The 70,860-nt window shown below is 54.4% G+C and overlaps 1 protein-coding gene across 1 annotated transcript; it reads right to left on the bottom strand.

The window, feature by feature from the left end:
- Positions 1-16,894: 16,894 nt before the first annotated feature.
- On the bottom strand, positions 16,895-39,474 carry LOC128827338 (kinesin-like protein KIF21B). The gene is made up of 8 exons (XM_054011196.1): positions 39,458-39,474; positions 38,869-38,907; positions 36,660-36,796; positions 35,981-36,161; positions 34,747-34,911; positions 33,807-33,924; positions 30,663-30,833; positions 16,895-16,984 (listed from the first exon to the last, which is right to left on the bottom strand). The coding sequence occupies exons 1-8, from the start codon at positions 39,472-39,474 to the stop codon at positions 16,895-16,897; spliced, it is 918 nt and encodes a 305-aa protein (XP_053867171.1).
- Positions 39,475-70,860: the final 31,386 nt, after the last annotated feature.

Here is a 70,860-nt window from a genome sequence, read left to right on the forward strand (position 1 = left end):
ATGCATAGGGGAAACTGAGGCACCACTACAGTATTCAGAGGAAACATTAGGAAGAGTCCCACTTCGTCACAGTGAGGGAGTTGGAGAGTCTGTGGGAAGAACCCCTCTCTTGTGAAATCAACCACCCACACACGATGCGGGATGCTCCAGATCGGGGGAAGGGGCCAGCTGTGAATTTGGAGCCAGATCCTGGTTTGGATCTGAATCCACCGGCGCTGCGGAGCGTTCAGCTGTGGGGAGCTAGCTCCCGCCTGTGCCAGATCACAAAGTGCCACTTCAGCCAGCCGCCTGCCAGGCTCCGGCAGCGCCCTGTGTGGAGCTGCAGCTGGGCCCTCCAGAGCCGAGCTGCTGCTCCTCCTCTCTGCTGGCCAGCCGGCCGCAGCTCCTCAGCACCTGCCCGCTCAGCCCCACCTGAGTGCTCCTGTCTCCCCAATCTCCTCCCTGGCGCTGCACCTCGCCCCCTGCACCTGACATGTCAATACCCAGCGGGGCCGGGAGCCAAGCGTCCCAGGAGCCATCTGTAAGATGCTGATTCCCGCCTATGCTGGGCTCCAGCTAATCCACAAGCCAGGAACTGGCCTTGTGTCTCCCAGAGCAGGTATATCAGTCTCACAGCAGCAGCTCAGTCTGCTCCACATCACTCCAGGGCCAGGAACTCGCTCCTGCCTGACATAGGCAACAGGCTGAGCCTGCTCCAGCCCTGTTCCTAGTCCTACTCCAGCCCTGGTCTCGCTCCAGCCTTGCTCCACCCATGCCCTGCCCCGCCCCCTGAGTCCAGCTCCAACCACTAGGCCTGACCACCTCCATCACCTTTGCTGACACCATCACTTCCATAGGAAATGGCACTGAGGTTGCCGGGGCAACAGGCATTCTCAGGGTGCCAGGAGCCATTGTTCTATTTACCAGGACAGTCCGATGCCAGGACAGTGCCCCTGAGCGCTGGAGAGGACTAGGGCTGCATTAGGACACCTGAAGCGCAGCTGCTGGAGAGTCAGCAGAACCGCCCGGAGACAGCCACGCTTGCCTCCCAGCCCGGGAAGCCCAGAGACCCAGAGCGTAGACGTCTCTCAGAGCATCTCTGCCAGCAGGAGACATTGGGTGAGGAGTAGAGCCGTCCCGCCTTCGGGCAGGAGCCATTCAGGAGACCCAGCATGGGGGGAATCGGGCTGTGTGTGTACAATGTCTAGCACTGCAGGGCCCTGATCCGGAACTGAGCCCTCTGGGCACTGCCAAAATACAAAGGAGAACAGCAGGGCTGGAGGATTTACAGGCTCTGTGTGAGGAAGGCTGGTTGGGTTGAGCCAGCAGTGAGTCCCCAGTAACACAGAGCTGCGCTAGTGATGGAAGATCTATTTTGTCTTCCCCACCTAGCACAGTTCACAACTTAGCACTGACCAGCTGCAAGGATCCTGGCGGGCTCTGGTATGGTTGGAGCAGCAGACTCAATGTTCGGGAAAAGCGAGATATGTGCAATAGGCAATGTAGTTCCATCTGGGCACCAGCCAGCTCCTGTGCCCCAGAGAGCTCTCACAGCTCACCCTGAACCAGGGACAAAGGGGGCAGGAGGTTGGAACAGAAGGTGCCAGCCTGGGACCCAGGAGACTCATGGTCATTTCCCAGCTCTGCCACAGATGCTCTGCGTGGCCTCGGGCAAATCCCTTATTCCCTCTGTGCTGCAGTTCCCTGTCTGTTCAGTGGAGGTAGCAGCCAGGCCGTGCCCTGCAGGGGGCGGTTAGAATAAATGCAATCGAGGTTGGGCAGTGCTCTGATGCCACGGGGATGAGGGCCAGGATGGTGCCTAAGACAGACCAAAAGCAAGGGGGAGCTACAGAACTGGTGGTGAGAGGGATTTGGCCTTTGACAGTCTGCTCTGGGTGCCTGGGCTGTCAGACTCCAGCCAGCCGCTGGCATTGCCAGACCTCCCTGATCTCTGGTGCTGCTGCTTTCCCTGCTTCTAGGAGTCACTGCGTCCCCCTGGGCCAAGACTCCTGCAGCAATCATCTCCTGGGGCTGCCATGGCACTGAGCGGCTAGCAAGGCCTGAGACTCAGTTGGGCTGGGGGGCAGGGGGGTGCTATGAAAGCAGTTTCTGTGTTGTTGCTGCGGTGGGAGGGGAAGCAGAGATGGGGCCATTTTACATCCTCTGGTCAAGGCTCCCAGCAGCTTGGGCAGGCGCAAAGAGCCGCCCGCGTGGGCTGGGAGCTGGGGGAGGGGAGCGTTCGGGAACCCCCGTTCTGCGCTGTCACAAGGAGGAGGAACCGGGATGGAATTGATTCTCCCACTCAGGGATCCGGAGACCCCCCCCGGCTCCAGCTGTATGGATGTGGGGAGGGGCTCTGGCCTGGGGTCTGCAATACCTGGGACTATATGAGCCCAGCGGTCCCTTCTGGCCTAAAGTCTGTGACTGTGGGGAGCGGAAGGTCCCTCCCATGACCCCGGTGGGGAAGGACAGGCTCTAAAGCCCCGGCCAGGCCAGAACTAGTCTGGGCTGGGGCAGCCCATGGCTGGGCAGTCACACATTGACTGGCTTGTGACTCGCCTGCCCATTGTGACATGCCCCCTGCTGGCTGGCACAGCCTCATCCCCTCACTGCCAGGCTTGGCTCTGGCAGAGCGAGAGCTGGCACGTGCCGCTGGGAAAGCTGAGCCAGCCATTTCAGCTCTGCCACCCACAGCAGAAAGTGGGTGGCCCATATACACGCCAGCTTCTGCCCACTCCGACTCCAGGCAGGAGAATCTTCTATTGCCCGCCTCAGCTTTTCCATTGCATCGCCAGCCACACCGAGGTTGGATGAGAAGGTACCAGCCTCTCTGCCGCTCTCCTGCCTTCTGCTCCTGCCCCTTCACGGGTGCGTCTGAGCAACTCCTGCTGCTCACGAGCCCGCCCCACCTCCCCCACCCCTCTGGCCTCACCCACCTGCGAACTGCCACGGCCCCAATATTCCTGGGGGAAGGGATCAGGGTCATTTCATTGGGCAGGAAGAATCCTGAGTGGTTGGATCCAGCCTGTCTGCTGTGCAGGTTGTGAACCAGGAGAAGGAGAGGTGGGAGTGACCCCGAGGAGGCCGTTTGGCCTGTGGGATGGGCTGCTGGCCTGGGAGTTCAGAGACCTGGCTTCTAATCCTGGGTGACTTTGAGTACATCCCTTCCCTTGTTTCCCTGCTGGCTGCCTTGGCTAGTTAGAGTCTGAGCCCTCCAGCCCAGCGATTGTCTGCAGCACCTGGTGCAACAGGGCCCTGAGCTCAGCTGGCATCTGTAGGTGCTGGTGGGACAGAAATAACTGGGCTGGCCCTGATGCTGAACGGGGCAATCGCCTCTCGTCACTCACAAGCAATGCCTTGTCCTGGCTTCTTGTAGGATGGCTGAGGAGGCCCCCAAAGCCCAGGCGCGCCTGGGAGGAGACAAAACCTCCCCCAAGGAAGAGTTGGCGGAAGAGGCTATGGCAGCAGGAGCTGTGTGTGCTTCAGCCCTTCCGTGCCGGTGAGTGGGCGCCTTCTGGGTGGGTGGAGGGGGCTGCAAAAATGGCTGGGGCCATGGCCCTGCATGGGGGTGGGGCTTGGACCCTGTGGGGGTGGGGGGCAAGACTAGGGTGTCATTGGGGGGAGAAGACTCCATAGACCTTGTACGGCTCTGGGTTGCCATGAGATGGAGAGACAGGAAAACCCAGGTGGGGGGGTGGGGGAAATGGCCCCTCCTGCTGGCAGCAGCTGCAGCCACTAAAGCTGATTGGGGCAGAGCGGCAGAAGCATCAGGTGGAGACTGACTGAATCGCCCACCCCGCTCTGTCACGCTGCAGGGTCGGAGGATGTTTTCCACCAGGCGAAGGGGATGCTTGGTGCACGGTGGGTTGTTAAAGCCTAGGATTGCAGGGCGCCGGCCAGAGCATAAGATGCTCCCTGATGTTGCAGCCCCATCTGCTGGCTCCTTTGTCGCATGTCGCAGCACAGGGCATTTGGGGAGAGTGCTGACGATGGGAGCCCAGTGCCTGCCCAGGTTACACCCAGTGGCTCTGGTTGGCTGTTGGTGGCAGGAGAGGCAGTCAGAACAAGCAGAACGGGCAGGCCCTGGGTCCCCATATCCCATGCAGACTGGGCAGCTGTTCCCTCTCCTGCCGCAAGGACCAGACCGATTCACTCCCAGTCCCTCTGCCCCCTCCAGCAATGGCCCGGAGAGTGGGGACACCCCTCATGGCCTGACATCGTCCCTCCTTCCAGGTGTGGCGCTCCCCAAATCCCCAGACTGAGCCTGCATGCTGGGCGGGGAAGTGGGGTGGCCGCTGGGAACCAGGGCTCCGACTGTGTCTTTGCTGGGCTGGGCAGCAAAGAGGTGGGGAAGCCAGGGATCGCTGTGCCAGACCCTGCCGTGCATCGGGGCTGCTCCCCTGCTGGGGCGGGAGTGGGGGCAAGGGTTTTCTCTAAGATCTCTGTCACCCAGACTGCAGCTTGGCAGACCCAGGTATTACCACTGCTCTGTCTTTGATCAGATTCACCATGCCCATGTAGCACCTCCTGCTTTAAGGGGCCAGACTGGAAGGAGAAAGAGGCCCTGGACTGCATAGACGCCTTTCTGAAGGGCAATGAACAGGTACCAAGAGCCCACCTCTGACCTGTCAGCTAGTGCCCTGTCCACATGCACATCTGCCCTTCTCCAGATGATGCATGGATTCTAAGGCCAGACGGAACCACTGTGACCTCCTGTATAACACAGGCCAGGGACTGCCCCCAAATAATTCCTGTTTAAACTACAGCATTTTAAAAAGTCCCGTCTTGAGTTACAAAAGGTCACCCACCATGCCCCTTGCTCAGTTGTTCCAATGGTCTATTACTTTCTCTGTTAAAAACGTACATTTCCAGTCTGAATTTGTCCAGCTTCAATTTCCAGCCCCTTGTGGACTTGTGTCCACTGGATTTGGTCAGTCCCTAGTGTGACGGGTTGCCCCCCTTTGAGGTGCCACCTGCTGTACCAGGATACCACCGAGCCCACCTGTTCTGCCAGCCTGGGCCCCCTTTACCTTGTCTTGCTGGGCTAGGCTCACAAGCCTCTTCCAGCCATACACTCAGGCAGGGCCACGCCCAGCTGCAGAAAGACACAGACTCTGAGAGCAGCTCTGGGAAGACTCAGGTGAAAGCGCTTGTCCCAGTACTCTGGTGCCCACCTCCTTTGGAGTACAGACCCAAAGGTTTTATGAAATTCGCCCCCTCCCTCCATTTGGAGAGAGGTATGCACAACTCTTTGCCCCTCCCCTAAGTTACTAATTGCACAAACTGGGTTATGGTATAAACAAGCAATAAGATTATTAACTACAAGAGGTAGATTGTAAGTGGTTATAAGAGATCACAAACGGTACAAAGCAGATTGCATTAGTAAATAAACACAACACGCAAACTAAACTTTCCACACTGGATAGATAGGCTCTACATGAGCAAATTCTCACCCTGAGTGATAAACAGGTGGGCAGATTCTTAAGGCACAAGCTGCCTTGGCTTTGCAGCTTGGATTTCCCAGGTTTTCTTACACAGGCTAGGAATCTCTCTCCAGCCTGGGACCATCACTTCTCATAGTTCAATCTTTGTCCCTCAGGTGTTTCCAGGTGTCTTATTGCAGTGAGCATGAGGTCCCTCTGATGTCATTGTTCCCCTTTTATCTCCTCTTCCCACCCGCTGGAAAACTCTTTTGCTGTGACCTGGGTCCAACAGTTCCCATTGTGTAGCGTTCTCTCGGAGAGGTTTCTATTGTGGACAGTTCCTGGGGTAACCCTGCTGCTTATGTGCATTTCCTCAATAAGCCATTGTTTGGCGTTTTTACTGTTGTACCTGAAAGGCTGTTTTGAACCTCACAGCGTGTTTCAGGAACACAGACGTAGCTGAACTTCATAACTTCACATACAACGCTAGCACATACAATCCAATGAGACATTAATGTCTAGCAGATAAAGACTTTTAGAATGATACCTTACAATACGTACTTTGTACAAAACATATCCTAATGACATGACAGTGGCGAATATTGGGGTGTCAGGGTGTCCCACCCAGCTGTTCCTCCCACTCTGTCAAGCCCCCAGTAACACTGTCTGGCTGCCTAGCCCCCATGTTGCAGTTCCTCTTTGGACACCTACCCCGTGAGATCTGCTCCCTCTCTAGTCTGGTTTCACACAGAGCTGCCCTCCCCTCCCCAGACAGTCACTCCTGTTACCAGATGAATGGCCTTCTGCCATGCAGCATATCAAAGCCTGAGCAGCACTGGGGGGAAGCTTTCTAACATCTCTCCCACTGGCAGCTCCTTTCCACACTAACCTTCCTGTTTGTGTCTAATCTCTGCGGGGCGTAGGACGAGGCCCAGAAAATGAAATTTTTGAATTCAGTCATCAGCCTCAGCAGAGCCATCGGGGCCAGGAGCCCAGAAATAAATATGATCAGCAAAGCCCTGCTACTGGAGAAGATAAAGGTGAGTAAAACACACACTAGGGCTGTGTTACCTGGCGGGTTTAGTGATTGGCCTGGAGATCTCTGCAGATTTGTCTAACTTGAGCTGCCAATCATTGGATCGTGTTAGACGTTTGTCTGTTAAACTGAAGAGCCCATTATCAAATATTTGCTCCCCGTGTAGGTACTTACAGACTGTCATCAAGTCACCCTGTAACCTTCCCTTCGTTCAGCTGAACTAATTGAGCTCCTTGAGTCTCTCACTATAAGGCATGTTTCCCAATCCTCCAATCACTCTTGTGGCTCTTCTCTGACCCCTCTCCAATTTATCAACATTCTCCTTGAATTGTGGGCACCGGACCTGGACACAGGATCCCAGCAGCGGTTGCACCAGTGCCAAATACAGAGGGAAAATAACCTGTCTAACAACTGGAGTTTGCCCTGTTTCTACATCCCAGGATGGCATTAGCCCTTTTGGCCCCAGCGTCGCACTGGGAGCTCATGGGCAGCTGATTACCCTGACTGCTAAGTCTTTTCCAGAGTCACTGCTTCCCAGGTTAGAGCCCCCCATGCTGTGAGTGTGGCCTGCATTCTTTGTTCCTAAACATATAACTGTATGGAAATGTAGATTGTTCCCTTGCACCCAGCTTTCCAAGTCACCGGGTCACTCTGTATACGCCAGTCTCCCTGCCTAGAGCCCCAACACTCCGCAGTCAGTGCCCACTAGGGAACTAGCAACAAATCTGCTCCGTAGATTTGGCAAGTCTTTGCTCTCCAGCACTGCAGAAAGCTTTCCAGAGGTCACCTCCCTTCCCTGAACGTGGGACAGCGTGGGCTGGTGGGTGGTCCAGTGAGCTGGGGCTCAGCACACCTGGGTTCTACTCCCAGTTCTGCAGTAAGACTTTGGGCAAGTCACTTCCCCCTCTGTGCCTCAGTTTCTCTCCCATGCCTTGTCTCTTCTAGTTAGCTCGTGAGTTCTCCGGGGCAGGGACTGGCTCTCACTGTGTGTGTGCAGCACCGGACACAAGGGGGCCTGATCTCAGGTGGTGTCCCTGGGTGCTAATGCTGATGGAGCCTTTCAGTGCACTGGCGCGTGACACTGGGGCACTGACCACAGGCCCTGCACTGCGCTCCCCGGCTGGAGCCGTGCACACCATCAAGTCCGCAGTAGGACGACCTGGCTGCCGAGCCCACATGTTGCAGGCCCTGTGCTTTGCTCCCCAGTCGGAGCCTTGCAGGAGCTTGGAGCCCGGCTGGCATTTCCCCACATTGTCTCCCCAGGAGCTGATTCATCATGAGTCCGTAGACTCCCTGACCAACATGGTGTGTCAGCAAGCGATGCTCGCCATCATGGAGCTGAGGTACCCAGCCTGCCCGGCCCAGCCCCAGCCAGTGCTGTGTGCAGCCAGACACGCCAGCCTCTTGGCATGGCCAGTTCTCCAGGGCATTCCCCCCTCTGCTCCTCCCCCATCTTCTGATTCCGCCGGGCACGTGGTACCAGATGATGGTGCTGGTGCATGTGGGCTGGCACCAGTGGGTAGATGGTGGAGGATTCTTCGGTGCCTGGTGACCTCTCCACGTGGCCTTATGAAGATGTGGGGGAGGGAGTGAGGGGGTTAGGACTGGTCCCCTCTGGGACCCCGCAGGCCATGGCTCTGGGGGGAGAGGGGCAGTTGGGTGCTGCTGGAGCGGAGCAACCGAAGTCACTGCCAGCTGTGCCAGCTGCGTCACACCGGCAGCTCAGCGACCCCCTGTGGCTGAGAAGTTGGGCAGGCTGAGCCCTGGCACGTGGCACTGCCTCTGCCATGGGGGGCTCTCTCTCAGCGCCGCTGGTGCCCTGCTCTGAGCTTCCCAGAAGCCTGCCCATCAGGCGTCCGGAGGTGGCAGATGCTGCGGGCTGGAGCTGGGCTCTCGCTGTTGGCTCAATAGGTTCCCCAGGAATGGGAGCGGGAGGCAGGGCAGGCGCTGGAGCGACTATCCCCATTGGGCACTGGCTTCCTGACAGCGGGGCAGGCGACGGCATTGGCCACGATCCCGTCTCTGCTGGGGCGGAGGGGGGTGATTTGCGTCAGCAGTGGGCGTAGCTGTTCCTCACTGGCTGCCACCTGCCACGAGGGGTGCGGCTCTGTCCTGCAGGGGACAAGTAGTCACCTGGCACCTCATTGCATGTGCTGGGGCCATGCTCTGGCAGTGGGGGTGAAGGGGTTAATGCTGTCTGGGCTGTCCCCACCTTCCTGGCCCCCTGCACACAGCTGGGTGCCCTGTCCAGCAGGCTGAGAGCTCTGGGCAAGGGGCAGGGCTTGGATCCCTGCCTGGATTCTGCCCTGCTGCGGGCTGATGCAGCATCTCTCTGCTGGCCCGGACTGTGCAGCCGCAGTGCAGATGGCTCTGGTGGGAGGGTCTCTTTGCCCCCAGCGGGACAGGACTGGCAGGCTCCTTTGCACTGTGGCCACTTGGTTCAGAGGCACTTTGGTGCCAGCAGGATCTAGTCTCCCGTCCGTGCCGTTTGCGGGATGTCGTTTCTCGGCGAAGCGCAGCAATCTCTGCCCCAGCTGGTGAGTCCTGGTGGGGTCACAGCAGACAGCTGCAGACTACACTAAGTCCCTGCCTGTTGAGACTTGAGAGAAGGCAGCACCAGCTCCCTCCACCGCCCCCTGACCTGTTCTCATCTGCCACCCCCCAGTTGGAGCCCCCTCAGGTGTTTCCATGTCCTGGGAGCCTGACGCCAACATTAGCGCATCAGTCCCGCCTCAGCCCTCCAATCCCCACGTGTCTCTTCTCTTAGCAAAGTGAAGCCACCGCTGCAGGGCCTGGAACAATCCAGCCTGTTCGCCACCTGCTTCTCCAGCGTCTTCTCCCTGCCTCCAGCAGAGACCATGCAGGGCAAGGAGGCTGCTCTCTACACCGAGGTAAGCCCCAAACCGGCCACGCAGAGCCGCCCCAAACTGTGTGGGAATCCTGCCGGTCGCTTGTGTACCTGTCCCCTGGGTAACCTGGCACTGGCACATGAGTGTAATAATCACAGCTCCTCGGCAGGACTTCAGCACCAAAGCACAGGCCCCACCGCTGCAGATAAAGGAGTAACTCCCTCATAGGGTAGCAGTAGTAGGCATTTCTCCTTCACATGCACCGACAATTAGTGGGGAACAGACACTCCCTTCACAAGCACATTCATCCCCAGTGTGTGGCTGGGGGCACAGGCCTGCGATCGGCTGCTTCAGATGCACACAGGCCAGGGGAACCGAAGCTTGGCTGGAAATCTCCCCTCCAAATGTGCAGTCCTTTCTGACTCTTCCAGTGGGTTAGACTGCATGCAGTGGCCTTTCAGGGGACAGCAAAGGCAGGTGGCGTCCTGTTGCCAGGAGGAGTTTGCAGTAGGTCCCCTGTGGGTTCAAGTGAGTGGGTGAGCTGGAATACAAGGGGCTGCCGTGGTCTGGGGGGTGTCACATGCCAGGGCATTGGTTCAGTGCCTGGCTGGGTAACGCCACTTGCTCTGGTATCTCCTCTGCTCTGCACACAGACTCTGAGAGCCATGGATGAGATGCTGAAGGCCTTGGTGTGTGAGGATCAGGAGCCCAACCTTCTGGTGGTGGAGAACATCTTGGAGGTCTGGAGGCGTGGGGGCAGGAAGGGGACTAGTCCTGTAGCTGGGGTGGGGCTCAGGGACCAAGGCTCCATTTAATCCCAAGCATGGGACATTCTCCCCTCCTCTCCCCCCCCCCCCCCCCCGGTGCCTTTGGCTCTCAAAGTACGTTCTATACAAAGGTTCTTGGGTTGGAGGGCCAAGTGCCCCCACTATATCTGAAAAACGTCTCCACGGAGTGGGGGTGGAGGAGTGCAGGATCTGCCGTGTTCTCCACTGAGCCCCCATCTGACCCTGGCATTCATTTGTTTTCACCATGGGCCCCACCAACCTGGCCAGAGCCCAGAGCTAGATTCCCCCAACGTTCTAGTTCTGGGGCCACAGGAAGTTGATTCTGTGGGTGGTTTGTGCTCCAAAAAGAGGGAAATGTCCTTGACAGAGATTCGGTCTCCTCGATTCCAGAGCCTGGGAAGAGGGAACACAGAAGTGCAGGGCTGGAAGGGATCTCAAGGGGTCATCTACTCCACCCCCTGCACTGAGGCAGGGCCAAGTATTCCTAGACCGTCCCTGATGAGTGTTTGTCCAGCCTGTTTTTTAAAATCTCCGTGATGGGGAGTCCACCACTTCCCTAGGTCACCTGTTCCAGTGCTTATCCACCCTTAGACTTTTTCCTAATATTTAACGTAAATCTCCCTTGCTGCAGATTAAGCCCATTACTTCTTGTCCTATCTTCAGGGGACATGGAGAACAATTCATCACCATTCTCTGTATAACAGCCCTTAACGTATTTGAAGACTGTTACCAGGTGCCCCCTCCGTCTTCTCAAGATGAAACATGCCCAGTTTGTTCAACCTTTCTTCACAGGTCAAGTTTTCTAAACCGCTGATCACTTTTGTCGCTGTCCTCTGGACTGGCCCCAGTTTGTTCACATCTTTCTTAAAGCATGGTGCCCAGAACTGGACACAGTGCTACAAGCTAATACACCTCAGAATGACATTTCCCTTTTTCACAACAGCATCACACTGTTGATTCATATTCAGTGTGAGACCCATGATAACTCCCAGATCCTTTTCTGCAGTACTGCCACCTAGCCGGTTATCCCTCACTTTGTTTTTATGCATTTGATTTTTCCTTCCTAAGTGTGTTACGTCACATTTGTTTTGACTGAATTTCATCTTGTTGACTTGAGACCAACTCTCCAATTTAGCAAGCTCATTTTGAATTCTAATCTGTCCTCCAAAGTGCTTGCAACCTTTCCCAGTTTGGTGTCATCCGCAAACTTTACAAGCATACTCTCCTCTCCGTTAACCAAGTTCTTAATGAAAATATTGACTAGTACTGGACCCAGGCACACCCCTGGGGGACCCCACTTGAGACACCCTACCACTTTGCCAGCGAGTCAGTGATAACTCCTCTTTGAGTATGGTCTTTCCATCAGTTGTGCGCCCACTTTATAGTAATCTCATCTGGATCATACTGGCTTAGTTGGATTTTGAGAATGTCTTGTGGAACTGTGTCAAAAGCCTTACTAAACTTCATATACATCATCTATAATTCCTTGGGGCCTCCTCGTTCCCCTTTCTGAAGATAGGTTCTGTGTCTGCCCTTCTCCAGTCCTCTGGGACCTCAGCCCTCCTAACGGTTCAGAGATTGCTTTGCCTAGCTCCATCTAGGGTGAATATCAAGGTGTCCCAGGAGCCGTACGGGGTTTGCCTGTCCTCGAGGAACTGCCGATACTCTTCACTGTTCGCCACCATCATTGTGGCTGAACCAGGGAGGGGAAACAGACAGCAGGCGATATAAATCAGATGTTCGTTTAGCAAACAGGAGTTTTGCAAGAAAGTTTAGAGAGGGTGTGTGAGAAACAAGTACATCTAACAACCATACTGTAAACTCAGGCCAATAACCCCCTCCCCAAAACCAAAACTAAACAAACTAACCCCCCTGGAAGAGTAAAAATAAACCAGGCATAAGGGCAGCAGCAGCATGGGGCTCGCCAGTTGATTGCACTGAATGCAGCATGTATGATTACCAGCCCTATGGGCAGGTAGCATATGTGGGCATTTGGCCCAAGGAGCTACTGGCCCTCGGAGACCAGGAGGCCAGAGGGGCTGAACTGGTGGAGCCAAGGGAGACAGCGAGGTACATAGAGGAGACATTTAGGGACACAGTAGAGTGGTCCCACCCCCAGTCTGACAGCCTCTGTGCTGCTGAGGAAGGTGAAAGTTTCGGGGAAGGAGAACATCGAGCTAGAGCAGAGGGAGACGATCCCATAGTTGGGACCCACCTTCCAGATGAAGTCATGATGTCCTCTCAAATTGAGGTAGGACCCCAGTTACAAAGAAAAGCCAGGTAATAGTAATGGGGGATTCAATGAATAGACATATAAGCAGTTTGGTTTGTGATGGCTGGGAGAACCACATGGTAAATTGCCTGCCTGGTGCAAAGGTTGCAGCTCTCACGAGACATCCAGACAGACTTATGTGCCCTGTGGTATGTAACCTGAACTCGACCATCTCATGGTCACTGCCTCCCAGGTTCCCATCCACTTTTGCTTCCCCTACTAATTCTTCCCTGTTTGTGAGCAGCAGATCAAGAAAAGCTCTGCCCCTAGTTGGTTCCTCCAGCACTTGCACCAGGAAATTTTCCCCTACACTTTCCAAAAACTTCCTGGATTGTCTGTGCACCGCTGTATTGCTCTCCCAGCAGATATCAGGGTGATTAAAGTCTCCCATGAGAACCAGGGCCTGCGATCTAGCAACTTCTGCTAGTTGCCAAAAGAAAGCCTCGTCCACCTCATCCCCCTGGTCTGGTGGTCTATAGCAGACTCCGACCACGACATCACCCTTGTTGCTCACACTTCTCGACTTTATCCAGAGACTCTCAGGTTTTTCTGCAGTTTCATACCGGAGCTCTGAGCAGTCATACGCCTCTCTTACATACAAGAATGGCTGAGCTCCCTCCTCGGCATTTCCTGGAGGGCAGCAGGGCACCTAAAGTTCGGCATAGCCTAACAATCTCCAAGCCCCCTTTGTGACTCTCCCCGTCTCTGGACCTAAGTGCCCATCTCTGCACTGGGGGGAAGGCGGAGGGTAAATACAGCCAGGGATGAGGTGCTCAGATACTGCAGTGACGGGGCAGTCCTAGAAATAGTGAGTGAATGGGGTTCATTGGGACTTCTTGCCTGTGTCTGGAGGCTCCCCCATTTGTGGAGGGCAGCAGGGATGTTTAGTGAGGGTTGCTGGTTGTTCCTGCTAGTCCCCTGCCTCCCACCTCCCAGCCTGCTTGTCACAGGCCGAGAGGTACAGCGCTGGCTTGGTCTGCTGGGGCTCTCCAGAGCACTGTGGCTCTGACCTCCATTTCCTTCCTTTCAATCTTAGACCTCAAAGGCTTACAGCAGGACAGCAACTCCTCGATCCAAAGCCTGGCTTCTCAGACCATCCTCATCCTGGAGGAGTTCAAGAACCACCCTCCAGCCCGCTGCAGCCTACGGACATTCTTTCATAGGATAACAAGAATGTGCACTAAGGAGAGCCCGGTCATTGAAGCTGCCCAGCTGCCCTAGCTCTGGGAAAAGCCAGCCTCCCTTCCCTGGGAGCTTCGTACCAGAGCATGGCTTCTTCCCCATTGGCCGCCTGCCCTGCGCAGCCATGTGAGTAGTTAACTGCTCGATAGCTTTCATCACCATGTACTTTTTGACAGGTTTCCCTGCACTGTGTAGAATTTACGTCCCACCCTCCATCCCCGTTTCCGGTCGTGTATGGTTTTGGCGCCGACGGCCATTTTAAAATTTATTTTGTATTATTTTTCTGTGTTTGGCCGGGGGAAGGTTGTGTTCAGGGGAAAATTAGCTCAGTGTTAATGGTTCTAGCCTGCAGTCAGGCCAAGTAATGGTAGAGAGTCTGTTTGCCCGGGGCCCTCAATCAGGGCAGGGCAGCAATTGAGTAGGGGCTCTGGCCTACGGTCAGGCAGGTAGAGCACCAGAAGGTCCATTTGCCTGGCCCTTGATCAGGGCGGGGCAGCAAGCAAGTAGGGGGGCTCTGGCCTACAGTCCGGCAGAGCTGTCGCAGTCTAGGGGAGGTTAGCTCTCTGGTGGGAGAGTCAGCACAACTGTCTGTCGTCTGGATTCAGGCGGGTGCCAGACCAATGCAGGCCTCCTGACAACCAGGTGAGGAGGCTACCACTCCTGACGTTGGGGTGGTGGGGGTAGAGGAACCCAGGCCCTCCCGCTCCACTGCGTCCCAGCCCAGGGCCCTAACTGCGGTGGAGTTGTCCGCCACTGGGTCAGTGGCAAAAGTCCAAACGCAACATGCTGGCCGGCTTGTAGTCAATAACACAGCTGAATCCGATTTGGCTTCCCTGGGCTCCTTCCTACACTCGATTCCATGTGTACATGGGTTCCAGGGTTGTTGTTTGCTTCGCTGGGGTAGACGGCTAGTGGCAGCCCCACCAGCTAGTCGGAGACCCCGGCGTCTTGCAGCTCTGTCAGCCCCTCTGGGTCTCTGTCAGGATAGCGATCTCCGTTAGGTCTGGGGTCACGCAGCGGGGAAGAGACGTCCTGCTCCTCTGGCAGCTCTCTCCCGATTGAGCTGGAGGACCAGCCTTTTATAGTTCCGCTTCCTGTCCCGCCCTTCTGCTTCCGGTGGGGTGGCCGCAGAAGTCCCGGTTCTGCCCAACAGGGGGCGTTCATGGCTCTCTCCCTGTCTGTCAGGGCGGGAGACCACGCCCCCTCGCTACAGAGGCCTTAAAGGAAAGGAGTTTTAAAAAAAGAAAGATTGGTTAGGCTTAGAGGAAAAAAGGAAAGAAAGGTTATTTTAAATAGAAGAAAGAGGGGAAACTAGAGAAAGCAACAAGAGAGAGGAGTTTGTTTTATAGAATAGTAAGAATGTGGTAAAAGGTTATTTTTGTTGGGACTAAAAAATAATAAGAGTAAAAAAAATGAAATAAATTTTAAAAAGTAAAGGCTAATTAAATAAAAGAGGGAAATATAAAGGAAGGTTGAGAAGGTTGAGTGAAAGAAATCACATGGCAGAAAAATTAGCAAGAGATCCTGTGTCAGTGACACAGGGCTGTGTAAAGTACAGAAAACAGCAAGAGATAGAAAGATCCTTTTTTGTTAGTAAGCAGAAAAAAGAGCTGTGCAAAAGAGAGAAAATTCCTTACCATTTCCCGCCATTGTTTGGCCATCGTGAACCGAGCAGCACAGCTTCCGCCGCAAACTCTGCTCTCCCGTTCTTGCATCGCTAGCAAATGTCTCCATGTTGTCAGTGCTGGGCTCATGTGGAAGCTACAGAAGGCAACCATTTCCCGCCTTTTATCGGCCATCTTGAACCAAAGAGCTCTCCTACATTTTGCGCCATTTTTCCAGGATTACCCGTGCAGGCGCCATAGCACGGCAAGCATGGAGCCCGCTCAGATCTCCGGTGCAGTCTTGACCATTGTAAATACCTCGCACATTATCCAGCAGTATGTGCAATATCTGCAAAAACGGGTGAGGAAGCAACGACAGCGCCATGACTATACTGATGAGGACATGGACACCTACGTTCCTAGAAGCACGGCGTGTGGCGATTGGGAGATCATGGTGGCGTTGGGCCAGGTTCATGCCATGAAACGCCGATTGTGGGCCTGGGAAACAAGCACAGACTGGTGGGACCGCATAGTGTTGCAGGTCTGGGATGATTCTCAGTGGCTGCGAAATTTTCGTATGCATAGGGCCACCTTCATGGAACTTTGTGATTTGCTGTCCCCTGCCCTTAAGTGGAAAGACACCAAAATGAGAGCAGCCCTCACAGTTGAGAAGCGAGTGGCCATAGTACTGTGGAAGCTTGCAACGCCCGACAGCTACCGGTCAGTCAGGAATCAGTTTGGAGTGGGCAAATCTATTGTGGGGGCTACTGTGCTGCAAGTAGCCAAGGCAATCATTGACCACCTGCTATCAAGGGTAGTGACTTTGGAAAACGTGCAAACCATTGTGGATGGCTTTAATGCTCTCGGTTTCTCTAACTGCGGCAGGGTGATTGACGGAACGCATATCCCTATCTTGGCCCCGGCACAACAGGGTGGCCAGTACGTAAACCGTAAGGGGTACTTTTCCATGGTGCTGCAAGCACTGGTGGATCGCAAGGGACATTTCACCGATATCAACATGGGATGGCCGAGAAAAGTGCATGACACTCGCATCTTCAGGAACTCTGGTCTGTTTGAACAGCTGCAGGAAGGGACTTACTTCCCAGACCAGAAAATTACTGTTGGGGATGTTGAAATGCCTATAGTTATCCTCGAGGACCCAGCCTACCCCTTAATGGCATGGCTCATGAAGCCGTACACAGGCACCCTGGACAGTAGTAAAGAGCAGTTCAACTATAGGCTGAGCAAGTGCAGGTTGGTGGTAGAATGTGCTTTTGGATGTTTGAAAGCGCACTGGCGCAGTTTACTGACTCGGTTAGATCTCAGCACAACCAATATTCCAGTTGTAATTGCTGCTTGTTGTGTGCTCCACAATATCTGTGAGAGTAAGGGGGAGACGTTTATGGCGGGGTGGGAGGTTGAGGCAACTGGTCTGGCGGCCAATTTCGCACAGCCAGACAACAGGGCAATTAGAAGAGCGCAGCAGGGCACGGTGTGCATCTGAGAAGCTTTGAAAGAGTTTCATGACTGGGCAGGGTACGTTGTGACAGTTGTGTTTGTTTATCTTGAAGTTACCCGCCCCCTATATATATGAAAGGAAATAAAGTCACAATTGTTTAAAAACCATTGTTCATTATTTGTTGCACAACACATTGAGAGAAATAAGAAGGTAGATTGGGGGGAGTTGGGTTATGGGGGTGGAGGAGGAGGGAAGGACAAGTCCAGAAACCAAATCAAAAGTTTGCATATGCCAGCTTTCTGCTACTTGGGCGATCCTCTGGGGTTGAGCGTGTGGGTCCCCATAGCCTCCCCCCTCGTGTTCTTGGGCGTCTGGGTGAGGAGGCTATGGAACTTGGGGAGTAGGGAGGGTGGTTAAACAGGGGCTGCAGCGGCAGTCTGTGGTCCTGCTGCCTTTCCTGCATTAGATCCACCATACAGTGCAGCATATCAGTTTGCTCCCCCATGAGCTTGACCAAAGCGTCTTGCCTGCTCTCATCACATGCGTCCCTCCTCTCTTCGTGTTCCTGTAATGCTTTATGGGACTCTGCAATTGTTTGCCACCACGCATTCAGCTGGGCCCTATCAATGCTGGAGGACTGTATGAGCTCGGCGAACATGTTGTCCTGAGTTCGTTTTTTCCACCTTCTAATCTGGACCAGCCTCTTGGATGGAGTAGATAGGGGCCACGTTGAAATGTCTGCACCTGTGGGAGGAGAAAAAGGAAGGGTAGTATTTTAAAAGATACATTTCAGAGAACAAAGGACACACTGTTTCTCAGTGAAACGGGCAATTCATAGTACACAGCACATCATACATGGCCGGGCAACAGAATTTAGCTTGCAGCCAGCCATGGTAAGTCCTAGGGGCATGCGGAGTTCTTCTTCTTCCGCATTCATTTCAATGCTTTCAAACTGCCGGGCCCCCTTTTCCATAGCAAGCAATGCCTGGTGGGTTTGCAATATAAAAGGAGGGCCTGCGGACTCTCTGGGATGATCGCTTCACACAACCCCCCGCCCCCCTCCTGCACCCACCGCTTGGCTCCGACGAGGCTCTGAGCAGAGATGAGCCCTTTAAACTAAATGCGAACAGCCCAGCGTGGCTGTGTTTCCCCCCAGCCCCCTACTGCGTGGCTCCGATCAGGCTCACTCACCAGAAGTACCTTCTCCAGGGTAATGGTCTGAGAGCCCGCCTTGGGAGTTGGGGGGTGGGCTATTGGCTCCTGCATTAAGAATAGTTCCTGGCTAGGGGTGAAAACGGATTCCCCACTTGCCGCCTGTGCACTGTCCTCCTCCTCCTCTTCGTCCTCCAATAACTCATCCTCCTCGCTCCGTTCAACTCCCCGCTTGGAGGTATCCACGGACACTGGTGGGGTAGTGGTGTCGTCACCCCCCCATAATTGCATGCAGCTCACAGTAGAAGCAGCATGTATGGGGCTGTGACCCAGAGTGCCCATTCGCCTCCCTGGCTTATTGGTATGCTTGCCTGAGTGCCTTGATTTTTGTACGACCCTGCTCTGTGTCCCTGGAGTAGCCTCTTTCCGTCATGGCTCTGGAGACTTTAGCGTACGTATTTGTATTCCTTTTTTTGGAACGTAGTTCTACCATAACAGAGTCACCTCCCCAACATGCGATGAGATCAAGTACCTCCCGTTCGGACCATGCTGGATCTCGTCTGTGAATCTGGGACTGCATGATCTCCTGTGATGGTGGACTGTGCTGCTGGTCACCTGTGCTGCTGGTGACCAAACAGGAAATGAAATTCAAAAGTTCCCGGGGTTTTTCCTGCCCACCGGGCTAGTGCATCGGAGTTGAGAGTGTTGTCCAGAGCGGTCACAAGGGAGCATTCTGGGATAGCTCCCGGAGGCCAATAACGTCGAATTGCGTCCACAATACATTTAACCCGGGATTGCGATCTCGATTGAAGCACTACTCCACTTGCCAAGGTGGAGTACAGAAATCAGATTAAAGAGCCCTCTAAATCGAAGAAAACGGTTTGATCGTGTGGACGGAATGATTTTTTTTTAATTAACTCAGCTAATTCCGAAATAAACGACTAGTGTAGACGAGACCTGAGAGAGGGAGAGTATAGAAAACAGCAAGAGATCCTTTTGGCTCAGTGAGAGAAGGAAAGTATAGAAAGCTGAAGGGAGGGCGGGGGGGTGGAGGTGGGGAAGAGAATTTACCCTTGCAGCTGCCCCCGGGAAAAGAGAGAGCTCCCAAGGCTCACAGCCCACAGCATGGTTATCTCCGCCTCTCGGGTGGACCAATCAGAAAATGTTCTACAGCTGAGTCATAGAATGCATTTTCCTGAACCAATCCTATCAATCCAAGATTTTTAAACAATAGCCCTCTCCCTCCCCTCCCCTCACTACGCACCCCCTTTAGCTGCCTTATTCTTCTCTAAAAAAACAGGCCCCAAGCATCTTTTCTGATAGATAGATAGATAGATAGATAGATAGATAGATAGGGTGTATGGATATAGTTAGATAGAGGGGGTGTATGGGGATAGATAGATTAGATAGATAGAGGGGGTGTATGGGGATAGATAGATGTGGGAGTGTATTGGGATAGATCGATGTGGGAGTGTATGGGGATAGATAGATAGATAGATGGGGGTGTGTGGGGATAGATAGATAGATAGAGGGGGAGTATGTAGATAGATAGATAGATAGATAGATAGAGGGGGTGTATGGGGATAGATAGATAGATAGATAGAGGGGGTGTATGGGGATAGATAGATAGATAGATAGATGTGTTGTATGGAGATTGGTAGATAGATGTATGTGGTGTATGGGGATAGATAGATAGATAGATAGATAGAGGGGTTGTATGGGATAGAGAGATAGATAGAGGGGTGTATGGGTATAGATAGATAGATAGATGTGTTGTATGGAGATAGATAGATAGATAGATGTATGTGGTGTATGGGGATAGATAGATAGATAGATAGATAGACAGACAGACAGAGGGGGTGTATGGGGATAGATAGATAGATAGATAGAGGGGGTGCATGGGAGTAGATAGAGAGAGGGGTTGTGTATGGGGATAGATAGATGTGGTGTATGGGGATGGATAGATAGAGGGGGAGTATGTAGATAGATAGATAGGGGGTGTATGGGGATAGATAGAGGGGGAGTATATAGATAAATAGGGGGGTGTATGTAGATAGATGAGGTGTATGGGGATAGATAGAGGGGGAGTATATAGATAGAGGGGGTATATCGGGATAGATAGATGCGGTGTATGGGGATAGATAGATAGAGGGGGTGTATGGGGATAGATAGATGTGGTGTATGGGGATAGATAGATGTGGGGGTGTATGGGGGTAGATAGAGAGAGGGGTTGTGTATGGGGATAGATAGATGTGGTGTATGTGGAGAGAGAAAGAGGGAGAGAGAGAACCCCATTGGCTTTAAGCCCTTTTACATTTTATGGGACTTTTCTGTAATCTCAGCTTCTTGAACTTTTTCGTGGTCCAAAGCAAACAACAACCCTGGAACCCATGTACACACAGAATGGTCGTGTAGGAAGGAGCCCAGGGAAGCCAAATCAGATTCAGCTGTGTCATTGACTACAAGCCGGCCAGTGTGTTGCAGTCGGATTTTCCCCGCTGACCCAGTGGCAGGCCACTCCGCTTCTATTAGGGCCCTGGGATGGGACGTAGGTGAGCGGGAGGGCCTGGGTTCCCCTACCCCCGGCAACCCAACATCAGGAGTGGTAGCCTCCCCACCTGGTTGTCAGGAGGCCTGCACTGGTCTGGCTCCCACCTGAATCCGGACGCCAGATGGTTGTGCTGACTCTCCCACTCTCAGTCTTGAGCGACTGAGCAGCCCTATTCAGGATTGCACTGCTCACCTCCGTAGAATGAGGAGGGGGCTAGAAAAGGTGCCCTAAACATTGCCTGCTTCACCTTACCCTGGCCAGCATACCACGGCTGGCGGGGATCCCACAAAAGCGATCGAACAAAAACAAAACTTAGAGTGACACCGATCACTATTGGCACATGGAATGTGCACACGTTACTGGACAACATCACGGCAGACAGACCGGAGAGAAGAACAGCACTTGTCGCTAGAGAGCTCGCACGCTACAACATTGACATTGACATTGCAGCCCTTAGCGAAACTCGCCTTGCTAATGAAGGACAGCTGTCCGAGTCAGGCGGTGGAACATCTGAGGCCTTCCCAGTCACCAACGGCGTCAAGCAAGGGTGTGTTTTAGCACCCACTTTGTTCAGAATGATATTCTCTGCCACTCTGACTGATGCCTTTCAACACTGCTCTGAAGGAGTAGGCATGAAGTATAGAACTGACGGGAAACTATTCAATCTGAGGCGACTGCATGCCATCACCAAGGTGAAGGAAACTGTACTTCCAGACTTTCTCTTTGCCGATGATTGTGCTCTGAATGGTAGTACAGAGCCAGAAATGCAAGCCAATATGGACAAGTTTTCAATTGCATGCAACAACTTCGGTCTCACCATTAACATCAAGAAGACTGAGGTAATGCACCAGCCAGCTCCCCACGCTCCGTACTCAGAACCGTCCATCACTGTAAATGGACAGAGACTTCAGACAGTGGACCACTTCATGTACCTGAGCAGTACCCTTTCCCGAGCAGTGTCAATCGATGATGAAGTAAACTGCAGAATTGCTAAAGCCAGCTCTGCATTTGGCCGATTGCGCTGCAACGTTTGGGAACGTCGAGGGATCAGCCTACCAATGAAGCTGAAGGTCTACCGAGCAGTGGTGCTTCCAACTCTGCTGTACGCCTGCGAGACGTGGACTGTCTATCGGAGTCATGCACGAAGGCTCAATCACTTCCACATTTCCTGTCTGCGAAAGCTTCTAAAAATCAGATGGCAGGACAAAGTGCCTGATACTGATGTCCTTACTAGAGCCAGTCTGCCGTCAGTTCACACATTGCTGATGAGAACCCAGACCAGGTGGGCCGGACATGTCATGAGAATGTCAGACGAACGCATTCCTAAACAGCTCTTCTACGGAGAACTCACTCAGGGAAAGCGCTCCCATGGAGGACAAAAGAAGCGGTTCAAGGACACGCTGAAGACCTCTTTGAAGTCCTTGGAGATCAACACCGCCACATGGGAAACCTTCCCACTGAACCGTCCAGCATGGCGCAGCCTCATTCACACAGGCAGTAATACCTCTGAGGCGAGGCGTATTGCTGAGGCTGAAAAAAAGCGTGAGCTGCGCAAGTCCAGAGCTGCTTGTACATCATGGACAGTGCCATGACGTGTCTGCCCGACGTGTGACAGGACGTTCCACGCCCGAATCGGACTGATCAGTCATCTTCGGACGTACAGAGCCCGGTCATCGAAAGAATGAGTTGTTGAGGTCTTCATCGATAACGATAGACGAACATCACTCACATGCAATCCCCCACCCTGTACACAGCAATCCTCTCTTTCATTTTGATGTTTTTTTATGTACTTTAATGCTTTTATTCATTTTATTGATTAAATAATTGTAATTACAGTAATACATCGAGGTATAAAAGATCTACACATCTTGTCCTGTACACAGAACACAGACCGCTCCAATGGATCCCACAACCCATACAGCGAGAAAGCCGTAGCAAGCGTTAACATCTCCAAAATCATATCAGGGCAGGAAAATGCACCTGCTGTTTGCAACACTTGTACAGTATAGACACAGGGTGAGGGCTAGACCAAGTGACCACGATTAGTCCTGCTCCATCTCTACTGTCTGGGTTTCCATCTACAGCTGTTCACACTGGAAATGCAGGACGGGGTAAGGTTAGCCCATCACCAAAAGAACCTTAATGTAAAGCAGTGCTCCTGCCAGTGCTGGGTGGGGATCATGCAGACAGACTACACCCCAGGCTGGGCATTGTCCCAGGGTAAAGCAGGGCTGTAGTGGAAGGTGGAGGAGCCCCTGGACGAATGGGGTGAAGCATGGGACAATTCAGCTAAGAGTTGCGGGACTGGGCACCAGAAGAATCGCCGGGTGGAACTTTGGGGTATGGCAGGGAGGGGTGGAACGAGCACCGCTCTGGGTCAGTCCCAGTGCCATTGGCCCACTGCCTTTGAAGAGGCCACCGATGAAGGCCATTTGTCCTACTCCCCTGGGTCCCGCAACCCAGCTCTCCCCGGAGAGAAACTTTGCCTTGGAATCTTAAAGCAAGTGACTTTGTTGTTACGGCTGAAGCGGGTGGTGGGATGGGAGACGCTGTCAGCTCAGAGAAAAATCTGACCCTTGTGCTCTTTGGGGGATCGTACCTGAAATGGGGGTCAATGGGAGGTGGAAGGGCTGAGTGTAAAGGACCAGGAAGGAAACAGGGTCCTGGGAGAGAGGCAGTGCTGGGACACCCCGTTGCTCATAAGACTCCACCTTCCGAGTAGTGCGGCCCCAGGTCTGTAACCCTTACGCTGGGGCACACTGCCAAGCAAAGTCTCCTGCCTCAGGCACCCGTCCCTGCCCAACATAAGGGCTGCAGAATGGAGCCCCCAGCAGGGGGGTTACTACTGTGTCCTGAGGAGCACGAGGGATGGGACCGCTCGGAACCACAGGCTTCCCCCAAGGCTTTGGGGGCTAAAGGAGTCGGCTTCTGAACTGGACACTGCCCTGTCACCAGTGATTAGTGGGAACGGGGCTAGCACTCTGGCTCTACGGTGCTAACAGCTAATGGGGGGTCTGAAAGGGGTGAGCCGTGGGGTGCTAGACTTAATCAGCCCTGCCCCTGCAGCGCATATGGTAGCAGATGGGGCAGAGTGAGTCCCAACTCCAGGAGGATACCACAGCCAGTGCTGCGAACGGAGCTGCACGGCCTGTACGGCTGGGAAAGGACAAGGGTGGTCGTGGGGGAGAAAAGAGCCTGGCAGAGACAAAGTAGCGCGAATTACGCAGGAACAGGGCTGCAGCAACTGAGCTCAATTGTCTCCAGTGTCCGTTAGGGCGGATTTCCCTGCGCCCAGCCACACAGAAGAGCTCTGCATGAGCAGGGGCTGCACAGACAGCAGGTAAGGGAGCAGGGCCCCTGAGTGCCACGCTAGGGGTACATGCAGTGCCCACAGCCGTTCCAGGGAGGCAGCTCAGACTTGTAACTTGCATCATCATCTCCCCACTGGTTAGTTTCACCATCGTTCTGCAGGAGGCGCCATTGCTGTAAAAGCCCTGAAGGCTACCTGCACTGAACTGTCCCTCCCAATAAGGCCAGGGCCTGGAGCCGCTCCCTGAATTCAACCCCCTTCTTGTGCAGTGGGTAGGTGAAGGCAGCCAATGGCCTGTCAAGTCTTGGATGGTTTCAGGGCCAGAAAGGGGGATGGAGAGAGAGGAGGTCGGGGAGAGGTTACATCCACGTTGGGCTCCTCTCTGCATTTCTCCCCGAGTTACTAAGCTACAGCCTCCCCCCGGCACTGGTGCCAATGCTGAGGAGACTCTTGGGAGTGAATTGGTCTCCTGTGCCCTCGCTGCCCTGCCCTGTTACCTGCTTCCCACAATAGACAGACACAGTTAAACTCTCCCAGTGTCACAGTTACTGTCACTCACTGCCCCTGCATGGAGGCATTTGTTCCCTGTCTTCCCAACTTACATGGTAACCTCACCCAAAAGAACCTCTTGATTTGTGCTGTCCTTTCGCCTGTGTTGCCCCCTGAAAGCACAATCACATGCAATCACTAGGAGGCAGATTTTGAAGACAAGAAACCAATATGACTCCACATTTCTTCTAAGAGGCTAATGCCCCCAGCTACAAACAATAGCAGGGGTACGCCAGAGGGTGTGCTACGAGTTACTGCCCCGCAGAAGGGGTGCAGCATATATAGTTTAGGGGAATGTGCTTCCCCTTTGATTGTACATTACAAGGCTGCCCCTTATTCCCATGATTAAGCAGCATTGTGCTTTCAGCTGGGGCTGTTCCAGGATTTGCACCTTCGCATGAGGCTTGTCGGTGTGGGGTGTGGTCTGGACCGGGTACCTGGAATTCCAGTCTCCAGGGCTGGCGAGCTGCCCAGCACTACGGGTACAGGCCACGGGTCCTGGGGGGCTCGTGGCATTTCTCAGACACTGGGTGGCCTATGCAGATGTGCTCAGCACTGGCCTCCTTCTGCTCCCACTCAGGTCAACAGAACGGTGTCTTCCCTCCCGCCCGCCATGGGAGCAGAGCTAGGCTGACGCTGAGTGCTCTGGACTACCCCATCCAGAGCGTCCCCTCCTTGCCAGGCCTTTGGTGGGCAGCAAGCCCCTGTAGTTGGCACATACAGGAGAGCGGAAGTACAAAAGGCGGGCTGGAGAACTCAGCTGGGAGGCAGGCACCGGAGGAGCCAGACGCCTCCTGTGAGCTCCGAGCTTGGAGGCTGCTGCAGACCCCGAGGGAGCCGAGGACTGGCCAGGGCCATTTACAGACCCAAGCAGGGAGGAGCTGCAAGCGCTGACAGAGGCCTTCTTCCCCAGTGACCAGAACGACCCTCTCCAGAGCCAGGTACACCCTGAGGGGGACCTGGGAAGTGGCCCAGGGGTAGCCAACCCCTGTCTGGCTGCAACACTGCCAGCGAGTGAGTCAGCACGTTGCGGTCAGGATCCCTGCTGACCCAGAGGCAGACTGCTCTGCCACTGTTAGGGCCCTGGGCCGGGACACAGTGGAGTGGGTGCGCCTGCGTCCCCCCGCCACCCCAAGCCATGGGTGGCAGCCTCTGTTGTACTTAAAGTACTGCACAGGATCTTTTCAGGGGGAATAAGGCAAAACGCCACATTTATTAGTAATACATGTATTCATTAACACTGTATCATATGCATATAATATATTACACTTGCACTCACACACACACACAAACACACTCCGTCTTGTTGTTACCAATTAGTTGCTCCCCTTAACTTCACTGGCCAGGTGAGTTAGATGGGGGAGGGGGTGGAGCCGGGCTTCTGCCGATACGGATCGATGCTCCCATGTTGACAAGACGAGACCCGGGGTCCTCTGCAAGACACCTCACTTTTATAGCAGCTTCCCTCTTATGCAAATCTGTACCAGATTCAAACTCTGTGTCTGTGTCCATTGGTCCTTTGTGCTGCTTTCTTTTGAGTGTTGTTCCAATGCTGCAAAGAGGGTGTTTCCAAAAGAAGGTGCTTGCTTCTAACCCCCGAGGCCATGGGTATGTCTGCTTGTTTTTAATGAGCCCACTTGACACGTTTTATTGTTCTTGGGTCTGGCTCCCAGCCCCTCTCCAACAGTTGAGACTGTCTGGAGGTGCTGCCTTCCATGCCTTGCTCATCCACACCTCATTCATTCAACAGGGCAATTGATTAAGGGGGGGGGGGGAGAGAGCTCTTGTTCTACTGCTAGCAAAAAGAAATTTTTCTTCTATCTTATTCTATCCTTAGGGGCTATAATATTATACCAAGGGCAATGCAAAGTTTCTAAATGAGGCTTTGATACAAAGTCCATGAAAACAGACTTCAGAGTAACAGCCGTGTTAGTCTGTATCCGCAAAAAGAAGAACAGGAGTACTTGTGGCACCTTAGAGACTAACAAATTTATTAGAGCATAAGCTTTCGTGGACTACAGCCCACTTCTTCGGATGCATATAGAATGGAACATATATTATGCTCTAATAAATTTGTTAGTCTCTAAGGTGCCACAAGTACTCCTGTTCTTCTTTTTTCATGAAAACAGAGGTCACACGTGGGTAGACCCACCACAAGGTTATATGAAGAGGCAAAATGTAAAGTCATATGAAAATTATTAGAGATTTATCTACATTGTCCTCCTTTTGACCTCTCAAGAACAATTCTTGAGTGGTCACCATATAAATCTTTTGTATTTGTTGCAAACAAACCAAACAATTATAACCAGGTGAATATAACTAAAAGCATTACAATTGACTAAACACCAGATATAACATAAACACAAATGCAAACAATTATAATTATAATAATTGGAAATACAACAAAACCATTACCATTACAATAATTGGGTACATTGACAAACAAAATGAGGCCCAAGTTTGATGCTGCAATAGCCATCAAACAATAAAAGTCACTGAGGTCAGGACCTTCTTAAGCACACACAACAAATAAGATTTTGTAGGAGTACCACAGTTGTTATGCAAGGTTAAGCTGATTTGGACTTAAACTAACATTTAGTTGCCAAAATGTTGTAGAATTCCCTATTTTTAACAATTGTTCTCAGGGGTTTCTGGGGACCTGAAAGATGGGGCCATACAATTATGGGCCAAGGTCTTACAGGTTATGGGGGCCCAAGAACTACCCTTCAGGGCTTGGGGAAATAGAACCAGAGTGCATAGAGGAAAGTGTGGAATTAACAATACAAGCAAATGTAACTAACAATACAAATGTATTAATAACAAAAATTAACAACAAAATGACTATTAGAGAACCTAACAAAAAATAAACCTGATGCACTGGGGACCAAAGTGTTTTGGACACAAGTGGTGATTGATAAATTGGATGGACATGGGGGAAGTAGAGAGAGGAAAAGACATTTGCCCTGTCTAGTGTAGTATCCCCTCTTTTTCTAGACCCAATGCTAGCACAGGACACCAGAGACAGACACAGAACATGCAACACAGAACACTGAACACAGACTTTGTCATGACACTATAACCATGGTATTTTATAACTCTTCAGCTGGTACCAGCTCTCCTGATGTTCTGGTTTAGAGCCTGAAAGATAGAAGCTTGGAAACAAATTAGCACAGTGCTTTCACCCTGGCAGAACCTGCTTGGTCTCTGCCACAGTGTGTTTGCTACTTGGGGCTGCACAAATGCTAATTAAGTGGTGTATTTCTTGTGAGTGTAAATCCTCCCTTTCTCTCAGTAAAAGGGCGTTAACACTCCATCTAGAAAAAATTTCTGTTTTAAAATCTCCAGCCATTTTGCCATGGCCTGGAGATCTGAGGCAGAAGCGGGCACTGTTGTTAACTGTTTCAATGGCATTTTGGCCCTGGGAGGAGGAAGTTACCCAAATATCCCAAATATCCCCCTTCCCAATCTCCAGAGGGGTCCCAAAGGTCTGCCCCCTTCTGGGGTTTTAAATGTTTCTTCTCCTGATGTTACTGCTGCTGTAAGATTTGAGAGTGCTGTTTTAACTTTCTGTACCCAACCTGTTTTTCAGTTTCTTTATCTGTTGCTTGCCTGGGCCCGATCCTGCTTTTTCCAATAAACAGTTCCTTTTCATGGGCACAAGCCTTGTTTCACTACTAATTTAGCAAGGAGGGTGGGCTTTCCAACTAGCCCCCACCCTTTCTGGTCCCATTCCTTAAACATTTTCTTTAAAATTGTGAAATTACCACAATATTACTTACAAAACAAAACAAAACAAACAAAACCACACTACACTGCCCAAACTCCTATATCCTTCAGAGTTTGGTTTAACAGAACAAGATCTGTATCTTATGTTTTTAACCCACTCTGGGCCAGAGGGAGAGACGCTAAGCCTCCCTCTGTATTACTGGGTCTGCTACCACCGAGGGTTCATACACCAATTATACAAATCCTTCCCCAGATCAGAGTGAGAAACACTAAGTTCTCCTCTTTAGCTCAGTCTTGCTACGGCTGAGGGTGTATGTACCTCTATAACACAATTTAAACCTAAACTCCTATATCCTTCAGAGTTTGGTTAATTAACTGAAAGTTTACGCTCTTTTTCCTATAGTGCCAGTCTTGCTAAAGCTGGCGGTGTGCACACCAGTTTTATAATAACTGTGGATTCTATGCTTGCTCCCCCTTTCGCATTCTCCACCAAAATGTTGTACTTAAAGTACTGCACAGGATCTTTTCAGGGGGAATAAGGCAAAACGCCACATTTATTAGTAATACATGTATTCATTAACACTGTATCATCGCATATAATATATTACACTTACACTCACACACACACACAAACACACTCCGTCTTGTTGTTACCAATTAGTTGCTCCCCTTAACTTCACTGGCCAGGTGAGTTAGATGGGGGAGGGGGTGGAGCCGGGCTTCTGCCGATCCAGACCCGAGGTCCTCTGCAAGACACCTCACTTTTATAGCAGCTTCCCTCTTATGCAAATCTGTACCAGATTCAAACTCTGTGTCTGTGTCCATTGGTCCTTTGTGCTGCTTTCTTTTGAGTATTGTTTCAATGCTGCAAAGAGGGTGTTTCCAAAAGAAGGTGCTTGCTTCTAACCCCCGAGGCCATGGGTATGTCTGCTTGTTTTTAATGAGCCCACTTGACACGTTTTATTGTCCTTGGGTCTGGCTCCCAGCCCCTCTCCAACAGTTGAGGCTGTCTGGAGATGCTGCCTTCCATGCCTTGCTCATCCACACCTCATTCATTCAACAGGGCAATTGATTAAGAGTGGGGGCGGGGAGAGCTCTTGTTCTACTGCTAGCAAAAAGAAATTTTTCTTCTATTTTATTCTATCCTTAGGGGCTATAATATTATACCAAGGGCAATGCAAAGTTTCTAAATGAAACTAAGTCTACAAAGTCCCATGAAAACAGAGGTCACACGTGGGTAGACCCACCACAAGGTTATATGAAGAGGCACAATGTAAAGTCATATGAAAATTATTAGAGATTTATCTACACCTCCCCCTCTCTTAGGCAAGACGCCTGCGCTTGTCGGCCCCCCACCAGAGCTAGGAGGCCCGACTGTTTGCTGCCTAACCTGAGTGCAGGCCTGAGCCAGAGACTCTTTGCTGCCCCACCCCAACCAGGGGCTGGGGCTCCGTAACTGTTTGCTGTTCAGCCCTGATCACAGGCCCGAGCTCACGTCTCCCGTCACCCCGCTTATTCCCCATGTCAGGCGGCCCCGGAGACATAGTGGGGCGGATTGGCCGCCCACAGACCCAGAGGGGGATGAGCCACTCCCCTAGGGTTACCATACGTCCGGTTTTTCCCGAACACGTCTGGCTTTTCGGCAATCAAACCCCCGTCCGGGGGGAATTGCCAAAAAGCCGAACATGTCCGGGAAAATGCCGGCCGGGCACTTCCCCTCCCGCGGCGGCTCTGCTCCTCCCCTGACTCTTCGGCTCTGTTTAAGAGCCGAGCACTACGGGTTTTGGGCAGCCCCCGCGCCTCCGGACCCTGCGCCGCCGGAGCCCGGGAGGGGAAGTGCCCGGCCGGGGGCACAGGGTCCGGAGGCAAGGGGGCTGCCCGAAGCCCAAGCGCTACCGGCTTCACGGTTTGCCAGGCAGCCTCCAGACCCTGCGCCCCCGGCTGGGCGCTTCCCCTCCCGGGCTCCAGCTGCGCTGGGGAAGCGCCGGCCGGGGGCGCAGGGTCTGGGGGGCTGCCCGGCAAACCGTGAAGCCGGTAGCGCTCGGGCAGCCCTTTTCGCGTGGCTGGGAGGGAGGAGGGGGAGTTAGGGCAGGGACTTTGGGGAATGGGCGGAGTAGGGGTGGAGTTGGGGCGTGGCCGGGGGTGGGAAAGGGGCGGGGACAGGGCCCCGTGGAGTGTCCTCTTTTTTTATTTTTTAAATATGGTAACCCTAGGAGAGAATCTCTTTGATTGGACCAATTTCTGTGTGTGTGGGGGGGGAAGGGACAAGTCTGCAAACTCAGCTCTTCTTCCAGGGTGGGGCTTGAAAGCTTGTCCCTTCCACCCACAGGAGCTGGTCCAATAAAGAGATTTCCCCCCCACCTCTCTAATTATTTGTCCGCCATCAATCCTCAGCGCTCCAGTGGGAAGAAAAATGAGCATTAGCCTCATTTCATAGGGAAGAGACTGTGGGGGAGGGTCACACAGCCACAAATGGTGACTAGCTCTGGGCAGCTCCATTTTGGGGGACACCCCGACCACCCCATTTTCAGAGGGGCAGAGCCCCCACCACTCCCCTTGACTCCCACAGTGCCCAGCTCCTCTGAACAACCCAGCCCCGGGCGGGCACACGGTAGGTTCTCCAAAACAGAGCCCCCCCCCCCCCCACAAGTGACTCTCCAGCAGGTTCTAAGTCCTCGCTCCAGACCCTGGCACTGGCCCTTGAAATGGCACGCTGCGGGTCTAGCCCATCTCTCTGCCCCCTGCCCAGCAGCAGGGCCTTCCTACTCGTCCCCCTCCGTACCTGGAGGAGCTCCTGCTGCTCCAGGTCCCACTTCTTGATCCCGTTGTCCCCGGAGCCGCTGACAAGCACGTCGCCCTGGATGGCCAGACACTCGATGCCGTCGTAGTGCGGGGGCTCGAAGTTATGGGTGGGGCCGACGTTCCCCACCACGCTGTCCGCAATCTCAAACATCTGCAAGGCAACAGCCCGGAGGGCAGCTGCTGTGAACCCCGGTGGCAAAGGAGACCAGTCGCTCTCAGGTCATTAGGCCAGCAACAGCCCTTTCAGCAAGGCAGGGGGATGGCGAGAGCGTCCGACCACACAGCTACCACTGGGATGCTGAGCCACGGCCCAGTGAAATGAGACAGGGATGGATTGGCAGCGGCAGGGTTCTGCCTGCTTACGCCACGCTGGAATCCTTGGGCAGAGGCCATGTGGGGACACGATGGCTCAGCACTAGGGCTGAGATACAGGTCACGGGTTCGAACCTCACCCGGCTCAGCTGGGACTGGAAATCTCCACCTCCTCCAATGGTTTGGTGGCCAACGTGCGGGCGCAGCTCAGCGTCCGGCTGGCAGGGGGCCACGTTGCAAAGACAAAAGAGCCTCCTTGGCAGCGGGTTCAGCAGAGGCCACGGAGGGCAGGAGGAGGTGGGTTCCACCTTCCACGCGGGAGGCGTCAGGAGGAAGCGGGGGATGCGGAGGGGAGGCCGGGGCCGGGCACCTGGAATTCTGGTCTCCACGGCTGCCGAGCTGCCCAGCACTTTGAGACATGGCAGCTCCTCCATCATTTCCCGGATCTGGGTTCCAGGACGCTCTTAGGGGCAGTGCACAGACCCTGCTCCCCGTGACCCACAGACATACCTGGCAGGTGTGGGGACAGGAACGCTGGCCAGCTGCAAAGCCACCAGGTCCTTCAGGCCACGAGCGCTGGGGGGGCTCATGGCATTTCTCAGACCCTGGTGGCATTTGCAAATGTGCTCAGTACTGGCCTCCCTCTGCGCCCGTTGAGATCAACAGAACGGCTCCTTCCCGCCAGGGCCGGCTTTAGGCCAATTCAACCAATTCCCCTGAATCGGGCCCCGCGCCTAAGAGGGCCCCGCGCCCAAGTCCCGGTACGGCATACTGGCAAGAGCAGTGCGCCGTACCGGGATGGCCCAGCTTCCCCAGGGGGCAATTTAAAGGGCCCAGGCCCTTTAAATTGCCACCAGAGCCACACTGCTGGAGCCCTGGGGTAGGGCTGCGGGGCTCTGGGGGCTATTTAAAAAGTCTGGGGCTCCCGCTGCCTCTACCGCCCCGGCCCTTTAAATAGCCGCCGGAGCCCTGCTGCTTCCCCTGGGCTCCTGCGGCTATTTAAAGGGCTGGGGCGGTAGAAGCAGGGGAGCCCCGGGCCCTTTAAATAGCCCCCCAGATCCCTGGGATAGCGGGGGGCTTGGGGGCGATTTAAAGGGCTGGGGCTCCAGCTGCCTCTGCTGCACCCCCTACCCGCCTCCAGCCCCGCCCGCACCAGCCCTGCACCCCCTGTCCTGCCCGCACCAGCCCCGCCCCCCCGCCCTGCCTGCAGCCAGCCCTGCATCCCCTGCCCACAGCCAACCACTGCTGCACCCTCTGCCCTGTCTCCAGACAACCCCTGCCGCACCCCCCTGCAGCCCCGCCCAAAGCCAGCCAGCCCCATACAACCCCTGCCCACACCAGCCCTGCACCCCCTTCCCTGCCTGCAGCCAGTTCTGCCGCACCCCCTGCCCTGTCTCCAGTGAACCACTGCCGCACCCCCCTGCCTGAAGCCAGCCAGTCCCGCTGTGACGAACTGGGACTGTTCTTACTGTGGTCTGTGGATGCTGACAGGGGAGTGTGGTACTGGGACTGTTCTTACTGTGGTCTGTGAATGCTGACAGGGGAGTGTGGTTAGGATAGTCTGCATTGGGGGATGGGAGATTGCCCGAAGGCGAATACCTGAGCGTGTAACATGAGAACCCAGGAAGGGGTTGGAGGACAGGTGACACCTTGTCCCGGGAAACTGAACAAAGGCTGTGGGAGGGGTCTCTGAAGGGAGAGTGTTGGAAGCGGGCTGGAGAGATGGCTGGGAGGCAGAGATTGCTCTGACCTCCCAAGGGGGGCTGGGATGCCCTGGAACCCCAAGATGGACCTAACTGAGGGGGGTCCTGTTGTCTGCGCCTGCAAGACCTGTCTTGGACTGTATTCCTGTCATCCAAATAAACCTTCTGCTTTACTGGCTGGCTGAGAGTCATAGTGAATCGCAGGAAGCCGGGGGTGCAGGGCCCTGAGTCCCCCAATACTCCGTGACACCCGCACTCCTCTGTCTCCAGCCCTGCCAACCCATGCCGCACCCCCCTGCGGCCCTGCTTGAAGCCAGCCCGCCCCACACACCCCTGTCTCCAGCCAGCCCCCCACCCCTTGCCCTGCCTGCAGCCAGACCCTACCTCCAGTCAGCCCCTGCCCTGCCTCCAGCCAGCCCCATGTCCAGTGGTGCCCTGCAGTTCCCAGGGCAGTAACCCTGCCCACCTGCTTCAATGAGGGGGGCAGGGAGCAGCTGGGACCCACACATGTGCACAACAGGGTGACCAGACAGCAAGTGTGAAAAATTGGGACAGGGGGTGGGGGGTAATAGGATCCTATATAAGAAAAAGACCCCAAAATTGGGACTATCTCTATAAAATCGGAACATCTGGTCACCCTAGCACACCCCTAGAGAGTGGCAGGGACCCACACATGTGAAACGGAGCTCATTAATAACCGATCAACAGCATATATGACGCAATGTACATAATATATAATTTTATTACTTATATAGTTATGAAAAGTAAATAATACATGGAAGAAATGAAAGGGTTTTTTTTTTTTTTTTAGTCATCCCTGGCGGGGCCCCGCCAAAAATGTTCGAATTGGGCCCCGCACTTCCTAAAGCCGGCCCTGCTTCCCGCCCCCCATGGGAGCAGAGTTAGGCCGACGCTGGGCGCTCTGGACAACCCCACCCAGCATGTCCCCTCCTCGCCAGGCCTTTGGTGGGCAGCGAGCCCCTGGAGCTGGCACCTACAGGAGAGCGGCTATGCATGGGGGTGGGGAGGGCTGGCACAAGCAGCAGTTCCTGGGCTCAAAGGCCCCTTGTGCTGCCTGTGAGCGGGAGGGAGGGAGGGTCCCAGGGTACCTTGACGTAGTGATCCTTGGAGCCGGTGACGACCAGGTCATGATTGCTCGCGGTCTGGTTCACAGTGAGACACATCACAGGCCCGATGTGGCCGGTCAGCTTCCCGATAGGCTGCAACCTACAAGCAGGAGCCCGGGGCGTCAGCGGTGTGGGGTGCGCTCAGCAGGAGGCGCTCGTTCCTGCAGGCCCTTCGCTGGCCCAGTCTCCAAGGCTCCCAGCAGGGACCCTCCCAGCCCCAGGCCCCTCTCCACCATCCCAAGCAGAAGTGGGGACCTCGGGCTCCGGGGCACAGAGCACGGCGCAATCTCGGGGATACCACGTCCCTCAGCACCATGGGCCGTGATTGTGGCCTTGGGCTAGGGGCAGGGAGCTGGGCTCAGATGCGGTGTCAGGAAGTGACCGGCTTGTCCACCGATCTCCTAAGGCAGGGGCGGGGAAAGCTACGGCCCGCAGGCTGGATCCAGCCCGTTAGTTAATTTCATCTGGCCCGTGGTGCCCTCTCCCACCACCCGCTGCAGGGGAAGCCCCAAGCCTCCGCGCCCCCCTGGCAGGTAAGTGACCCGTGATTGATTTTTTCTGTGGGTCAATGGCCAGTGACAGAGAAAAGGTTCCCCACCCCTGCCCTAAGGGCTGCAGCTGGGAGAGGAGCACTGGGTCCTACTTTCAGCCACCCTTGGGCGTGATCAGCAGCTGCTGGGGCTGATGTAGTGCAAAGCCCAGGAGCAAACAAGCTAAGCTGCTCCACGCTGGGGTTTGTGCCAGTGCAGCTTCCCCCGGTGCCAGTCCAAATCCGCCCCTGCCTCAATAACACAGCTTCCAGCCGGGAGGGAGCGGGCCCCCGCTCAGCCCAGAACGACTGCTCCCTCTGCCTACGCAGCACCCGTCTCCCTCCCCACAAGAGCTGCCCTTGCCCGGGGGCCCAAGTTAGCCCCGCCCGGACCTGTTGAGCTCCCAGATGCGGACAGAGTTCCCGGCAGCAGCGTAGAGCATGGTGCCGGCGGGGTTGAGTGCGATCTGGTTGATCTGGTGCTCGCCCTGCACGCTGGCAATGGTGCGGGTGGTGGTCCCGGCACAGGCGTCCCCAGAGATCACCTGACCTGAAGAGCTAAGCCAAAGAGACAGAAACAGGTGAGACTCAAGGCAGAGACCCTCGGGGGAGGGAGGGGGCAATTTACAGTTCTAGCCCGTTGTGGACTGATTAGAAGGCTGGACAGTGTCTGTCCCCAGCCATCTATAGGGTGAAGAAACGCCACTTCTTGGCCACATGCAGTGCCAGTGGTGCCAGGATGAGACCCCCCCGCTCAGCCCCACGTCCCCTCAAGCCAGGAGCAACGGCACAGCAAGGGTGACCCAGGCAGCAGCTTTCGGCACCCAAGGGAGGTGCCTTGCCGCGCAGCCAGCCAGACCCGTACCAGCAGGCATGCCAGCTCCACGCCCAGGGCGGAGCGACACAAACCCCACCCCTGGCTTGGAGTTGATGTTGACAGGCAGCCCAGGCATGTTCCCGCCCAGGGCCGGCGCTTCCATTTAGGCGACCTAGGCGGTTGCCTAGGGCACCAGGATTTGGGGGGGGCGGCAATTCGGCGGCGGGGGGTCCTTCCGCGCTCCGGGTGTTCGGCGGCAATTCTGCAGCGGGTCCTTCACTTGCTCCAGGACCCGCTGCCGAAGTGCCCCGAAGACCGGGAGCGTGGAAGGACCCCCCCACCGCTGAATTGCCGATGACTACCAGGAGCACAGAAGGACCCCCGTCTAGGGCGCCAAAAACCCTGGTGCTGCTCCTGTTCCCACCAGTCAGATTGGGGAGGCCTAAAAGAGAAGTCTCAGTCTGTGGCTGGGCACCAGAGAGAGGGGCTGATTCGCTGGGGTCTGGAAACGGCGCTGGCAGCTGCAGATGGGTCATTACCCATCCCTGATCAAAGCAACTGTAGGGTGCACGGTGCCCCCCGAAACAGACGAGAGGAGCAACTTCCCTGAGAGCAGAGCACCAAGCCACGGAGCCTCCACGAGCCAGGCCAGGCTACAACGACCTGCATTGCAGCATTCCTAGACTCAGCCCTGCAGACCAGCCCGGCCGCCTGGCCTTTGCAATGCTGACCTGGGTGCAGAACGCTGGCAGGGCAGCACGTCGAGCTTGGCCAGGCCCACAGGGCAGCCTCGGTGCGTCAGGTACTTACGTGAGGGTGCGGACGCACTTGGCCGAGTCCCGGATGTCCCACACCTTGATGTAGGAGGTGGAGACAGTGAAGACCAACCCTGAGTGGCTGCGGTACTTGATGGACACCACATTATTGGGGTGGCCCTTTAGCGAGGCGATTTCCTGGCCCGTCACCAGGTTCCACATTTTGCAGCTCCGGTCTGCGGGAGGAGGCAGGAGCACATGACACTGCGGGATCCTTCCTGTCCTCAGCAAAGGATCCTCATGGCTTCCTCCCTCCCTCCTCCCCGCCTCCCCGTGCTCCCACGAGTGCCCCAGGGGAGCTCAGTCCCTGTGGCCCATCCAGCCACTGGCACCTCTGCCAGACCTGCCAACAGGGGGAGAGTCTATTAGTGCCAGGTGCGAGGTGAACATCCAGCCACTAGGAACCGGGCAGAGACCCCCAACAACTCGCTTCAGGGATGTCACCACACAGCTGTTCAGCCTAATGACTCGTGCAGCATTACTGCCCTCTGCTGGGGGGACCCAGAACTGCACCAGCCCATTGTGGCTTTCAGGCAGGCCAGTGCTGTCTGAGCAAGAGGCTCCTGTCCTGCCCCCACAGTTTGGGGTGGCTCAGCCCCTCCCCTGGGTAACAGGCTCACTCCCCAATGATCACACCCAGAGCTCAGCAGCCGGCCCGCCCCTGAGGCGCGCACCTTTGGATCCGGAGAAGAGCAGCTCGTCGGTGGCGTCCACGCAGAGAACGGGCTTGGAGTGTCCTTCCGCCACGGAGATGCACTGCAGCGGGGCCGTCCGGGTGCTCCTGGCACCGCCCACGGGGTTAATGAGGCCCCTTCCGTGGGAGAGAGAGAGCAAGGGCGTCAGCAGGGGGGCGCTGGCTGGGTGACCCAGGACGAAGCCAGATCCCGCCCCACGAGGCTGCCAGGGTCTGCTAGTGGGGCTCCGGAGCAAAGCAAACCACAGACAGAAGCTGCTGGGCAGCCTGCTCCCCAGACAGGCCCCCCGGGGGCAGGTCACACCCCATTGGTGCTAAGGGCTCAGGGACTCGTGCAGACCCGGCCTTGGCTTGGGGCAGGGGCTTGGAAAGGAAACGGGCTTCACCCCCTGGCCATCTCGCTGCTGGCACAGATGAGCTACCCCCCGCCCCCCGTGAGAGCTGTGGGTGACCCCTGTGCCCCATCCAGGCAAGATCCCGAAGCCAACAGAGTCCAGGCTGCTGCATGGTACACGCTGCCCCATCCCCTGTGGAGTCAGAGACTAGCAGGGACAGGCTGGCTCCGGACCCAACCCCCAGAACCTCCAGGCTTGAACAAACTGGGGCCCTGCTCCAGCCGTGCTATGTGGGGCATAAGGGCACCACCCCGTGGCCAGCGGGGGGGAAGCGCCCTCTCTCCATCTGACCCACTCCGGTTTTGCAATGAGCTTCACCCTGCTTTGGCAGATGGGGAAGGGATTTTTAACAGGTCATGTGGCGAATCAATGGCAGAGCTGGGAACAGAGTCTAGGAGTTCTCAATCCCCCGAGAACAGGGAGAGAACCCAGGAATCCTGGCTTCCTGGCCAGGAGACAATCCTGTCTCAAACCAGTTCTAGGCTTTGCCCCAGCAACAGCCAATGGGGCTGTGAGCAGAGTTCAGAGGGAGGTTCTAGAGCGCTGAGCACATGAGAATCGACACCCCTGAGGAAACAGCCCAGGTGGAAGAGCCCATCATGGAGAGGGTTGATAGCCCCAAAGCAGCTTCCCAGCCAGGATCTCTAAGCACCTCCCCTCCTCCCAGCAGGGTTGGATTACAGGTGGGGACACTGAGGCAAAGGGAGGGGAAAGGGCTAGCCCAGGGTCACACGGCACATTTGTGGCATGGTTGGAATGGATTTTTTGAGGGGCACTGAGCACCCACTACTCCAGCTGATGGTGCTCAGGGGGTCAGAGTCAGACCCACGGTGTCTCAAATAGGCACCCAAAGGCCAGTGGGGAGATGCTCCTCTGCCAGCCTGGCCCTTTTGATGTGCAGGGAATGGGGGAAGGAGAGTTGTCCTGGCACAGACACTGCCTTGGGCTAGCGTAATTGGTTCTATGTGGCTCGTGTTGCAAACCCAAGCATGCTGGGGGCAGAGCCAGGGCCTTAGCACACCCCATTAGGGGAACTCTGGGTTGTGGCATAGCCGACAAGCAGCACTTTGGGAGGTTGCAGTGAGTTAGAGCAACCCCAAGGCTGCTCTAATATATCTGGGAGGCTGCACAGGCCTCAGCAGCAGCCACAGGATCCTCGGTGCCAAGAGGCTGCACCCCAGGTGTTTACTCTTTGCAGATGGGGAAACCGAGGCACAAGACAGGAATAACAATCCTGACCAGCCTCGCCATGGGTGCTGGGAGGCTGAAGCCACGTTTGTCAAGTGCTTTGAGATGTCTGAACTGAAGATGCGAGAGAAGACCCAAAAAAAAAGCATCATAACCTGGACCCTCCAAGCATCCACCGGCTCCAACAGCTGGCCTGCCCTGCCTCTTGCAGCTAGGCCAGACACAGCGCAAGATATCATCACTACCCGCCCTGCCCTCGAGGCAGAATAGAGCATGCAGCTGCCCCCATTCAGTGAAAGCACCGTACGCTATCCGCTTAAACACCCAGCACTGCATTTCAAGACGATGGCTCAGACCTTAAGGCACTGGAGACCAGAGGCAGAAAGGGACTTCCACAGCCGGACACGGCATGCCAGGGCCATGCGGGGAAGCAGAGAGAAGGAAAGAGGGACACACAGCGAGCAAGAGCAGCACCAGGACAGAGTCCCAATAGATTTAGCAAAGAAGCAAGGCCCAGAGTTTGGCCAGCACGGATTCAGCATGCAGGGCAGGGGGAGGGAAATGCGAGAAGCAGGAGAGTTCTAATCAGTAGAAAGTTGTATGTACCTCAGCACCTCCGAAACAGAGGAATCGCTGTCGTCAGACCTAGGGACAGAAAATTAGCAGGATTACGGGAGAAAAAATCCCGGATGAGAGAGGCAGCAGCGGAGTCAGAGAGTGGAGTGTTGTTATTGCATCTAAGCTAGCGGGGTAGAGAGGGAGGAGCGGACACAGAAAACCAGAGAGGAAAGGGGCAGAGGAGCAGGCAGGGACACGTGGCTCGGACACAAGATCTTTCAGGCCGGACTGGAGTCATTCAGCCAGAAGGGACTGTTACAATCACCCAGTCTGACCAGTACAGTGCAGGCCATTCTTTACTAGGAATTTTTGTTTCTTCTGTGACTTGGCTTTTACAGTCATAAACGACATTTGTTCCCATTAGCAACAGCGTTGTTGGTCATTTAACTTTAACAAAACAAAATATATTTTATAATTACTTTAGCTGGCTTATTCCTTGTTTCTTAATTAATGTAACTGATTTTGTTAGTGTAGTGAGCTCATTACATAATGGTTAGTATGTCTGGAACAGCCTATAGTCAAATAAGCATCATCCTCTACTTACAAATAAAAGGCCTTCTGTGTTGTGCCTAGATACCATGGTGACTTGTACATATTTAGGTAGGTAGACTTGAGCTGTATTGTGACCACATGTGCATTTAAACTGTAGGCCCTTAAGGCAAGGGGTTCCATTATTTGGTGGATCATCCAACTTATTGTAAAGCATTCCGCACACCATAAAGAACTGTATGCACCTGTGGCACTATAAAGAATGCAGCCAGCCTAAAGAGTTGAATGGTGGAGAGAAAAAGATATAACAAGAATGAATGACTGAGAGTTTAAAGCCAGACAAATTCAAATTGGAAGTAAAGCACAAATTTGGAATAGTAAAGATGGAAAAAACCACTGGAGCAAACTACCAAGGAGCATGGTGGATTCTCCATCTGTTATGTCTTGAAGTCAAGACTGGATGCCTTTCTGGAAGATATATATTTTAATGAAATGTGTTATTGGACTGAATAGAGGGGCAACCAAGTGAAGGCAACAGTGACTCTCCAGCAGGTTCTAAGTCCTCACTCCAGACCCTGGCACTGGCCCTTGAAACGGCACGCTGCGGGTCTAGCCCATATCTCTGCCCCCTGCCCAGCGGCAGGGCCTTCCTGCTCGTCCCCCTCCGTACCTGGAGGAGCTCCTGCTGCAAAATGTGGAACCTGGTGACGGGCCAGGAAATCGCCTCGCTAAAGGGCCACCCCAATAATGTGGTGTCCATCAAGTACTGCAGCCACTCAGGGTTGGTCTTCACTGTCTCCACCTCCTACATCAAGGTGTGGGACATCCGGGACTCGGCCAAGTGCGTCCGCACCCTCACGTAAGTACCTGACGCACCGAGGCTGCCCTGTGGGCCTGGCCAAGCTCGACGCGCTGCCCTGCCAGCGTTCTGCACCCAGGTCAGCATTGCAAAGGCCAGGCGGCCGGGCTGGTCTGCAGGGCTGAGTCTAGGAATGCTGCAATGCTGGTCGTTCTAGCCTGGCCTGGCTCGTGGAGGCTCCGTGGCTTGGTGCTCTGCTCTCAGGGAAGTTGCTCCTCTCGTCTGTTTCGGGGGGCACCGTGCACCCTACAGTTGCTTTGATCAGGGATGGGTAATGACCCATCTGTAGCTGCCAGCGCCGTTTCCAGACCCCAGCGAATCAGCCCCTCTCTCTGGTGCCCAGCCACAGACTGAGACTTCTCTTTTAGGCCTCCCCAATCTGACTGGCGGGAACAGGAGCAGCGCCAGGGTTTTTGGCGCCCTAGACGGGGGTCCTTCCGTGCTCCTGGTTGTCTGCGGGCCGTAGCTTTCCCCGCCCCTGCCTTAGGAGATCGGTGGGCAAGCTGGTCACCCCCTGACACCGCATCTGAGCCCAGCTCCCTGGCCCTAGCCCAAGGCCACAATCACGGCCCATGGTGCTGAGGGATGTGGTATCCCCGAGATTGTGCCGTGCTCTGCACCCCGGAGCCCGAGGTCCCCACTTCTGCTTGGGATGGTGGAGAGGGGCCTGGGGCTGGGAAGGTCCCTGCTGGGAGCCTTGGAGACTGGGCCAGTGAAGGGCCTGCAGGAACGAGCGCCTCCTGCTGAGCGCACCCCACACCCCTGACGCCCCGGGCTCCTGCTTGTAGGTTGCAGCCTATCGGGAAGCTGACCGGCCACATCGGGCCTGTGATGTGTCTCACTGTGAACCAGACTGCGAGCAATCATGACCTGGTCGTCACCGGCTCCAAGGATCACTACGTCAAGGTACCCTGGGACCCTCCCTCCCTCCCGCTCACAGGCAGCACAAGGGGCCTTTGAGCCCAGGAACTGCTGCTTGTGCCAGCCCTCCCCACCCCCATGCATAGCCGCTCTCCCGGAGGTGCCAGCTCCAGGGGCTCACTGCCCACCAAAGGCCTGGCGAGGAGGGGACATGCTGGGTGGGGTTGTCCAGAGCGCCCAGCGTCCGCCTAACTCTGCTCCCATGGGGGGCAGGAAGGAGACGTTCTGTTGATCTCAGCGGGCGCAGAGGGAGGCCAGTACTGAGCACATTTGCAAATGCCACCAGGGTCTGAGAAATGCCATGAGCCCCCCCAGCGCTCGTGGCCTGAAGGACCTGGTGGCTTTGCAGCTGGCCAGCGTTCCTGTCCCCACACCTGCCAGGTATGTCTGTGGGCCACAGGGAGCAGGGTCTGTGCACTGCCCCTAAGAGCGTCCTGGAACCCAGATCCGGGAAATGATGGAGGAGCTGCCATGTGTCAAAGTGCTGGGCAGCTCGGCAGCCGTGGAGACCAGAATGCCTGGCCCAGGCCTCCCCTCCACATCTCCCGCTTCCTCCTGACGCCTCACGCGTGGAAGGTGGAACCCACCTCCTCCTGCCCTCCGTGGCCTCTGCTGAACCCGCTGCCAAGGAGGCTCTTTTGTCTTTGCAACGTGGCCCCCTGCCAGCCGGACGCTGAGCTGCGCCCGCACGTTGGCCACCAAACCATTGGAGGAGGTGGAGATTTCCAGGCCGCGCTGAGCCGGGCGAGGTTCGAACCCGCGACCTGTATCTCAGCCCTAGTGCTGAGCCATCGTGTCCCCACATGGCCTCTGCCCAAGGATCCCAGCGTGGCGTAAGCAGGCAGAACCCTGCCGCTGCCAATCCATCCCTGTCTCATTTCACTGGGCCGTGGCTCAGCATCCCAGTGGTAGCTGTGTGGTCGGACGCTCTCGCCATCCCCCTGCCTTGCTGAAAGGGCTGTTGCTGGCCTAATGACCTGAGAGCGACTGGTCTCCTTTGCCACCGGGGTTCACAGCAGCTGCCCTCCGGGCTGTTGCCTTGCAGATGTTTGAGATTGCGGACAGCGTGGTGGTGGGGAACGTCGGCCCCACCCATAACTTCGAGCCCCCGCACTACGACGGCATCGAGCGTCTGGCCATCCAGGGCGACGTGCTCGTCAGCGGCTCCGGGGACAACGGGATCAAGAAGTGGGACCTGGAGCAGCAGGAGCTCCTCCAGGTACGGAGGGGGACGAGCAGGAAGGCCCTGCTGCTGGGCGGGGGGCAGAGAGATGGGCTAGACCTGCAGCATGCCGTTTCAAAGGCCAGTGCCAGGGTCTGGAGCGAGGACTTAGAACCTGCTGGAGAGTCATTGTCCAGTCTGGAGCGTGCTCCTGCCGTCCTGGGGGCAGAGGATCAGAGGGCAGACACAGGGACCCCATCCCTACGTTGCACATGGGGCCTCCAGGCAATGGAAGAGCCCCGGGGGTTGCAAACGACAGTGGCTGGCAGGGTGGGTCCCAAAGGCAGTTTACAGCCGTGGGCAATGCACGGTATCAGTTCTCCCCTTCTGAGGGCCCTGTTCTGCAGCCCTTATGTTGGGCAGGGCTGTGGGCCTGCAGCAGGAGACTTTGCTTGGCAGCACTCCCCAGCATAAGGGTTACAGACCTGGGGCCGCACTACTCGGAAGGTGGAGTCTTATGAGCAACGGGGTGTCCCAGCACTGCCTCTCTCCCAGGACCCTGTTTCCTTCCTGGTCCTTTACACTCAGCCCTTCCACCTCCCATTGACCCCCATTTCAGGTACGATCCCCCAAAGAGCACAAGGGTCAGATTTTTCTCTGAGCTGACAGCGTCTCCCATCCCACCACCCGCTTCAGCCGTAACAACAAAGTCACTTGCTTTAAGATTCCAAGGCAAAGTTTCTCTCCGGGGAGAGCTGGGTTGCGGGACCCAGGGGAGTAGGACAAATGGCCTTCATCGGTGGCCTCTTCAAAGGCAGTGGGCCAATGGCACTGGGACTGACCCAGAGCGGTGCTCGTTCCACCCCTCCCTGCCATACCCCAAAGTTCCACCCGGCGATTCTTCTGGTGCCCAGCCCCGCAACTCTTAGCTGAATTGTCCCAGGCTTCACCCTGTTCGTCCAGGGGCTCCTCCACCTTCCACTACAGCCCTGCTTTACCCTGGGACAATGCCCAGCCTGGGGTGTAGTCTGTCTGCATGATCCCCACCAGGCACTGGCAGGAGCACTGCTTTACATTAAGGTTCTTTTGGTGATGGGCTAACCTTACCCCTTGTGACGTTATTGACATAAACTGGGACCGTATAGATCATTGTTGCAACCAAGGTCCTGTAGTGGCACCCAAATCTTGTATAAAGGGGGTCAAATGGGGTGTCTAGGACAAGGTTATGGTTTACTGGTTATGATTATGCTGTCTATATGGGTGTATCAGTTTTGTAGTCGAAGTTATGAATATTGGCTCTATACTGTCTGTATGGCAAACTTATGCTATGCTTCTGGGTGACATCCCAGACAAGCTGAGATTAGCTCTGCCTAGCCTGCTTGATGGCCCATTAAGGACCATCAGCTATACAATGGACCCATTGAGAGAAGGCAGATACGCCTTGTAACTCAGCAAAGTATGCAGGGACTGGCCCATGTGACTCCAGACTCCATTTTGCTGTAATTTTCCACAGTAAGAACAAAGAGGTGATCTTACACCTGGAAAAGACTATATAAGGCTGATGCCTGATCTCCATCTTGTTTTCATTCCTGCTTCTTACCTCTGGAGGAACTTTGCTACAAGCTGAAGCTTTGAACAAAGGACTGAGGACCCATCCCAGCGGGGGATGTATTCCAGAGACTTGATTTGAACCTGCAGTTCATTCCATCGCTGCTGCAAGCCTGAACCAAGAACTTTGCCATTACTGTATGTAATTGATTCCATTTAACCAATTCTATCTCTCATCTCTATCTTTTTCCTTTTATGAATAAACCTTTAGATTTTAGATTCTAAAGGATTGGCAACAGCGTGATTTGTGGGTAAGATCCGATTTGTATATTGACCTGGGTCTGGGGCTTGGTCCTTTGGGATCAGGAGAACCTTTTTCTTTTACTGGGGTATTGGTTTTCATAACCATTTGTCCCCATAATGAGTGGCACTGGTGGTAATATTGGGAAACTGGAGTGTCTAAGGAGATTGCTTGTGAGACTTGCGGTTAGCCAGGGGGTGAGACCGAAGTCCTCCTAGTCTGGCTGGTTTGGTTTGCCTTAGAGGTGGAAAAAACCCCAGCCTTGGGCTGTAACTGCCCTATTTGAGCGATTTGTCCTGAGTTGGCACTCTCAGTTGGGTTCCGCCAGAACCGCATTGTCACACCCCTGTCCTGCATTTCCAGTGTGAACAGCTGTAGATGGAAACCCAGACAGTAGAGATGGAGCAGGACTAACCGTGGTCACTTTGTTTAGCCCTCACCCTGTGTCTATACTATAGAAGTGTTGCAAACAGCAGGTGTATTTTCCTGCCCTGATATGATTTTGGAGATGTTAACGCTTGCTACGGCTTTCTCGCTGTATGGGTTGTGGGATCCATTGGAGCGGTCTGTGTTCTGTGTACAGGAGAAGATGTGTAGATCTTTTATACCTCGATGTATTACTGTAATTACAATGATTTAATCAATAAAATGAATAAAAGCATTAAAGTACATAAAAAAACATCAAAATGAAACAGAGGATTGCTATGTACAGGGTGGGGGATTGCATGTGAGTGATGTTCGTCCATCGTTATCGATGAAGACCTCAACAACTCATTCTTTCGATGACCGGGCTCTGTACGTCTGAAGATGACTGATCAGTCCGATTCGGGCGTGGAACGTCCTGTCACACGTCGGGCAGACAGGTCATGGCGCTGTCCATGATGTACAAGCAGCTCTGGACTTGCGCAGCTCACGCTTTTTTTCAGCCTCAGCAATACGCCTCGCCTCAGAGGTATTACTGCCTGTGTGAATGAATGTATAGCCACCGCCTGACTCGGACAGCTGTCCTTCATTAGCAAGGCGAGTTTCGCTAAGGGCTGCAATGTCAATGTCAATGTTGTAGCGTGCGAGCTCTCTAGCGACAAGTGCTGTTCTTCTCTCCGGTCTGTCTGCCGTGATGTTGTCCAGTAACGTGTGCACATTCCATGTGCCAATAGTGATCGGTGTCACTCTAAGTTTTGTTTTTGTTCGACCGCTTTTGTGGGATCCCAGCCAGCCGCGGTATGCTGGCCAGGGTAAGGTGAAGCTGGCAATGTTTAGGGCACCTTTTCTAGCCCCCTCCTCATTCTACGGAGGTGAGCAGTGCAATCCTGAATAGGGCTGCTCAGTCGCTCAAGAAGATGCCGAGCTCCACTGCTGCTTCGGTCAGTGAGGAACGACCATTATGCCTGAGCCGCCTATGTGCAGGTCCGCGGCTACAGCTCCCAGTGTATCCACACCTGCTGCTTCGTCGCTCGCCCATCGCCACAGGACTTGATATGATGTAATATGATATGATATTATGTCGAGACTTGCGCGTGAATTGGATTAAAGTGAGGGAGAGTTGCGCGACATCAGCCTCACTCTCTCTTCCCAGTTCCTATCTGTATCCAGTGGCAGGACAGAAGTCGAGACGGCTGGAGATAGGGCAGGGCGCAGTGGATGACCAGGACGCCTACGTGTCTTGTCCTGCTCTTAAGCGTTCCACAAGGCTTGCTGTCATTGCCTTCCTGACCATTGAACCAGGTTGACTCAGTCAGCCGGATCCAGCCTTCGCATGCAATGGGTAGACAGGCCCTAACTCACCGAGAGTCTCATACTCATCGGCTACCCTCACCTGGTTTAGCCCGCCAGTCGAGACAGTCTCCGGGGTGTGGCCGCTATCGCATGCTGACAGCTACTTGGAGCCACAGGTGAGAGCTGGGTATTGTCAAGTGGGGACCAAAGTGGATGAGCTACTCCTAGGAGTACGACTGCTCCCCCATCAGAGGTACTACCCCTCCCTGACAACCCCATGTGAGTAGGTAACCACTCGATAGCTTTCATCACCATATAGTTTTTGACAGGTTACCACACCCCATCCCCATTGCCGGCGCCATCCCCATTTTTCTGTGTTTGGCCGGGGGAAGGTTGCGCGCTTATGTTTTGACATATTTAGAGAAAAAGTATGAAAGACTAGAAAGAGAGGCTGTAAGGGGTTTGCAGCTCCCTCCCCGTCCGTCTGGGCAGGAGACAACGCTAGGGTGACCAGACGTCCCGATAAAATCGGGACCGTCCCGATATTTAGGTATTTGTCCCGCATCCCGATTGATCTTCGGTCGGGACGCTGCACTCCGCTTTTTTTTTTTTTTTTCTCCGCCGGCAGCACTCAGCTGTTCTCGGCTTTTTTTTTTTTCCTCTCTTCTCCTCTGACTGCCATCAGCACTCAGCTGTTCTCAGCTCCCGCCCCCGACTGCCGGCAGCACTGGGCCACAGTAGGGAATTGGGAGAGGGAGCTGTTTGTGTCCTTACACCGGCAGCACTCAGTTTTTTGGGTTTTTTTGCTCCGCCAGTGCCACCCCCCCCCCCCCCTTGTGTCCCGATATTTTCTTCCTGTCATCTGGTCAACCTAGACAACGCCCCTCGCTATGATACTTCTGGGATACCTTGGTTCAGGGGAAAATTAGCTCAGTGTTAATGGTTCAGGCCTGCAGTCAGACCGAGCAAAGATAGAGAGTCTGTGTCACAGGGCAACGGTGAGGGATGATCTCTTCCGGCCTCTAAGTGCCCTCTACAGGCTGGTGTCTCGCCTGCCGTTTGTCCCGGTGTACCTCCCAGACCCCGGTGCCCCTTGCTCTGGGTGCTGCCCCCTGGCAGTACCCACACACGCTAGGTCTCCCCTCCCAGGTGAACCCCTACCCACTAACCCCACCTCACCTCAGGATAAGGCCACTGCCAGTCACCAGCTAGCCCCCACTCTCTGGGGCAGACTGCAGTATAAGCCACTCATCATCGGCAAGGTTGGGATCGGACCTGCTGCCTTGGCTTGGGCTGCCCTCTGCAACCCCCAGTACCCTTTGGCCTATTACCAGGCCACAGCCTGGGGCTATCCAGGCTGGAGCTCCCCAGCTCCTCAGCCTTTCCCCAGCCCTGCTCCATTCAGTACCCTGTCTAGCTCCCTGCAGCCAGGCCCTTCTCTCTCTGCACTCAGAGAGAGACTCTTGAGCTCCTGGCTCCCAGCCTTCTTATACAGGCCAGCTGGGGCCTGATTGGGGCATGGCCCAGCTGTGGCTACTTCCCCAATCAGCCCAGTAGCTTTTCCCTTTGCCCCAGCCCTCTGCCAGGGCTCTTTTAAACCTCTTAGGCAGGAGTGGGGTAGCCACCCTGCTACACACCCCCCACCTCAAGATCCCCTCCACCGGAGGGGTAGGGTGTCTATCCCTAATGCCCCAGCATTCCTCTCAGCTGGGCCCGCAGGAAATCCGTCTCTGCTCGCAGGCTGTCCAGTGCAAGGAGCAGCCTGCTCTCTTCCTCCATAGTTTGGGTAACCATGGTTGCCTTTTCAGCTCCCCCATGGGATCACAGGTTTGTCTGGGGCCTCCCTGCCCCTGACAATCCCCTCTGTGGGGCCCTGGTCGTCACCACCCCCTCCTTCGGGGCAGTCTCAGACCCAGCCTGATCCTCTGTCCTCCCCCTCCGTCTCTGGGGGCTAGGCCGCTTTCCCCGGCGCCCCTTGTGGCAGAGGAGGCACAGCCAGTGCTCACCCCTGCCCACCTCAGGGCTAGCCTGGGCCCTGCGAGTTCCGTGAGGGCACTCCCCCTTCTTGTGCCCTGGCTCCCCACAGGCCCAACACAATTGGAGCCCCCCTGTTGGCTTCACAGGGGGCAGTCGAGTCGGTCCATGGTCTGTCTCTGGCACAGCCCTTCCTTCAAGGCTCGCCTGGGCCCTGTGAGGGCACACCCTCTTCAAGTGTCCTGGTTCCCCACAGGCCCAACAGTTCTTTGGCCTTGGCACCGGCCTCCTGCCCAAGGTGCCTGGTCCCCAATGAGGTCCTTGTGCCCTCCCCCGCAGCAGCTGGAGCAGCCTGGCTTGCTGCTCGGCGAGACGGGCCACATGGGCTCTCTAATAATAGTCCTTCATGGTTTTCTCCACCTTCGGTTCTCAAGTCTCTGCACTGGGCAATAGTCCACAGTCCTTGCCTTGGCCCCTTGTGTCACGGGTGGACCGCTATACCCGCATTCTCCACCATATGTAAGAGTATCCGGACTCACCCCTGTGGCGCCTCCTGCTGGTCGTCCAGGGAATTAGCTCTCCAGCCTCTGGAGCGCCCTCTGCAGGCCAGTGATTCACCTGTCCTCTGCACTCAGGCTCCCGTGTCCCTCCCGTGCTGCCCCCTGGCAGTACCCACACACGCTAGGTCTCCCCTCCCAGGGGAACTCCCACCCACTAACCCTACCTCACCTCAGGATAAGGCCACTGCCAGTCACCAGCTAGCCCCCACTCTCTGGTGCAGACTGCAGTATAGGCCACTCATCATCGGCGAGGTTGGGTTCGGACCTGCTGCCTTGGCCTAGCCCTGGGCTGCCCTCTGCAACCCCCAGTACCCCTTGGCCTATTACCAGGCCACAGCCTGGGGCTATCCAGGCTGGAGCTCCCCAGCTCCTCAGCCTTTCCCCAGCCCTGCTCCATTCAGGTACCCTGTCTAGCTCCCTGCAGCCAGGCCCTTCTCTCTCTGCACTCAGAGAGAGTCTCTTGAGCTCCTGGCTCCCAGCCTTCTTATACAGGCCAGCTGGGGCCTGATTGGGGCATGGCCCAGCTGTGGCTACTTCCCCAATCAGCCCAGTAGCTTTTCCCTTTGCCCCAGCCCTCTTCCAGGGCTGTTTTAAACCCCTCAGGCAGGAGCGGGGTAGCCAACCTGCTACAGTAGGCCTTTATCTAGGCCTGCAGCCTGGGGTTTTGCCCAGAGCCCTCAATCAGGGCGGGGCGGCAATCGAGAAGGGGCTGTAGCCTACAGGCAGGCAGGCAGAGCACCAGAAGGTCCATTTGCCTGGCCACTGATCAGGGCAGGGCAGCAAGCAAGTAGGGGGGCTCTGGCCTACAGTCCAGCAGAGCTGTGGCAGTCTGAGGGAGGTTACCTCTCTGATGGGAGAGTCAGCACAACCGTCTGGTGTCCGGATTCAGGTGGGAGCCAGACCAGTGCAGGCCTCCTGACAACCAGGTGGGGAGGCTACCACTCCTGATGTTGGGTTGCCGGGGGTAGGGGAACCCAGGCCCTCCCGCTCACCTACGTCCCATCCCAGGGCCCTAATAGAAGCGGAGTGGCCTGCCACTGGGTCAGCGGGGAAAATCCGACTGCAACACACTGGCCGGCTTGTAGTCAATGACACAGCTGAATCTGATTTGGCTTCCCTGGGCTCCTTCCTACACGACCATTCTGTGTGTACATGGGTTCCAGGGTTGTTGTTTGCTTTGGACCACGAAAAAGTTCAAGGAGCTGAGATTACAGAAAAGTCCCATAAAATGTAAAAGGGCTTAAAGCCAATGGGGTTCTCTCTCTCCCTCTTTCTCTCTCCACATACACCACATCTATCTATCTATCCCCATACACAACCCCTCTCTCTATCTACCCCCATACACCCCACATCTATCTATCTCCATACACCACATCTATCTATCCCCACACACCCCTTCTATCTACATACACCCCCCTATTTATCTATACCCATACACCACATCTATCTATCCCCATACACCCCCTCTATCTATCTATCTATCTATCTATCCCCATACACAACCCCTCTCTCTATCTACCCCCATACACCCCACATCTATCTATCTCCATACACCACATCTATCTATCCCCATACACCCCCTCTATCTATTTATCTATCCCCATATACCGCCCTCTATCTATCTACATACACCCCCTCTATCTATCTATCCCCATACACAACCCCTCTCTCTATCTACCCCCATACACCCCCACATCTATCTATCCCCATACACCACATCTATCTATCCCCATACACCCCCTCTATCTATTTATCTATCCCCATATACCGCCCTCTATCTATCTACATACACCCACTCTATCTATCTATCCCCATACACCGCATCTATCTATCCCCACACACCCCTTCTATCTACATACACCCCCCTATTTATCTATCTACATACTCCCCCTCTATCTATCTATCCCCATACACCCGCTCTATCTACATACTCCCCCTCTATCTATCTATCCCCATACACCCCCTATCTATCTATCCCCATACACCCCCTCTATCTATTTATCTACATACTCCCTCTCTATCTATCTATCCCCATACACCGTATCTATCTATCCCCATACACCACATCTATCTACTTATCTATCTACATACACCCCCTATCTAATCTATCTCATCTATCTATCTATCCCCATACACAACCCCTCTCTCTATCTACCCCCATACACCCCACATCTATCTATCTCCATACACCACATCTATCTATCTATCTATCTATCCCCATACACCCCTTCTATCTACATACACCCCCTATTTATCTATCTACATACTCCCCCTCTATCTATCTATCCCCATACACCCGCTCTATCTACATACTCCCCCTCTATCTATCTATCCCCATACACCCCCTCTATCTATCTATCTATCCCCATACACTGCCCTCTATCTATCTACATACACCCCCTCTATCTATCTATCCCCATACACCGCATCTATCTATCCCCATACACCACATCTATCTACTTATCTATCTACATACACCCCCTATCTAATCTATCTCATCTATCTATCTATCCCCATACACAACCCCTCTCTCTATCTATCCCCATACACCCCATCTATCTATCTATCTATCTACATACTCCCCCCTATTTATCTATCTATCTACATACTCCCCCTCTATCTATCTATCTATCTATCCCCATATACCACATTTATCTATCTATCTACATACTCCCCCTCTATCTATCTATCTACCTATCTATCTATCCCCATACACCACATCTATCTATCTATACATCTATCTCCATACACCCGCTCTATCTATCTATCTATCTATCCCCATACACTCCCCCATCTATCTATTTATCTATCTATCCCCATACACTCCCCCATGTATCTATCCCCATACACCCCCTCTATCTATCTATCCCCATACAGATGCAAGGGTAAGTTCTCTTGCCCACCCCCACCCTTCCTGCCCTCCCTTCAGCTTTCTATACTTTCCTTCTCTCACTAAGCCAAAAGGATCTCTTGCTGTTTTCTATACTCTCCCTCTCTCAGGTCTGGTCTACACTAGTCGTTTATTTCAGAATTAGCTGATTTAATTCGAAAAGAAATCATTCCGTCCACACGATCAAACCGTTTTCTTCGATTTAAAGGGCTCTTTAATCCGATTTCTGTACTCCACCTTGGCAAGTGGAGTAGTGCTTCAATCGAGATCGCAATCCCAGGTTAAAGGTATTGTGGATGCAATTCGACGCTATTGGCCTCCGGAAGCTATCCCAGAATGCTCCCTTGTGACCGCTCTGGACAACACTCTCAACTGCGATGCACTAGCCCGGTGGGCAGGAAAAGCCCCGGGAACTTTTGAATTTCATTTCCTGTTTGGTCACCAGCAGCACAGGTGACCAGCAGCACAGTCCACCATCACAGGCGACCATGCAGAGTCCACCATCACAGGAGATCATGCAGTCCCAGATTCGCAAATGAGATCCAGCATGGTCCGAACAGGAGGTACTGCATCTCATCGCATGTTGGGGAGATGACTCTGTTATGGTAGAACTACGTTCCGAAAAAAGGAATGCAAATATGTACGCTAAAGTCTCCAGAGCCATGACGGAAAGAGGCTACTCCAGGGACACAGAGCAGTTTCGTACAAAAATCAAGGAGCTCAGGCAAGCATACCAATAAGCCAGGGAGGCAAATGGGCGCTCTGGGTCACAGCCCCATACATGCCGCTTCTACTGTGAGCTGCATGCAATTATGGGGGGTGACGACACCACTACCCCACCACTGTCCGTGGATACCTCCAAGGGGGGAGTTGAACGGAGCGAGGAGGATGAGTTATTGGAGGACGAAGAGGAGGAGGACAGTGCACAGGCGGCAAGTGGGGAATCCGTTTTCACCCCTAGCCAAGAACTATTCTTAACGCAGGAGCCAATAGCCCATCACCCAACTCCCAAGGCAGGCTCCTGGACCATGACCCTGGAGAAGGTACTTCTGGTGAGTGAGTCTGATCGGAGCCACGCGGTGGGGGGCTGGGGGGAAACACAGCCACGCTGGGCTGTTCGCATTTAGTTTAAAGGGCTCATCCCTGCTCAGAGCCTCGTCGGAGCCACGCGGTGGGTCCCGGGGGGAGGGGGGGCGCGGGGGGTTGTGTGAAGCGATCATCCCAGACAGCCTGCAGGCCCTCCTTTTATATTGCAAACCCACCAGGCATTGCTTGCTATGGGAAAGGGAGCCCGGCAGTTTGAAAGCATTGAAATGAATGTGGAAGAAGCAGAACCCCGCGTGCCCCTAGGGTTTACCATGGCTGGCTGCAAGCTAAATTCTGTTGCCCGGCCATGTGTGATGTGCTGTGTACTATGAATTGCCCATTTCACTGAGAAACAGTGTGTCCTTTGTTCTCTGAAATGTATCTTTTAAAATACTACCCTCCCTTTTTCTCCTCCCACAGGTGCAGATGTTTCAACGTGATCCCTATCTACTCCATCCAAGAGGCTGGTCCAGATTAGAAGGTGGAAAAAACAAACTCAGGACAACATGTTCTCCGAGCTCATGCAGTCCTTCAGCATTGATAGGGCCCAGCTGAATGCGTGGTGGCAAACAATTGCGGAGTCCCATAAAGCATTACAGGAACACGAAGAGAGGAGGGACGCATGCGATGAGAGCAGGCAGGACGCTTTGGTCAAGCTCATGGGGGAGCAAACTGATATGCTGCACTGTATGGTGGATCTAATGCAGGAAAGGCAGCAAGACCACAGACTGCCGCTGCAGCCCCTGTTTAACCACCCTCTCTCCTCCCCAAGTTCCATAGCCTCCTCACACAGACGCCCAAGAACACGAGGGGGGAGGCTATGGGGACCCACACGCTCAACCCCAGAGGATCGCCCAAGTAACAGAAAGCTGGCATATGCGAACATTTTATTCGGTTTCTGGACTTGTCCTTCCCTCCTCCTCCACCCCCATAACCCAACCCTGCCCCATCTACCTTCTTATTTCTCTCAATGTGTTGTGCGACAAATAATAAACAATGGTTTTTAAACAATTGTGACTTTATTTCCCTTCATATATATAGGGGGCGGGTAACTTCAAGATAAACAAACACAACTGTCACACCGTACCCTGGCCAGTCATGAAACTGTCTTTCAAAGCTTCTCAGATGCGCAGCGTGCCCTGCTGCGCTCTTCTAATTGCCCTGTTGTCTGGCTGTGCAAAATTGGCCGCCAGACCAGTTGCTTCAACCTCCCACCCCGCCATAAACGTCTCCCCCTTACTCTCACAGATATTGTGGAGCACACAACAAGCAGCAATTACAACTGGAATATTGGTTGTGCTGAGATCTAACCAAGTCAGTAAACTGTGCCCGCGCGCTTTCAAACGTCCAAAAGCACATTCTACCACCAACCTGCACTTGCTCAGCCTATAGTTGAACTGCTCCTTACTACTGTCCAGGCTGCCTGTGTACGGCTTCATGAGCCATGGCATTAAGGGGTAGGCTGGGTCCCCGAGGATAACTATAGGCATTTCAACATCCCCAACAGTAATTTTCTGGTCTGGGAAGTAAGTCCCTTCCTGCAGCTGTTCAAACAGACCAGAGTTCCTGAAGATGCAAGCGTCATGCACTTTTCTCGGCCATCCCATGTTGATATCGGTGAAATGTCCCTTGCGATCCACCAGTGCTTGCAGCACCATGGAAAAGTACCCCTTACGGTTTACGTACTGGCCGCCCTGGTGTGCCGGGGCCAAGATAGGGATATGCGTTCCGTCTATCGCCATGCCGCAGTTAGAGAAACCGAGAGCATTAAAGCCATCCACAATGGTCTGCACATTTTCCAAAGTCACTACCCTTGATAGCAGCTGGTCAATGACTGCGTTGGCTACTTGCAGCACAGTAGCCCCCACAATAGATTTGCCCACTCCACACTGATTCCTGACTGACCGGTAGCTGTCAGGCGTTGCAAGCTTCCACAGTACTATGGCCACTCGCTTCTCAACTGTGAGGGCTGCTCTCATTTTGGTGTCTTTCCACTTCAGGGCAGGGGACAGCAAGTCACAAAGTTCCATGAAGTGGCCCTATGCATACGAAAGTTTTGCAGCCACTGGGAATCATCCCAGACCTGCAACACTATGCGGTCCCACCAGTCTGTGCTTGTTTCCCGGGCCCACAATCGGCGTTTCATGGCATGAACCTGGCCCAACGCCACCATGATCTCCCAATCGCCACATGCCGTGCTTCTAGGAACATAGGTGTCCATGTCCTCATCAGTATAGTAATCGCGCTGTCGTTGCTTCCTCGCCCATTTTTGCAGATACTGCACATACTGCTGGATAATGTGCGAGGTATTTACAATGGTCAAGACTGCACTGGAGATCTGAGCGGGCTCCATGCTTGCCGTGCTATGGCGCCTGCACGGGTAATCCTGAAAAAATGGCGCAAAACGTAGGAGAGCTGTTCGGTTCAAGATGGCCGATAAAAGGCGGGAAATGGTTGCCTTCTGTAGCTTCCACATGAGCCCAGCACTGACAACATGTAGAAATTTACTAGCGATGCAAGAACGGGGGAGCAGAGTTTGTGGCGGAAGCTGTGCTGCTCGGTTCACGATGGCCGAACAACGGCGGGAAATGGTAAGGATCTTTCTCTCTTTTGCACAGTTCTGTTTTCTGCTTACTAACAAAAAAGGATCGTTCTCTTTCTTGCTGTTTTCTGTACTTTACACAGCCCTGTGTCCCTGACGCAGGATCTCTTGCTAATTTTTCTGCCATTTGATTTCTTTTGCCCAACCTTCTCAACCTTCCTTTATATTTCCCTTTTATTTAATTAGCCTTTACTTTTTAAAATTTATTGCAACTTTTTTACTCTTATTATTTTTTAGTTCCAAAATAACCTTTTACCACATTCTTACTAATCTATAAAACAAACTCCTCTCTCTTGTTGCTTTCTCTAGTTTCCCCTCTTTCTTCTATTTAAAATAACCTTTCTTTCCTTTTTTCCTCTAAGCCTAACCAATCTTTCTTTTTTTAAAACTCCTTTCCTTTAAGGCCTCTGTAGCGAGGGGGCGTGGCCTCCTGCCCTGACAGACAGGGAGGGAGCCATGAACGCCCCCTGTTGGGCAGAACCGGGACTTCCGCGGCCACCCCACCGGAAGCAGAAGGGCGGGACAGGAAGCGGAACTATAAAAGGCTGGTCCTCCAGCTCAGTCGGGAGAGAGCTGCCGGAGGAGCAGGACGTCTCTTCCCCGCTGCATGACCCCAGACCTAATGGAGACCGCTATCCTGACAGAGACCCAGAGGGGCTGACAGAGCTGCAAGACGCCGGGGTCTCCGACTAGCTGGTGGGGCTGCCACTAGCCGTCTACCCCAGCGAAGCAAACAACAACCCTGGAACCCATGTACACATGGAATCGAGTGTAGGAAGGAGCCCAGGGAAGCCAAATCGGATTCAGCTGTGTTATTGACTACAAGCCGGCCAGCATGTTGCGGTTGGACATTTGCCGCTGACCCAGTGTCGGACAACTCCACCGCAGTTAGGGCCCTGGGCTGGGACGCAGTGGAGCGGGAGGGCCTGGGTTCCTCTACCCCCACCACCCCAACGTCAGGAGTGGTAGCCTCCCCACCTGGTTGTCAGGAGGCCTGCATTGGTCTGGCACCCGCCTGAATCTGGATGCCAGATAGTTGTGCTGACTCTCCCACCAGAGAGGTAACCTCCCCTAGACTGCGACAGCTCTGCCGGACTGTAGGCCAGAGCCCCCCTACTTGCTTGCTGCCCCACCCTGATCAGTGGCCAGGCAAATGGACCTTCTGTTGCTCTGCCTGCCTGCCTGTAGGCCAGAGCCCCTTCTCGATTGCCGCCCTGCCCTGATTGAGGGCCCTGGGCAAACAGACTCTCTACCATTACTTGGCCTGACTGCAGGCTAGAACCATTAACACTGAGATACTTTTCCCCTGAACCAAGGTACCCAGAAGTATCATAGCAAAGGGCGTGGTCTCCCGCCCAGACGGACGGGGAGGGAGCCGTGAACCCCTTACAGTCTCTCTTTCTACTCATTCATACTTTTTCTCTAAATATGTCAAAACACAACCTTCCCCCGGCCAAACACAGAAAAATAATACAAAATAAATTTTCAAAATGGCTGACGGCACCAAAAACATACACGACTGGAAATGGGGATGGAGGGCGGGATGTAAATGCTACACAGTGCAGGGAAACCTATCAAAAAGTACATGGTGATGAAAGCTATCGAGCAGTTAACTACTCACATGGCTGCGCAGGGCAGGCGGCCAATGGGGAAGAAGCCATGTTCTGGCACGAAGCTCCCAGGGAAGGGAGGCTGGCTTTTCCCAGAGCTAGGGCAGCTGGGCAGCTTCAATGACCGGGCTCTCCTTAGTGCACATTGTTCTTATCCTATGAAAGCATGTCCATAGGCTGCTGTGGGCTGGCGGGTGGTTCTTGAACGCCTCCAGGATGAAGATGGTCTGAGAAGCCAGGCTTTGGACCGAGGAGTTGCTGTCCTGCTGCAAGCCTTTGAGGTCTAAGATTGAAAGGAAGGAAATGGAGGTCAGAGCCACAGCGCTCTGGAGAGCCCCAGCAAACCAAGCCAGCGCTGTACCTCTCGGCCTGTGACAAGCAGGCTGGGAGGCGGGAGGCAGGGGACTAGCAGGAACAACCAGCAACCTTCACTAAACATCCCTGCTGCCCTCCACAAATGAGGGAGCCTCCAGACACAGGCAAGAAGTCCCAATGAACCCCATTCACTCACTATTTCTAGGACTGCCCCATCCCTGCAGTATCTGAGCACCTCATCCCTGCCTGTATTTACCCTCCGCCTTCCCCCCAATGCACAGATGGGCACTTAGGTCCAGAGAGGGGGAGAGTCATAAAGGGGGCTTGGACATTGTTAGGCTATGCCGAACTTTAGGTGCCCTGCTGCCATCCAGGAAATGCCGAGGAGGGAGCTCAGCCATTCTCTAGCTCTGGTTGGGAGGCCCAGCTGTGAACCTGCTCTGGGAGTGAGAAGCCTGAGCTATATCACTCCCCCCTCCGCCATTCGCCAACAAATGTGGAGATGCTGCTCTGCCCTGTGCTGCCCAGGGGTCCGGGCACGCAGCAAGGAGGTAGGTGACCGGACGTCACCTCTGCCTCATTTGGAGCAGTGGCTTCACCCCAGGCACCCCACGTGGAGGTGACTGCTCCGAACACTGGGCTAGTGAGTGCAAGGGGGGAGGCAGCACCCCACCTCGGCTGTGTTTGGTGGGGGAGTAATCGTCTCTGAAGGCCAGCCAGCTCAGGCCCAGTTTGGGGATCTGCCAGGCCGCAGCTCTGAGGTCAGGGCTAAGTGCCTTGCACATGCCAACCAGCAGACACGACAGGGTGAGGGGGCAGCTCATCAGGGGTTTGGGGATCTACATTTTGCATCCCTTTGTGGCTCTCGCCCGAGATCATGTTGCTGGCGTCGGAGATTGAACCCAGCCCACGGCCCTGGGCCGTTCATCCCCCTAGCGCTCAGTGCTCAAAGCAGGTACCACCCACCGTTGCAGATGGCATCCAGCTTGTCCTGGCTCCTCTGGTCCAGCTGCCGGGCAGCGAGCCCTACACATACAAACAGCTCGTCACATCCCCGCATCCCCAGCGAGGGTGTCAAATGTCACCCTCCAAGCAACCCCTCGCTTCCCCCGCCCCTCGCTGGCCAGGACGGCGCTCCCGAGTCCCCAGGGGAAAGGGTGAGTCCCCAGGGATGGTTACAGGGCTGGTTGCCAAAGGAGAGCACAGCACCTCGAGGGTTCACTACCAAGAGCCCATGGTGGGGTATGCGGGGGGGGAATGGGGACTGCATGGGGAGCAATGGGGTTAGAGGGGCCCCATCAGCCCATCAGGGCAGTTTGGGGTAAGCTTGCTCCTGCGGACTTCTGACACCCTTGATCCTGCATTGGACAATCAGGAGCCCAAGGGTTACTTCTCGCTGCTGGCAGGGACTGAGGAGAGCCTGGGACTGGATCCAGCCCCCCTGTTAAAGGGACCCCTGCTCTGTGGTTACCTATGAACCTGATGGCCGCTTGTCTAAGTGGAGTCTGTGGGTTCTCCAGAAAGGCCATGGTTTGGCACAGAAAGTTGTTGGCTCTCCCCTTGTAGCGCGTCAGCTAGGACCAGAACAAGGGAGCACAAGGTTATTAAAGGCCTTTTCGTCCCGCAGGCCGGGTTCCAGGTGTGTGGAGCGCACGTCCTGTTTTCACCCCTCTTTCCTGTGCCGGGGGGATCATGCAGAGGGACTACACCCAGGGCCAGGAGTGGTCCCAGGGCTGGGGCTCAGTGTGGGCACAGAGCCGGGCAATGGGGGGTGCCCTATCCACCGATTCCCCCGCTCCTACCACGAGGGCTGCGCAGTGAATAACCTGAGGGCTCCCTCACCAGGCAGTCACAGCTTTGCCAGGTATCCTTGTGCTGGATGAAGCCACCAAGCTGGTGCCACTTCAGGAATTCTGCCGCACTGCTGAGGGTGTCCCAACACACCTGCAAAACAAGTGGGGCCAGGGCGAGCCGGCCACGGTTACGGGAGCTGGAAGCCACTAGCCTCGTTACCCGGAGGCGGGGAGGCCGTGCGTGCTGAATGCTTCCCGGCCCCAGGTTTCTTGCGGAAGGGCGGCGGTGTGGCTAAGGCAATAGCTGGAGACCTGACTCAATTCCCAGCTCTCCCTGCAGGAACTCAGGCAAGTTGCTTAGGCCCAGGGCTGCAAAGGGATTTAGGTGCCTAATGCCTATGGGTGATCAATACTTTTGAGGCACTAGGCCTCATGCTGTGCCTCAGTTCCCCACCTCATGGTGGGTAGGAGGGTGAATTCATTAGTGCTGGTGGCATTTGGCTCCCAAGTGATGGTGGCCATGAGCGCTAGCATGTGCAGAGACACCTGGGGCGGGGGAGGGGGGGCGGCTTGGGCATCTCATGTCTAGTACGGGCTGTCCGGGCCGCTTGGCCAAGGGCACACTGGGTCCTGCGCACCATCTGGAGACTGGGTAGCCCTGCTCCTGGTAGGGGCCATGGCCAGGGTTGTGCTCTTCCCACCAGCACAGCCAGGGAATGTGCGGAGGCCAGTGGCTGTAGGAGTGGTGAGGCGACCCCTCCCCCCACCCAATCTCTCAGCCTGGCTGCAGGGGGGGAGTGTTGGGCTCAGACGATGCAGGGAAGACTCAGCAGTTGGGTGGGGCGCCATGGTCATGGCGCTACTGCACTCAACGTTCAAGTGATTTTGAGCTCCTGACTGTCACAGCACTGAGCACCTGCCCTCTGTCAGCGAGACCCTTTAAAGAGGGGGTGTCACATGCTGCCCCCTCAAAACAAATTACTGGTCACTCTGTAACGGTATCCGCTGCAGGCTCCAGCTCGTGGCCTCACCTGGGACATGTTGGGACACTCATCATGCACGAGGAGGAGCAGCGGGACCAGGCTCTGGAGCACATGCGCCTTCATCCGCCTCCTGTTGAGCCCCCTTACAAGCTCCAGCAGGTGTTTAAAGAGGGTGATGGAGAGCACCCGGAGCCTGCTGGACACCTGCAAGAGACGACGTGGGGAGGAGACGCTGTGACAGTCATTCTCACCCAGCGGGGCGAGCAGATGTCTGCCCTGCAGGGGGTATTGGTAACTCACCCCCAGCCATACAGCCACAGCTGGGGCCAGAGTCTCATGGGCATAGCGCCATTGAAGGCAATCGAGATGCAGATTTCCACCAGTTGAGGGGCTGGCCTGGTAACTTCTTGGCCAGGGAGAGCAGTAAGGTGGGGTGAGACTGCCCCTGGGCTCTCACAGCCAGCTCTGGGCACACTGACATCAGCACACACCTGCGTCAGCCAAGGGGGAATGCTCAGGGCAGAGCAGCGCCAGGACAGGGGCGGCGGAGAGGGAGTGATGAGGAAAGATTCAAAGAGCAAAGGAGGGGGTGTAGTTTGTCCTCCCGCTTTGCGGGCCCAGCTCACACTGCTCTTGACCCACAGCGGCCCTCTAGCCAGGCCAAGGGGGCCAGGCGTGGGGGGCAAATTCCTACACTGGTGTTTGTTCGAGCCACGCACAGGGACCTGGGGTGGATTTAATCCAGGGCCAAGGAGTGGTAAATGTGCAGGAGTTCCCAGATAGGGGGCCTTGGAACCCATGACTGGAAGCCACCCAGCCTCCAGGGGCTCGGGGTGGGCTGAGGGTTGCCCCACTCCTGTGCATGGGTTTCTTGTTAACTCAGAGCCAGCCCCGCTTGGTCACATGGTGCTGCTGGGCCCCCGCCCTGCATGGCTGCTGGCAGAGCTGAACCAGTCCAGTGACCAGGGAGGCTGGGCGAGCTGTGCCAAGCAGGGAGAACCAGGAGCAATAGCTGGATGCTGTAGGGAAGGGCCACTGCTTTCTGGGAGGTGAGGCTGAGGGGGCAGCCTGGGGACGGGATGACTTGAGCTGTTCTGGGAGTGGCTGAACCTTTAAACGGTGACTCCCAATCAGCAGTTACATGTCACCTCTGGGCACCAGGTTCTAGACCAGGCAGCTCTCTGTGTGACGTCTGTTGTAAAAGTGTTCATAAGTTCACCTCACCTCAGACCCTGGAAAAATCATGGAGCAGGTCCTCAAGGAATCAATTATGAAACACTTAGAGGAGAGGAAAGTGATCAGGAACAGTCAGCATGGATTCACCAAGGGGAAGTCGTGCCTGACTAACCTAATTGCCTTCTATGAGGAGATAACTGGCTCTGTGGATGAGGGGAAAGCAGTGGATGTGTTATTCCTTGACTTTAGCAAAGCTTTTGATACGGTCTCCCACAGTATTCTTGCCACCAAGTTAAAGAAGTATGGGCTGGATGAATGGACTGTAAGGTGGATAGAAAGCTGGCTCAAGGGATAGTGATCAATGGCTCCATGTCTAGTTGGCAGCCGGTTTCAAGCGGAGTGCCCTAAGGGTCGGTCCTGGGGCCAGTTTTGTTTAATATCTTTATTAATGATCTGGAGGATGGTGTGGACTGCACTCTCAGCAAATTTGCAGATGACACTAAACTGGGAGGCGTGGTAGATACGCTGGAGGGTAGGGATCAGATACAGAGGGACCTAGACAAATTGGAGGATTGGGCCAAAAGAAACCTGATGAGGTTCAACAAGGACAAGTGCAGAGTCCTGCACTTAGGATGGAAGAATCCTATGCACTGCTACAGACTAGGGACCGAATGGCTAGGTAGCAGTTCTGCAGAAAAGGACCTAGGGGTCACAGTGGACGAGAAGCTGGATATGAGTCAACAGTGTGCTCTTGTTGCCAAGAAGGCTAATGGCATTTTGGGTTGTATAAGTAGGGGCATTGCCAGCAGATCGAGGGATGTGATCGTTCCCCTTTATGCGACATTGGTGAAGCCTCATCTGGAGTACTGTGTCCAGTTTTGGGCCCCACACTACAAGGAGGATGTGGAAATATTGGAAAGAGTCCAGCAGAGGGCAACAAAAATGATTAGGGGTCTGGAGCACATGACTTATGAGGAGAGTCTGAGGAAACTGGGATTGTTTATTCTCCAAAAGAGAAGAATGAGGGGGGATTTGATAGCTGCTTTCAACTACCTGAAGGGGGGTTCCAAAGAGGATGGAGCTCGGCTGTTCTCAGTGGTGGCAGTTGACAGAACAAGGAGCAATGGTCTCAAGTTGCAGTGGGGGAGGTCTAGGTTGGATATTAGGAAACACTATTTCGCTAGGAGGGTGGTGAAGCACTGGAATGCTTTACCTAGGGAGGTGGTGGAATCTCCTTCCTTGGAGGTTTTTAAGGCCCGGGTTGACAAAGCCCTGGCTGGGATGATTTAGTTGGGAATTGGTCCTGCTTTGAGCAGGGGGTTGGACTAGATGACCTCCTGAGGTCCCTTCCAACCCTGATATTCTATCATTCTATGATTCTTTTAGCCTGTTTATTTGATTTGGCTGCGCTCTTCCTGTCTGGCCACTTCGTAGTAGGTTCTTGGAACAGCAGTTCTGAGTTGTCTTTCCATGAGGAGTTGTGCTGGACTAGATGCAGGAGCTGCTGTTGGTGTTGATCTGTAATTCAGAGGAGCAAGGAATGGATCTTCCTGCTGTCAGATGTTTTTGGCTGTCTGCGCAGCTCTCTCAGCCTCTCCATTCGCTTGTGAGTAATGTGGGCTGCCAGTGATATGAGCAAAATCATATTTCATTCAGACTGACTTAAATTCTGCTGCAGTGAATTGTGGGACATTGTCCATCACTAGTTGTTCTGGATACAGAAATGAGCAAACGTACACTTCAGTTTCTCAATAACACTGCAACATGTTATGTCTTTCAAGTACATTATTTTTATATAGCTGGAAAAATAGTCCACAATGACCTGGCAATGATGTCCTCTGAATTCACAAAAATCTGCAGCTAGTCTTTCCCAGTTCTCTCTCTTGTAGAGGTGGTTGTTCACTGGTTCAGCATTGCCTCTTAAGTTGATTTGGACTAGATCACCTTTCAAAAGCCCAATAGCATCAGATCCTCAAGTTCTTCCATCTTTCTCACTAGGCCCATCATGGCTGCTACACTGCAGCTGAGAAGGTTGTTGGTCTTTGATCTCATACACACGGAACGCAAAGCTTTTGTCTTTGTAAATTGGTTCGGTGATGAACTGGCCCATGCAGTTCAAAATCCCTTCAGGGAGGGTCAGAGCTGTGTGACATCAGCTCTCGAGTCAACTTTAAAGTCAATAGTCTTGCTTTGAATATTCAATGTCACTCTCCAGGCGGGCGCCATGTCATCACAAGTGATAGATCCCAGAATCAATGGGTCTTGATTGTCTGCAATATGAGTCAACTCCCTGACTGCTTCAGTGCAACGAACAGCTGCAAAATGTCCATATTTCAGGCATTTATTACAGCATGCGCCTCTGGCTGGACATGTATCATCCCTTGGGATATGACTTTTCCACACCTTGTGCATGTAGACTGGCATTTGTCCCTCTTAGCCTGCGAATTCTCTCTCCTTACCTCAGGGATTTTATGAGAAAGACTTTTAACACTTAAGTGTCTGTTTGTAGCTTTTAAGCTAGTTGCAGGTTTTTCAATTTGCTTTTGCCTGTTGTTTGACTAATTCTGACTCTTGCTCGCTGTATAGCTGTGAGTAGAGTTAAATCTCTCTTCGGCGGTAGCTACTGTGAAAGGTTTTTAGCAGTGTTGTTATAGCTGTGACAGTCCCAGGATATTAGAGGTAGGTGAGGGAATATCATTTAGACCTCACCTGGCTTGTCTCTATGAAAGGTTTTTATCTTTTAACCCAATAACCAACCTGTTTCTGAAATTTTCATGTTTTACATTCCCCAAATCACAGTTTTCAGCCAGGGGATGCAGAGGTCTTCTAAAACTTTCAACATTTTCCCCTGGTTCTTGAATTCTTTGCTGAAAACATGCTCTTTAATAAACCACATTTCCCTCGGTTATAAAGTGTGCATCAATCCTAACCACAACCCTTGCATAGTTGTCTTTGTGATGGTCTTCAGTAAAGTCAAAGGAGGTAAAGATATGCTCTGCGTGCTTCTCCATAGCCTAAATTAAAGTCAATACCTGTATATCCCCAGTTCCTTTGTGCAGTTTGTTTGCAATGCAAAATCGTGCAAAACATTGTTTCCAGTCTGTCCATTGTGAAGGGTTATGAAAGGTGACGTTCTCTGGGGAATCAGAGTGGGGCATGTTGATGAGGTCCTGCAAACTTCGTTGCTGTTCCTTCCGTCTGCAACCTGTGTTGCTGTTTTCCTTTGGTTTCTGTTCTTAGTTTACTCCTGACACCATATCATGTTCTGTACCAGATATGTACTGCCTACAGAGCTTGTTTACACACACCAGATGGACAGTGCTTAATTTGTAATGAAAGGTGCTGGGGCTCAAGCAATTTTTTTACAATCATAACTGACGCAGCAAGCCCAGAGGTGCCAGGGCTAAGCCCTGGCAAGCCCTGGCACAAGTTGAGCACTGCAGATGGGTTCATCATAAGAACCGTTAATGCTCTGCTGGATACAGCTGAGGTTCATTTAAATAAGGTATTTTACAAAGCGTCACCTAGTAGTCGAACAGTATCATACAGGGTAACATGCCATTACACAGGTAGCCTGGCTTGTTTGCTAGACTCCATCCCATGTTAATCTTACTAGCCAGCTGCTCCTGCCCCCGGTGTCAGCTCAGAGCAGCCGGGCAGGCTCTGCACAAAACTTATGGGAGCGGTCTGGGGGCATCAGAGCTGCACTGCAGTGGGCATAGGCAGATGTTGAATTGGCACCTCGCTGGTCTTCCCTCCAGTTGTTGAGGCCTATTTGCCTTTCCCTTGTGATGGGCGTTGTGTTCATTAACGCTATTTGGATTTAACACCCCCCCCATAAAGAACCTGTTCTGTTCCCCCCGGGCCCGAGAGGGGTTTGGTTTAAAGGGCTCACCCCAGGGCGAGATCCTGCAGCTGGGGTCCAGGAGACCCTGGGAACAGCTTGAGCCGGGCCTGTGCCACTACTAAATAAAGAGCGGCAGGGTCCCAGCAGAGTTCGGCAGGGCTGAGGGTAGTATTTAGTGTTGTGAAAGCTGGGGAGGTGGGTGGACGCTCCAGGAGCCCCCACTGGGGGGTTACCCCTAGAAGGCAGTAATGGATGGGCCCCTTTCTCCTGCCCACTTGCTGGATCTCATCATCCAGTGGGGGACTGGACATCAGTCTGGTGAACGTGCCGGCGGGGGCTAGTTTGTGGTTATGAAAGGCCTGGGGAGAACTAGGCCCTCCTTTGACACTGCGCTGCCATGAGAACGAAGGGGAGAGGAAAGGGTGGTAGCTGCAGAACCTACAAACGGAGCCGTTTCCTTATGGAGCTCCCAGGCCAGCTGTGGGATTCCTGGCCAGGGAGAGGAGGGGCAGGATTTTCACCAGGGTACCATCACTTGTCACCCTGGAAGCCAGCAAGAGCATTGCAGCACCCTGTGCTGCAGAGAACCCTCGCTGCATGCAGACTCAGGAATGCATGTCCTTCCACAAGGGGAGCCTTGTCCCCAGGCTGCCCTGATCCTTGTCAGCAGGCCTGCAGGACACAAGGGTTCCCATCCTTTCTGCCATACGCTCTGATGGAGAGTGAGGTAGCAGAGGAAGGCGGGAATGGGCTCACGTCATTTACAACAATCCTTTTTCTGGCTAGGACCATACACAGGCCCTGCTAGCCCACCCGCCAGCCCCCATTCACAGGTCCGCAGTTTGAACGGTCTCCCATGAGCCACCAGGCCTTACATCATCAATGAAAGGCAGGAGTTTCTCAGCCACTTGCACAGCCGCGCGGCTGGCGCTCTGCCTGTCCATGCCGGCAAGGATGTTTTTCAGCACGGTGATGGCCTCGGCGATGATGTCCCTGTCTACCTCCTGTAGTTGCTCCAGGACCTCTGGCAGCAGACGCTGGAGTTTCCCCACCTGCGTGAAATGAGGAGCTGCTTTACAAAACACCCTCCAGTGACCCACAAGCCATTTCCAAAACAACGTCCACCTCCCCTGCAGACAGAGGCATGGGAACTAAGGGGGTGCTGCAGCACTCCCAGGTTTTACACGGGGCTCTGCTCCTGGCCCCGCTCACAGGGTCCCAGCTGCCAGCCCTGCGCCAACCCCCATCTGTGGCCCCAGCCTCGGTCCCCTTGCTCCATCCACCTCCCCCGCCCCCGGCTCCTGGAGCCATGGCCCTGCTCCTGAGCCCAGCTCTAGGGGTGGCAGGGGGTGTGGGCAGGGGTAAGGGGGGGGTGCAGCACCTCCACTATAAAATGTCTTCCAGCGCCCCTGCCTCCAGGTGACATGTTAGAACCTCAAAGCCTTTGCACAGCCAGCTAGGATCACGGGCAGCAGGGTCGGCTACCTGCAACATAAGCAGCTGCTTCCTTGTACCCCAGATCTCAGGGGATGGTATTTATTAGCGGGTATCATCTGTGGAAAATTCTCTGCACAACACGTTGACCCCCAAATAAATCAAGTCTATTATTGTTATAGGGGTTCAAATAGCACCTCGAGGGCCTATCTGCAATCAGGGCTTGTGCTGGGGGATTTCCAGGCACAGTAAGAGACGTCCTCTGCCCTAGAGCTTACAGGCTAGGCACACAAAGGAAGGATTTCTATCCCCATTGTACAGACATGGAACTCAGGCACAGAGAGGCTACGTGACTCGCCCATGGTCACCCAGGGAGTCTGGCAGAGCCAGGAACCGAACCTGGGTTCTCCCGAGTCCCTGTCCTTACAGCCCAGCCTAGAGGAGGGAGCCAATTTTGCACACGAGTTCTAGGGTTGGTCTGTTACTAAAAGCCAGATTCAATCATTTCTGTATTTGGTTTTTGAACCTTTCAAAGACAGCCCCACAAAACATTTTTGGAGAGGGTCCAGAGAAGAGCTTGAGAACATGACCTATGAAGGAAGGCTGAAAGAATTGTGTTTGTTTAGTTTGAAAAAGAGAAGACTGAGAGGGGACATGATAGCAGTTTTCAGGTATCTAAAAGGGTGTCATAAGGAGGAGGGAGAAAACTTGTTCACCTTAGTCTCTAAGGATAGAACAAGAAGCAATGGGCTTAAACTGCAGCAAGGGAGGTTTAGGTTGGACATTAGGAAAAAATTCCTAACTGTCAGGGTGGTTAAACACTGGAATAAATTGCCTAGGGAGGTTGTGGAATCTCCATCTCTGGAGGTATTTAAGAGTAGGTTAGATAAATGTCTATCAGGGATGGTCTAGGCAATATTTGGTCCTGCCATGAGGGCAGGGAACTGGACTCGATGACCTCTCGAGGTCCCTTCCAATCCTAGAATCTATGAATCTATGAAAATCTCAACCGGCATCAGGGAAAAAAATGTGTCAAATACAGGCTAACCGGTTCCGGGAGAAAAAATGAACCACAAGCAAGTGAAAACCAGGCTGAGGCGCATGGAACGATGGGAATGGTGTATGACAGAATTACAGTCACGCCCTCTCCATGTCTGATAGAATCGTAGTCCGGGTTTAATAAACCGGACTGACCCGCTATTCTCAAGGTAAGTAAATTATCATTAATGAGAGTTGCCTTCAGATTGTCTCCTCTTTACCAGGCTGCCAGATCTGTGTATTTAAGCCCCAAGGGTTTTCTCTGCCTTCACTATATTGTGTGTATCAAACTTGTTATGAGATCTTAGCAGCAAAAGGCCCCTGCAGAGCTCTTCAGAGGAGCAAGTGCTGCGGGACAGAGCTGTGACGTCAACAGTTAAAACCTATGAGGCTTTAAATGGGATTTGTAGGAAAAAATGGTTCCTAATTGAAGCGAAATGGCTCTGTCTGGGCGTCCCTGATCACTGGTGTCGCCAGCATTCCCTGGGGTCTAGAGTCCACAGCTCTGCTGCTAATCTAGTGCTAGGGTTCTTTGGATCACAGAGACCCCAGACACAATCAGGCCCAGCAGTGCCAGGTACTGCACACACCCAGAGACACACCCCGCAGGAGCCAGGCTTGGAGACTTGCCCAAGGTCACCAAGCAGGTCAGTGACAGAGCCAGGAATAGAAGCCAGGGCTCCTGACTCGAGGCCAGGGTCATGTCCCCATGGAAGGTTTCAATGACCCCAGCCCTGCAGCAGCTCCCTGCGGTTCTGGGTTTATCCCCCAGCCCTCCTCCCCTCTCACCTTGTCTGGGCACAGGGACAGGTTCAGGAGGCCTTTGAGCGCCAGCCAGCGCACCACAGTGTTGGGGTCTCTCAGCTGCCCACTCAACTGATCCAGGATGGCATCTTCCTGCTTATTGCCAAGGTCAGGGCACTGGAGGAGCTAACACACCAACAACGAAACAAGCTAGAGAACGGGGCTGGACCCTCACGACTCATCTCTGCCAAGGGGCCCTTAGCTCCACCTGCCACGGGCACAGCATGCGCTGTACTCCGGGCACCGCGATTGGTCACCGTGTGTGCCCCACTGAAACGCTGCTAGCGCAACGGGCCCTCGAGGCTCCAGCCGAGATCAAGGCCTACCCTGCTCCCTCACTAAGGCTCAGCTGCATGCGGAGCAGGGAGGGAGGGGGCTGCAGCCTTGTGTTCCAAAGGGCCGCCCGGTCTACGGGGGGCAGGTGAATTGGCCGTGGATGGGCCCGGCCTGCGCATGGCATACGGACGTCAGAGGGGGCTTGAGGGCCGAGGTCACACAATGGACCATTCTATGGAGCTGAGCCTTGGGGAACAAGAGACACCCGACCCTGGGCTTTGCTCCAGCCCTACAACACCAGCTGGGGCCGGTAACAATGTCCAGAGTCAGTGACTCCACCCCTAGGGCTTTAGGAGCTTTCCCTGCCCCTGGTCACCCACCCACCCCCAGAGCCATCTACCCCTCTCCTGGCCATAGGCATGGGCGGCGAGTTCTATGGGCCCTCGGTGCCTGGGCACCATGGGCCTCGGCCCCGCCTTCTGCCCCCAAGTCTCCTGGGCCATTTAAAAGAGCCCGGGGCCCCCACTCACCACCTGCAGTGCAGCGGAGCTGAGTGGCTTCCTGCCTGCTTGCTCCACATGGCTGCCGGCCCCTCCCTGCGGCCCCTGAGTGGGGTGGGTCTGTGTCCCACTGTCATGGAGTGTGGGGGAGTCAGGGCCCCGCACCCCCCACTTCCTGTGATTCACCGTGACTCTCACCAGCCAGTAAAACAGAAGGTTTATTAGATGACAAGAACACAGTCCCAAGCAGGGCTTGGAAGTACAACCAGGACCCCTTCAGCCAGGTCCCTCTGGGGGGCAAGGATCTTAGACCCCAGACTTGGGGTTCCCTGCCTCTTCCCACCCAGCCCAAAACTGAAACCAAAACTCCTCCTGCAGGCTCTCTCCTCCTCCTTCTCTCCCCCTCTCCCTTTGTCCAGTTTCCAGGGAAAAGGTGTCGACTTGCCCCACCCCCCTTCCTGGCTCAGGTTAACAGGCTCAGGTACTGTCCCTCACCTAAAGTCATCCCCTGCTCTCCCATCCCCCATGCAGACAGTCCAGTAAAACTAACCGACATACCCAGGTCAATCCACCCCGCTCCCTACTGCGTCACACCCACCCCAAGCGCCCCTGCAGCCAGTAGGAGGCCGCGGGCAGTGCCTGGGGGTAGCAGCACATGGAGGCCCCCAGGCCCGCCCTGCCTAGGAGCCCCAGGTAAGCGCCGCACCCTCCCAACTCCTCCCAGAGCCTGCACCCCCACCCCTTTCCCACACCCCACTCCGGCCCCCAAACTCCTCCCAGAGCCTGCACCCCTCACCCCTTCCTGCACCCCCACCTTCTGCCCCAGCCTGGAGCCTGCACCCAGCACCCAAACTCCATCCCAGAGCCTGCACCGCAGACCCCTTCCCCCACCCAAACTCCCTCCCAGAGCCCAACCTCTCACCCCTCCTGCACCCCAATCCCCTACCCCAGCCCAGTGCCTGTACCCCAGACCTCCTCCCCCCGCCCAAACTCCCTCCCAGAGACTTAGGCAGGTGGGGGGCAGAGTTTGGAGGGGCGGGCTCTGCTGGTCACCACCAAAATTTCTACAAACCTGCCGCCCCTGGCCTAGGTCAGCCGCTGGGCTAGGGCTGTTCTCACGACCCTCACCCGCCAGTGAGGCTCACCTGAATGAAGAACGCCATGGCCGGGATGTACCGCCTATCATCCCTGCAGTTGAGGATGGCCATCAGCTCCTGGAAAATCCAGCAACGCTCCTGGAAACTGACCGAAACCATGGCCCTGGCATGGGAAACACAAACACCACATCATTGAGATGGGCAAGGACTGGTTCTCCATTTACAAATCTAACCTGACTGGTGCCACAGGACAGGGGATCCCGGGTGACTAGTCACGTGCAGCTGGCATGGACTAGTTCCTGCTGGCTTAAAATGCCCAGCAGCCTAACTGCTAGAGACCCAGACCCTTAATCACTCTACAGGGAGCCCTTCCACGAGGCCAGCTCCGAGCACGCAGCACTGGGGCTGTGTGACCAAGTGGGACTGTTCTTAATGTTTCCTCTGAATACTGTGTGGGTGCCTCAGTTTCCCCTATGCATTTCTTAAGTCTCCAGTGTGCATAAATGGCTGACAATCTGTCTCCTAGCAACAAATGGCCAGGGCCCTTCCCCCCTTGCAAGAGGATAGCTAAAGGTGAACAAAGATCAGGTGACCTCCTGGCCCAGGAAAGAGACAAAGGCCAGAAAGGAGGGGCTGGAGGGGGGTTTCAGTTGGGAGCTGGCTGGGGACGGGAAGTGAGTGCGGACGGAATTGTCTGCCTCGCTGGGCCCCAGAATGGACCCGGCTGAGGGGTCCCGTTTGCTGTACCTACAAGCTCTGTTTTAGACTGTGTTCCTGTCATCTAATAAATCTCTGTTTTACTGGCTGGCTAAGAGTCACGTCTGACTGCGAAGTGGGGGTGCGTGCAGGATCCTCTGGCTTCCTCAGGACCCCACCTGGGGGGACTCGCTGTGGGAAGCGCACGGAGGGGCATATGCTGAATGCTCCAAGGAGAGACCCAGGAAGGTGAAGCTTCTTGCCCTGAAGACAGTCTGCTCCGAGGGAGAGGAGGCTCCCCAA

This window comes from Malaclemys terrapin, chromosome 21 (genome assembly GCF_027887155.1).
Source record: "Malaclemys terrapin pileata isolate rMalTer1 chromosome 21, rMalTer1.hap1, whole genome shotgun sequence".
NCBI classification, from domain to species: domain Eukaryota; kingdom Metazoa; phylum Chordata; order Testudines; family Emydidae; genus Malaclemys; species Malaclemys terrapin.

Bases quoted from the DNA above. Each gene is read 5' to 3' on its own strand.
- LOC128827338 (XM_054011196.1), bottom strand. The intron at 36,797-38,868 runs GTACATACAACT...CTCCCACGGAAG, and splicing joins TCTGTTTCGGAGGTGCTGAG to GGGCCTCATTAACCCCGTGG. The intron at 33,925-34,746 runs GTCCGGGCGGGG...TCCTGCTTGTAG, and splicing joins CGCATCTGGGAGCTCAACAG to GTTGCAGCCTATCGGGAAGC.